At 33.2% G+C, this 67,698-nt stretch overlaps 6 protein-coding genes and 1 pseudogene across 8 annotated transcripts; 3 read left to right on the top strand and 4 right to left on the bottom strand.

Moving 5' to 3' along the window:
* Positions 1–9,642: 9,642 nt before the first annotated feature.
* Positions 9,643–13,704, bottom strand: LOC114382604. Its single transcript, XM_028342141.1, has 3 exons — positions 13,247–13,704; positions 11,840–12,077; positions 9,643–10,168 (listed from the first exon to the last, which is right to left on the bottom strand). The coding sequence occupies exons 1-3, from the start codon at positions 13,538–13,540 to the stop codon at positions 10,020–10,022; spliced, it is 681 nt and encodes a 226-aa protein (XP_028197942.1). The 5' UTR covers positions 13,541–13,704; the 3' UTR covers positions 9,643–10,019.
* A 7,348-nt stretch (positions 13,705–21,052) lies between these two features.
* On the top strand, positions 21,053–22,051 carry LOC114381746. Its single transcript, XM_028340967.1, has one exon. It carries the CDS (start codon positions 21,053–21,055, stop codon positions 22,049–22,051), a length of 999 nt encoding a protein of 332 aa, XP_028196768.1.
* A 5,283-nt stretch (positions 22,052–27,334) lies between these two features.
* On the top strand, positions 27,335–29,800 carry LOC114382314 (60S ribosomal export protein NMD3-like). Its single transcript, XM_028341635.1, has 2 exons — positions 27,335–27,458; positions 27,927–29,800. Exon 2 carries the CDS (start codon positions 27,953–27,955, stop codon positions 29,483–29,485), a length of 1,533 nt encoding a protein of 510 aa, XP_028197436.1. The 5' UTR covers positions 27,335–27,458; positions 27,927–27,952; the 3' UTR covers positions 29,486–29,800.
* A 345-nt stretch (positions 29,801–30,145) lies between these two features.
* LOC114382313 lies at positions 30,146–35,656 on the bottom strand. Its single transcript, XM_028341634.1, has 10 exons — positions 34,388–35,656; positions 33,983–34,186; positions 32,790–32,900; positions 32,510–32,592; positions 32,349–32,415; positions 32,201–32,267; positions 31,998–32,125; positions 31,458–31,549; positions 31,307–31,373; positions 30,146–30,423 (listed from the first exon to the last, which is right to left on the bottom strand). The coding sequence occupies exons 1-10, from the start codon at positions 35,636–35,638 to the stop codon at positions 30,259–30,261; spliced, it is 2,235 nt and encodes a 744-aa protein (XP_028197435.1). The 5' UTR covers positions 35,639–35,656; the 3' UTR covers positions 30,146–30,258.
* A 1,763-nt stretch (positions 35,657–37,419) lies between these two features.
* LOC114381403 lies at positions 37,420–40,353 on the top strand (annotated as a pseudogene).
* Positions 40,354–40,596: 243 nt separating this feature from the next.
* LOC114381402 (protein GAMETE EXPRESSED 1-like) lies at positions 40,597–43,874 on the bottom strand. Its single transcript, XM_028340649.1, has 6 exons — positions 42,653–43,874; positions 41,954–42,541; positions 41,750–41,876; positions 41,477–41,663; positions 41,252–41,399; positions 40,597–41,174 (listed from the first exon to the last, which is right to left on the bottom strand). Exons 1-6 carry the CDS (start codon positions 43,129–43,131, stop codon positions 40,922–40,924), a joined length of 1,782 nt encoding a protein of 593 aa, XP_028196450.1. The 5' UTR covers positions 43,132–43,874; the 3' UTR covers positions 40,597–40,921.
* A 4,100-nt stretch (positions 43,875–47,974) lies between these two features.
* Positions 47,975–51,452, bottom strand: LOC114381208 (zinc finger protein 4-like). Of its 3 annotated transcripts, none has more exons than XM_028340406.1 (2): positions 51,113–51,452; positions 47,975–49,053 (listed from the first exon to the last, which is right to left on the bottom strand). In XM_028340406.1, exon 2 carries the CDS (start codon positions 48,948–48,950, stop codon positions 48,201–48,203), a length of 750 nt encoding a protein of 249 aa, XP_028196207.1. In that variant the 5' UTR covers positions 48,951–49,053; positions 51,113–51,452; the 3' UTR covers positions 47,975–48,200. The 3 variants fall into 3 exon arrangements, with proteins under 3 accessions (XP_028196207.1, XP_028196209.1, XP_028196210.1); XM_028340408.1 differs by lacking the exon at positions 51,113–51,452 and adding an exon at positions 50,857–51,106; XM_028340409.1 differs by lacking the exon at positions 51,113–51,452 and adding an exon at positions 49,294–50,829.
* Positions 51,453–67,698: the final 16,246 nt, after the last annotated feature.

Here is a 67,698-nt window from a genome sequence, read left to right on the forward strand (position 1 = left end):
TTGCCATGTTGCGTTCCTCAAAGACAAAGTGTGGACTGGAAGAGGATCGTTCAGATGGTGAAAGTCCTCCCTCTTCTTGATTGCTTTGCACTTCTAGTTGTTCCCTCCTTTTCCTTGTGGCGTCGTTCTTTCTGCAAGTTGCTTCAATCTCTTGTTCCAAGGGAACAAGTTTTTCCCTTGCGATTGTACCTCGCATACAAGAAAAGAGAGCACTACCGTTCAGGTTATCACAGAAGAGAAAATAAAATAGAACAAAATTAAAAATTTCTTTTCAGATTGTAATATGTAACAACTAAATACGAAAAACAAAGTCCCCGACAACGGCGCCAAAAACATGTTAACCGATTGGCAAGTGTACCAATTTTGTGACAAGTAGTAAAGTACTCGGAAGTCCGAGTGTCGAATCCACATAAACTTTGTTTGTACTTAGATTGATGCAAACCCAATTTAAAAGCAAGAGATAAGGAAATAATAGATAGGAGATAAGATAAAGATTTTGCAAAAAAGATAAATATTTAAAGATAAAAATAAAAGATAGAAAATATTTGAATTAAAAGATGATAGAGATAAAAGAAGATAGAAGATAAAGAAAGATGAGATAAGAAAAATGAACGATAAGTTAAGATGAATCAAAGATAAGATAGGATGAAATTTGAAGTAGAGAAGGTAAAAGGGAAAATAACAAGAAAATTAAACAATGGCTTTTGTGTTAAGGGTCTGTTCAGAATAAGATAATGTTAGGACCTAGCATGCCTAACTACCCTTGATGCAATTTTAACGATGTTCTCTATTGAATGCTTTCCCAATTTCAACCTCACATCTGCTAATATACTCAACCAGGACCACTCACATTGAAGAGCCTAATTTATATATTCTTTCTCCCAAATCCCTTTGTAAAGACAGAATAATAAACAACATTAAGTAAAAAGATGTTATGCAAAGGCACAACAAAATCAAGTTATCCCTAGCAATGTATTGTTGAGATGTTCTTTCCCAACTCTTTTAGATGCTACCACTTCCCAATGAATAATCCCTAAAATAGATGCATGGATGGCCAAACCACACAATAACAATAAAAGCAAGAAAGAACAATAGAAATTGAAATTGCATTAATAGATAAGAAGAATAGTTACATTACAAGAGTTTTTTGCTGCCAGGTCCCAACTGAAGGGGTTTAGTGTAACACCCTGATATATATATATATATATATATATATATATATATATATATATATATATATATATATATATATATATATATATATATTATTAGTAATTATGTTTGATGTTTGATTATTTGTTGCATTATTTTCATCCATAGTTATTTTTAAGGAGGTTAATTTAGTTAAAAGAGGGGTGTGGATAGATAAGGATCTAGCTTCTCAAAGAAGCCTCTTGAAAAAGCTTCTCAAAGAAGCCACGAGGAAGCTTCTGGAGGAAGCCTCTTAATGAAGCTTCTAGAGAAAGTTACATGAAGCTGCCTCGGTAAAAACTCTGCCCAGCCTTCGTTAACCGTTGGATCTTCTCGAAATTTGGTCTGCAACTTCACAAGACACTTTTCCATGATCTGACCGTTGGGATCTTTGAGAAGATATCTGGAGTGTGCTCAAAGCTTCCGTTCCCGAGAGCATTTCTTATTTAAGCACTTCAGCCTTTGCTTTCGTGTAGCTTAGGAAAAACATCATTTATTCTTCTTTCTTTCTTCCAAAACCATTTCTAAAGTTCCAAGAACTTTTTCCATCACCCACAGCCACCATTAACCACCACAAACCATCATTGTTCTCCATTGAAAACCCATACCGAGAGGAACCCTTCAACCGAAGCGGAATCTTCCAACTTGGCTTGCGGTTTCGATAGGGAACGAAAACCCTAATCTGACCTTTCGTTTTCTTTTGAGAGGCTTGTGTGGAATCGACGAGCAAGGACAAAAAGGAATCTTCAAGTGACGCGACGAGGAATCCGCGGGGTAGCTCACGATAGGTAAGGGGAGTTTATTATAAAATTTACCGTTTTAACACCATAGTTAGGGTCAGGGAACCTAGCTATGAGGATATATGTCTGTCCCTGTTGCTTGCTGATTTTTCTTCAAAGAAAATTATGTTTTAACTAATGGGATGCGATATATATATATATATATATATATATATATATATATATATATATATATATATATATATGTATTGTGATGAATGATATTGTTTTGGTTGTTTGAAATGTGTTGTTTGAAGACCGTGCGTGTGGAAATGATATTGTTGTGTTTGTTTGAATTGTTATTGATGTTGCTATTGAGGATTTTAATTGATATGTGATGATAATGATAATTATGATGATATTGATTTGAGATGACGTTGTTAATAAAGACCATGTCAACATGAATTGTTATTATTGATGAATATGTGAATATGAAATGAGGTTGTTGTTGTTGTTGATAACGTCATTGAGATGAGATGATATTTATGTTGTGAATGACATGGAAATGAAATGTTGATTGATGTTGGAAATGCATTGGCATGTGCATGTTGTGTATGTTCGTGGGGGGCACTATGCACTGACCTTCCAGGGTCTTTGGCACCTGCTTTTGGCCACGATCATACGTCGTATGGAGTGTATGTCATGGGGGGTAGAGTGCATTGACCTTGTCGGATGGCCCAGACATGAGTAACTAGTGTGGTTAGAGAATCTAAGCATTTATGAGGGGATGCTTAGGCGCTTTAATTGGTCCATGGTCTTTGGCACTTACTTTTGGCCGTGATCATAGCTCATACGACACAGGAAATAGAGTAACTGTGGTCAAATGTACTTTGTACTAGGGGGCTTGTCACCTGGTAGGGAACACCTTTGGGCTCCCAGGCTGATCACCTATGGGAGGGGGGCTGTTACGTGCACAACCGGGTGATCTCGACAAACTCAGCAAAGTTTCCTAAGTGAGAGTGTCGTGTGGACACGCTTAGGCTATTTCCTGAGATTTGGTTGTTGTTGGTACGTACCACATTGCATCTGAGTGTTGAGTCAGGTGCATGCATCATTCTGTGCAGTCTTGATTGGGTCCATGGATGGATGATGAGTAATTGTTGGATGTGGATGATGAATATTTGTTGGATATGAGTGTTGAATAATGATTGTTGCGTATGCTTATCATGTTTGCCTATGTTCCTTGCTAATTGTGGTTATTTGGAATTGGTATTGGTTCTTTTATAATAAACTCACCCTTGCAATTTTGTATCGTGTGGTTGATACCTGTGATGATCACGAACCTTGTTCGTGGGAGCAGAATGACAGTGGCAGGGTATAGGGAGTAAGATTCTGGTGAGGAGCTGCCGAGCTGACGTGATGACGTTGGCGTTATTTTAGGAGAGAGTTGTGTTTTGTAATCAACTCCTCCGTAGTTGGTTTTAAAGTTTTATTTTGTTGAGTTAAAGATGTAAAACTGGAATTTTAATTATATATATGAATATATTTAATTTTCGTTATGTGTATGACATGTACCGAATTATTGTTTTCTATGTAATTATGCATATTCACTTAAGTAATGGCGTGTTGTTGGATGAATTTATGTTGTAACAAAATCACTTCTATTTTCATAAGCAAAAATTAAGGGAGTTCTTTTTATAAAAAGAAAAAAATTGAGATTATCAAATATTAGAGTGTGGATACCGTAGCGACAAGGCGGGTCGTTACATTTAGCCTCTCATAGTCATGAGAGGCTTTACAATTCAAAGGCTAAGGGAGTGATAGATGACAAGTAACAAGCCAAAACAGAGGGGAGATTGGCTAAGAAGAATATTTCCCCTATGGGAGAGGCTTAGGATATGGATTTATGCACTGGAAGGCTCTGAGACTCGGTGTTTTCCTCCTTGGCTTGACTCCTTTTTTATCACTGCTGGAGTGGACTTGGGCTTAATGCAAAAAATCTTCCTTATTTATCTTTTTGATATCTTTTGGATCTTTTTTTTATTTTAATTTTTCCTTTTCAAATCTGCAAGCCATAAATAAGAAAAATATCAATTCATATCATTTAAGCCAAAAATAACTGCTAAATAAATATTTTTAACGATATTTTTAATATATTTTTATTATCAAAAATAGCTCATATTTAGTAGTTATCAATGCGCCCAGTGCAAATATAGGTACCCTCGCTAAGCGGGAAGAGGTACGCTAAGCGCGAAAACATGAACTAGTGCTAAGCGGGAAGAGGCGCACTAAGTGCGAAAAATAGGCACCTGCGTTAAGCGAGCAGTGCAGGCTTAGTGCGAGTATGCAGGCCCAAGTCCACTCCAACAACTATAAAAAGGTAGTCAAGCCAAGGAGAAAAGATATACCGAGTCTCAGAGCACTCTAATACACACCTAAAGCCTAAGAACTCTTCCTTAGGAAATTCTTTCTTCTCTTACATTATTTCAATTCCTTTTTTCCATCCCTTCTCCTCCATCAATTTCTATACCCATTTTCAAATGTAAGACCCCTTATGGCCATGAGAGGCTAAACCCTTAGTTACGGTCTGGCAGACCTAAAAAATCAAAAGATGTATTGTATACTTCATATCTATCAATGCAAACAGGTGTTTTGTTTCCTATTATTCTTTCTTATTTTAATTTCATGTATCATTCAGTCTTGCATCATTTTTAAGGGTTAGGTGCTCGATAGAGGATAATCCTTAATAAAAATACAAGGAAGGTCTTACATGCATCAGTCTTAGGAATTAGTTACTCCACAGAGGATAATTTCTAATATAACTAAATGGAAGGGATATCTTAATAAAATCATTGCTAGACATAGAGTGGTTACATTATGCCCATACATCAAAGCAAACACCTAGAATTAGAACTTCATACATTTTATCTATTGAGTATTTGCAAAGACATTTGTGAGATAGATAAGTAAGATAGGTTTGTCATCCTGAGACATCAGGGGCAAGTATTTTAATAGATGTGGGTAGGAAAAATTCACCTAATTGATAGAGAAAAATCTAAAATAATACATCTTAGACAAATAAGACATGTTAAGTCCTAGCATTCTCATCTCATTGAATTCCCTATTATATTTTTTTGTCTCTTATTAATATCTATTATTTTAGTTATTGTTTCTTTTAGCTCATCTTTTACCTTATTCCATTTTTTCTTCTTATAAATTGGAAATTATCCAACGCGAATACAAAACAAAGTCAATGTGAAAATCAACACTCGAACTTCCGAATTTTTATTACTTGGACATTTTGGTACACTTGTCAGACGGACAACATTAAACTAATCCAATATGTAAAATAATATTAAATTAAAAGAGATAGATCAAAATGAGTAAAATAGGATTTCACAATACAAAAGACGTTAGAGTATAAGTGTTTTCGATCCTTACCCAAGCAATCAAGATTTATCTCAATCTAATTTCTAGAAAATTAAATGAACTTGAATATCAAATTTAATTACCATGTTAGTTGAAATTCAATTCCTCTAGTAGATCTTCTATTTAATTTCTTCGACAAAAAAAATCTCAATTGAGATTATTTGAGATTTCATAAATAATAAACCTTGCTCCTAGACTATCACAAACTATGTTGCTTAAGTTCATTTTCAGTTCCTAGTTTAATATTTCATTTCAACCGGTTATAAGAAGGGTTATAGCATCATCCATGAGTATCAAATTCATAGAAATAATAACAACAATAACAAATAAGTAGTTAAGCTAAATAAATATATGAAATGAGCAAGTAATTCACAACTACATAAAGCTTAAGTTAGGATTTCTTATCCCCCCTACTACGATAAGACGATAAAAATGAAGATGTAACTTCTAAATTAAGTATTTATTTTTTAATCTATAATTTTTTATTCATTTTAAATTTTATTTCAATTTAATTTTTATTTTAAACCATTTTAAACTTTGATATACTATATCAAATTAACAGTATCTTTTTTAAATTAATTAAAATTTGAAATTATTGCAACCTTAATCAATCTTCATATAAATATGTTTTTTAAAGTTTAAATAATGATGCATCATATCTATAAAGATGATGCGTCTTGTTTTTTAAAAGTCTTATTTTTTAATTCGTTCATATTTACTGTAATAAAATATTTATGATTAATAATAAAAACATTATTATTTTATTTTTTTTATCTTTTTTTAATTTTAAAATATCTTAGTACGTAAATCTTCCTAGTTATTCTTTATAGTTTCCAAACTTATCTCTTTTAGTTTTTATAGTCAATAAATAAATTTTTAGTCCATAAAATTTATATTATAATTTCCAAATGATCTATACAGTTAAATTTTTTTAACTACGGAGTTAAAAAAAATTAACTACAAAGACTATTTGGAAATTATAATATACACTTCAGTAACTAAAAAATTCACTTATTAACTATAAAAATTAAAAGAGAAATTTGGAAACTATAAAAATTAAATGGGTAATTAAACTTAAAAAAAAAAATTCTTATAATCCTTATGGATGATTGAATAGATACCAGGTGTACATGGATTAGGCTGGTTTAGGTTCTTGTATTTTATTTGCCAAACCCAAACGAAATTAGCATGGTTTAGATCGGATGCACGGGTTTCATTTTTATAAACTTGTTTAAAATTTACTTTTTTTTATATTTTAGATTCAGTTAAACGCAATTAACAAATTAAATTTATTATGTTACTTACAATTATGTTTGGCAAGTTATTTTAATTAATTTTTAATTTTTTTTACTCATTAAAAATTTATTTAGTTGTTCGATGAACAAATTTTTTTAGTAACTTATAAATATGTTTCAAGTGTTTTTTTGAAAAGTTATTTGAAGTAGTATTTTCTAAAACGTTGGTTTCTAACTTTTGATATTTTCTTCCAATTTTATTATTGATATATTTATTTATTTTCTTTGTTATCTTTTAATAATAAATCATGATTTTATTGTTTTTTTTATCATTTTATACTTTTTAGCTAACAATTAGTTTTACTGAACATTTCTAATTTAATAAGTTAGTTTTTCAACTTCTAGATCAAAGTTAAAAGTTAGCTAGTAGCTGGAAGCTAGTTACTTCAAATAATGTTTCAAAAAACACTAGAAGCTATTAAAAAAATTAATTTATCAGACAACCAAATGAGCTTGTCAACTGATAAAAAAAAGGTTAAAAGTTAACTTAAATATCTTGTTAAACATAGTCATAGCCTATGGTTATGAGAAGTGATGGATCTAGAATTTTTTTAGGGAGGACAAAAAATAGTTTATAATATTTCTACAAAATAAAAAATCATAAAATTTTACAAAATACATAATATCATGACAAAAGAATAATCGAAAATACTTAAACTTTTAAAAATTACAATTGTCCTTTATGCATTTTTATTGAAAATGCTCTCTAATTGTTTCATTGTTAATATTTAAAAAATATATATCTATTTATGTATGTAACCAAACAATCATTCAACCATTCATCTTCTCCCATGTGATGACATATTTTATTTTTCACAAAATTAATTGCAGAAAAACATCTTAAATGACAATCTCTCTTAATTCATTTCTTGCTTTATTTGAGAATAAGGATGAACTTACTCAAATGAAAACATGTAGTGTAAGTTAGTAAATGAATCATTGTGTTATGTTGAATGTCTATTAGAGGAATTGGAACATAAAAAATTAGGTTATTAATTTGGCTCTCTAATTTTCTTAGGTTCAATTTAGTCATTTTATTTTAAAAAGATTGAATTTTATCCCTTAATTTATATATATTAGATGCAATTTAGTTTCTTTATTTTAAAAAAAAATTCTAATTAGGGCTTTATATTTTTTTAATAGATTCAATTTGATCTCATTTTTTAAAAAATATTCAGAAATGGTGGAAGAAAAATGAGATCAAATTAAACTCATTTTAAAAAATAAAGAAACTAATTAAATCTTTTAAAATTAAAGGGACCAAATTAATTCTAAAAAATAAACTGAAGGACTAAAATAGTAATTAAATCTAAAAATTTTAAAAAATAAAATAATAAAATTAGTATGAATTTATTCTCTTTTTTTATTATATATATATATTTAAAAAATTATCTTATAGGAATAATAAGTTTTTTATAGGGGTAATTTTTTTTACATTATAAGTAAAAAAATAAACAAGAGGTGGATCCGTGAGGAACACAGATTTAAGAAGAAAAAAAAGACAACGAGATGCTAAATTCCTAAGTTTTGTATAATAATACACGTATAGTGTTTTTTATATTGGAAAAATTGTAAATTTGGCTTCCCAGTTTATCTTTAGTTTCAGATTTGGTCCCCTAGTAATTTAATTCACAAATTTGGTCCCCTATTTTGTAAAATCGTGCAATATTGATCTTCCACATCACAATTTGATGTTGACCATTAACAAGTGATGTTGACCGTCACGTGTCACGTTCTTATTGGATGATGACTGTCACGTGTCATGTTCTGATTAGATGTCAATTCCATGAAAGATGAAATGAATTGTTGTTTTCATTGACCAATCAGAAAATGACACGTGACAGTCATCATCCAATAAGAACGTGACACGTGGCAATCAACATCACTTGTTAACCGTCAACGTCCAATTGTGACCTGGGGGACCAACATTGCACGATTTTACAAAATAAGGAGACCAAATTTGTAAATTAAATTACTGGGGGACCAAATCCGAAACTAGAGATAAACTAAAGGACAAAAAATATAATTTTATCTTTTATATTTGCAATGGCTTTATAAAGGCACAGAGCCAAAGAACTCTAGAAATTTAAACAATGGACTATTTATTAGGAACTAGCCAGTTTTTTTTTTTGTTTAAAAAAAACTGTGCCCCATCATATCAGCTCATCAAATTTACAGGTTGGAATTATAAACTAGATACTTCAACCAACCAAAGCCAAATATATTTAAGCTGATTCAAGTTTGACTCAACCAAGAAAAAAACTCCACCCAAATGAATAAGTTTGGATCAGCCTATCAAGTTTACTCAAATGCCCTAAAGATGTATTTGATTTAGAGGATTGAAATAAAAAATAATTTTTTTAATTAAAATAAAGTGTAAAATGTGAATCTCACAAAAATAATACATAATTTCTTTCTCTCTCTCCCCCTCTCTTTCTCTCTCGAATGGGTTTTCTGAAATAAATGGCCATACTAGTGGAGCAGCCTGATGTACTGCAAATCTGTTTATTGTTGGGCTAGCTTTTCTTAGCCCATTGCTGTATGTCTTTGGGTCTTCAGGCCTTTGTTGTTCTTGAAGATTTTGATCTTTCAACCAAAAAAGTGGGTGGGTTGGTCTGTCTGTTTTAAATTGGAGTAAAAACCAATTTTAACATAACTGATTTTAAATGGTTACATTTGATTAAAATGTATACCCAGATTAATCTCAATCACGAATTTTACATCGGAACTGTATTACGGAGTGAGAAATTGATTTTAGTAAAATACCAAACGTGACACTGTTTGATGTAATGCCTTCACTGCTAGGATCTAACTTTTAAGTTTCCCTTTATTTTCCGTGCTTGTCCAAAGCCTGTTTTGGCTATATCTTAGTGGTGGAATAAAATCACTATTTTATCTCAGTGGAAAGATTTAAAAAAAATAGCAATACCAAATCGAAATTCTGCATTCTAGCTTTATAACAAAATATAAATATATGAGAATATGATGTGATTAAATTACGTGACGTGTGGCTGTACAAGTACCGCATGTATATAGTTGTTCCCACAAGTGCAGCAAACACATAACTCGTTCCAAAATTACATCATTTACACACAAATTTCATTTCATATCAGCTATAAGTTGCATTACACCAGGTAACTAGGTGGCTACAGAAGAAAACCCACTGTTTTGTATTAACATCAAACTTCAAACACAACACACAATAACCTGGCTTATTTACCTAAACATCTCTCTATTCAGATATAAAACAAAGGATTGTGATTGAAACCAAACTATGAAGGATCTAAGAACAAGACTTCATACCAGCCAAAAGAAGCTCGCGTCAGTCCAAAACACGGACATGTAGCTTAAGATTTGTACATAAGTCTCTGTTTGTGATCATCCCCTACTTTGAATTCGTGTGTATTAGGTGGTGGGCATGCCGTGCAGTAGTGTAAGATGAAATTGCAGAGCCGGTCACGTCCAAGGAGTGTTTAGCAAATCCAAAGCTTTTTCTAGTTACCAGCCACACAGTGTAAATGAATCCAATAAAACCTGGTTCATATTGATTTCCATGTCCAGTAGTGTTGAGTGTTAACCCAGAGAAAAAATAACAAAAGAAACATTATGAAAATCAGAAAATCCATCAAAGAAACATCAATGTAATCTTATATTTTAGAATGAAGAGGGTAAAATCAACTGCAATTAAGTTAGTGATAAAAGTGGAAGTCAAAGCAAGAAGCAAGCACATCGACTTAAAGTATCTTAGCCATGAGGGAACATGTGAAAGCAAATGAAATCATCATTGAACACATTAGCACTGAATTAATGGTCGCAGATCCATTGACAAAAGGCATGCCAACTAAGTTGTTCAAGGATCATGTAATGTGTATGAGACTTGATTTAGTTATGTAAAGTCTCTTTGAATGTAATGAAACTTTATTTTTAGTTTTTTTCTTCTCATTTTTATGTATACATTTGGTTGAGTAAGACATGAAATTTGAACTCAATAATAAATTTTGAACATGTTCATTTAGTTAAATTGTTGTTTTTTTTACTAAGGGTGATTATATTGTGATACATGGAAGGTAATAATCATTTTATTAGGTCCATGATTCATGTAATTAACTTTTGGGTGTGAGCATAAGGTTCTCAGTAGTGTAGATATCATAAAGTGTGAGAAATACTGGGCCAAGTGGAAGGAGAATGTTAGACTTATTTTGAATTTTAAAATTAAAATCTTAAGATCCTAATATTTCTCAACCACTACTCCTGTTATTCTCACTAATTTATCTGGTCATTAATAGCAGTCATGTTAGTGGGATATAACCATTATCGACATATCCTGATCGTTAGGGGTTAGTTTCAAGGATGGACAGAAACTGACTCTATAAAAAGCCAGAGTCCCCAGTCTAAGCATCCCATCAGATAATACCCATTTCGATCATCGTGTGAGAGGTGTTGAAAGCCTGGAAGCATTCTGTGCGTGAGCTTATGTTGAGTGCTGATGAGATAGAAAGTGCAATGGTTGGAGGGTAGTGATCCTTAATCTGTTTAAACGTTGTAATCCATCAAGTGATGCCATAGAACCTCCCTGGTGGCTTTCATTTTCATTTAAATTAGTCTATAATTTTATGAAATTCTAAGGAAGGAATCCACCACACCAGGCAATGTTGGTATGTGGCAACTGTTTGACTGGTAAGCTTAAGCTGCCAAGTGCAGCAAAATTCTGATAGTGGACATATAACATAGCCCATTACCATTATTACATCACCCATGCTCATTAGGAGTTCAGTTGGTCTTTTCACAAAGATAAGCCCAATACCAGTGAAATCATATGAAAAATTGTAAACATCCATTTGATCAATGTATAATATACATGCAGAAACTAGGATGGGAACATGCAAAATCTAACTGTCAGTATGCACAAGTACTTTTCTACTGTTAGTAGTACTTAGTACGCACAGCCACAAGTACTTTTCTTACTGTTAGTATACACAAAGTCTGCGTAATTGTAACAGAAGGATGCAGTTTATATCATTTCAAATCTTATTCAAAGGCACGTCTTATGGAAGAGATATATGTCTATAGCTGTACTCAAACTGTTGAATTTCACACAACTGATAAAAGTTTTGATAACAATGTAATAGCAAACAAAATCAAACCTAAAGCACAAAGTGTGGAAAAGGAAAGAGAAAAGGATGAGGTGACCAAACAACTTGTTACCTGTGATTATCAGAATAGCCACAATTGACCAAAATGTGGTAACTGAAATAGCAAATATGGCAATTGCTAATGCTCCAATGTATATAGCTGTAACAAAAGCAAAGAAAAGAGCCAGGAATCCTCCTGCAGCTGCCAAAGATATCAGCAACGATATGACAATGGCATTTATGGTTGCAGCTAGAAAGAAAAGCATAAATACAAGCAGTGCTGTCAAAGCAACAAAAGTAACCGTCCCAACCTGCAGCAATAAGGAAAAACAACAAATCATAAACTTTCAAAACAAAAGATAAATTTATCTCATCATAAATCTTCCTTGATATGAATATAATATGGTTTCTTATTTAATATTAATTCATCGTTTTTAGAAACATATAGAACACGGTTCATCATTATTATAACTATTATGATTACAAAAGGAACGACATCAAAACTGATAAGTGACATCATGCATCTCCATGTGGTTTTTCCCAGGTTCAGTATCAAGAAAAGAAACAGCCCTGCATGCTTTGAATTCTAGTGATGATAATCTACAGGTAAACAAATCCATCAGAACCCCTCTTTAAGCATCCTTTTTCATTAGCTTATTTTTGCATCTGCAATACAATGCCATAACTTATTGAACTAGTACTCCTTAATCCAAGACAATGCATCTTTATTTTTCTATTTTCATTATTTTCATTAATTAAAAACTATAAAGATGCTTCCTTATTTGCATTAATTAATCAATGTTTTTCGAAAGGAAATGATTTATTTCATAAAATTTCAAAAACAGAACAGAACAACAAATTAATTACATTTTTATAATTATTAATCAAAGAGTTTATTTTTTTTACTGAATTAGTAAAAGAGTTTAATTTTCATGTTTACAAACTAATCACAAATCATGCTAAATAGTAGTATTTTTTAAAGTAATTATTATGCATGTTTAGGTTCACAATGAATCATCAGAAATAACGTTACGAAGGTTACACACTGAGAAATTATGGTTCAGAATTAATTTTGACTTGAACAAACTTTAGACAGATTGTGTTAGATCAATATTTTTCTACTGACTTGCTTTTAAAATAAAAACATGCAAATAATATACATCTCTTCAATTCAAAATTAATTTTAACTAAAATCAAAACACAAAAAATGTAACAATTGCTGTCTGATTGAATAAAAGTATTAAAAAAAAACATATATACACATCCTAATTAAATTCTCAACATTTTATAAAAAGAAAACACTTCAAGTTGATAATCAGTTACTCCCAGGTCCAATTATATGATTGAAATATTTAACCAAGAGAAACGCATGGAGAATTTTTCAAGAATGAAAAGATTCATAAACAGCGAGGAATCTCGATTCAATCAAACATATCGAAGAAATATTATAACTGGATTGAATAAATTATTTTATTCTTACGGAGATGACGAAGAGCGGGCGGAAGGGAGTGCCGCGGCGAGTCCAGAGGAGAACGTCGCGGGCGGAGTTTTTGGAAGCTTCGGGAAGGAGAGGAGCGTGGTCGGCGACGGAGAGTTTGATCCGGCGAAGTAGGGATCCGGAGTAGGCAGGTTCCGGGAAGAGAATGGCGGAGGCGATGCGGTTAAGGACCTCCGGCAAGGTTTCTTTCACTCTTTGCGTTTTCTGCTTCAACTTTACTACTTCTTGTTCTTCTTCATCGACGTAGACGCCGTTGCCGTTGGAAGTCTCTGCCATTTTCAGTTGCAGGAAGCGGAGAAAAAGTGTGATTAGATTCTATATATGTTTTTAAGAAGATTGCATCAAGGTGGATCCCATGTGTGAGTGCCAAGATCGACACATCAGTCAGAGAGTGAGAAGCACGTCGGCACCATATTTTCAGCTTTATCGTCCACCTGGACGCTCTGATTAGCTTCCTTTAGAATGAAGTCAGCACTATTAAAAAAAAAATTATAAGAAAAACTTTAGATGATTAAAGTAATAAGTACTTATGAGCATTTACATATATGAAAAGATTCATCAAATAAGTTCTCATTTGGGTTATGAAAATTTAAGCCCACTTCTTTGTTGATGATTTCACTCCTTATCATCTTAACCAACCTTTCACATTGTTAAATACTAGGGTTCTAAATTTTATAAATGAGTAATAAAAACTAAAAAAAAAAGATACATATATAAGTAGTGGAAAGTTACTTTGGGTTAGAAAAAAATTTAAAAGTTTAAAAATAAAATTGTTGAATGAAATATAGATACCAAATCAGATATTTTCTTTATTATCAGTAAGTATAGATTTAATGCTTAAATATTTTTCCTACAACTTAATATTTTTTAATTTTCATCCATGTATCTTTATTTCATTTTAGTACTTACAAAATATATTTGTTTTATTTTTTTGTCTTTAAAACATTTTCGATAGAATTTTGAATCGGATTTTTTTTGCTGATTGAAATACTAGGTACTGTGTATTTGCAAGTTTATACTTTAATTTATACAGTATTTTTTATTTATTTTGGAACTAAATTTAGTTACATATACAATTAAATATTATTTTTTAATGTAACTAATATTGGATGTTGAAATAAAATAGTAAAGTAATTTGTAATACTTGAAGGATAGAAATATTTTAAAAATGAGATTAGATTATTTTATATTATAGATATAAAGTATAGATGAGTCTTACTAACAAGTATCCTTAAGATATTGAGTAAAGAATTAAAAAAGTAATTATTTAATATAAAAATCATAAAATAGAAAGCTTAAAAAATCATTAGATACAAAAAAACTTATTTCATCTTATATATTTTTCCAAGAGTGTTTTTTAAAAGGACACATATATCAATAGATTTATAACGCAGTCTAAAATATTTGTAAAAAAAAAAATACCAGAAAATATTGACACAACTTGGAATAATACCAAAAACAATGAAGGAGAAAAAAAATAAAAAATAAAAGTAGCCACACATTCATTAGGTTTTGAGCACAAACCTTAAACCTTCCTGGTTGTTGGTAACTTCATCAGTGTTAGACTCAAATTTAAATATAAATATATATAATTAATTGGTATACAATTGCTACATGTTTGGGGTCCAATTCATGTACAATTATGTATATGACCTCTAAAAGTAAACATTCCTTATATTGAATTACATGAAGCTCTGTCCTATATCGTTTATGGGCCTTGTACGATGCAGAATCTGGGATTAGAAGAATAAAAATAGAAAATCAGCTCAAAAAAATCATTGAACCATCCTGTCAACACAACACAATAACACATCATTATACTTGGAAATTGATAAACAAAATTTGAAAATAAAATCCACTCCTATGACTGGAAATTACAATAATAATAATGAAAAACTTGAGTGAATAATTTTCAGATAGAAACTTACCTTGCATTACGAAAATTCAAATGATAGAAAAATTATTGATATACACCCAAGCTAAGAATTACAACACCTGATAAAAAAAAATAACATAACCAAACCAGCCCATACAAACAAATAAGATGCAAAAAAATATAGATAGTAAAACTTAAGGCTTTGAAAAGACTCAATTGATAATCTTCCAACCTTTCTACCACAACATCATATTCATTGCTAAATCTTCCCCGCAAAATCCAAGTAAAAATACTCACGAAAAATAATACTTACAACAAAGAGTAAATTAATAAAATTAAAATCTCACAACAAAAAATAAATAGAATATCAGTGCAAATAACAATGGTAGTCTCCAACCATTTATATTGCATGAAATTAATTTATGCTAGATGTTAAACAATTGGCAAGTATATCAATTTGCACAAGTAGTATTTAAAACGGTAAGTCTAATTATCGTGTTCATAGGAAATTTGTTTTACTTAGATGTCGTATATTCAGTATGTAAACATTTTTAGCTTTGGTAATAAAATAAAGAACTCATTAATGGTTTGGTTTTCTTTGATCAATTCTACTACTTAAACAAATGACAAAATGAACACAAAGCTGTAAAACGGAATAAATATCAAAATAAAAGCGTCGGGGAGTATTCTACTGAACTTCCTCTTGCCGTACTAATAGGTTTTTCTCTATTTAATATTATTCTAGTGTTCTTGCACCATCGATTTACTCAGACCATGATTCCTCATATAAAAGAGCTTAACTCTTTTAGTTTTAGTCCTTGATTCCTCAACAAACTCATTCTAAGGGAGTTGCAGTACGTACACGGTACAAAGTATACTAGATTACTGCATTCTATTCCTAGATATACAGACCTCTAGCTGCTTGTTAGTTGTTATTCATGAGTTAGTATTCTATTGAAAATTTGCAAGAAAACATCAACGTGCCTCAAATTTATGATTCTTTTTGTGGAAATTGTATATATTTTCTTTCTTATGTGATTTTATAGAGTAGAAACTCCATTTTTGTGACCTAATGTTGAATTCAACTCAGTTTGTAGGCCAAAGAAGAGAAGGTGCAAAAAGCTACTGATGAACTCGCTTAGCGAGGCAAATTGGCTAAGCAAGCCTCATCCGCTTAGTGAGGCAGCCAGCTGGCTTAGCGGATGGGAAACCCTAGAAGAGGATAAGTCAGAGATCTGCATGCTCAACGCGCAACAAGCTTGCCCAGCGAGGACGTTGTCTCTTCTTGCGCTTACCGCCCCCAAGCTCACTAAGCAAATTTTCACTTACCCTCGCTCAGCGAGACATGCTCGCTAAGCGAGCCTTCGTGTACTGAGAAGTCCAAGAGCCTTTAAAACACTGAGATTGGCGGAAACCAAAGGTCACTAACAACAACCAAAGTCTAGCCAAGCCTTTCTATGTGAAAAACAGAGAGAAATAGGGCTGAGAGGCTAGAGAAGACATTCTCCTTCATCTTCTTCCATTTTCTTTCACCAAAAACATTTTCTTTATATTTTGAAACTTTACTTGTAATGGAAGGCTAGAACCTCTTTGTTGAGGAGTAACTACTAAAACTCTTGATGTAATGTTCTAACTATCTATTTAATGTTACTTTCTGGTGTTCTTTGCTTCCATCCATATTTATTTTACATGTTTGTGGCGTGATCAACCATTTGTATGTTTAGTTAGGCTTTTTAGTGTTGGAAAATGCTTTAAAACCTTAGAACTTGATAGATCAAGCTAGAAATTTGTATGTCTAGGAATGGAGTGCAATAATCTAGTATATTTTACACTGTATGCTTAGTGCAACTCTTTTAGAACGAGCTTGTTAAGGAATCAAGAACAAAAGCTAAGAGAGTTAGGTTCATTCATGTGAGGAATCATGGTCTGAATATTTTCTCGGTGTAAGAACACTAGGATAACGTTAAATAGAGAAAAATCCTTTTATACGACATGAGAAATTTCAGCAGGAAACTCCCCAACGCTTTTAACTTGATATTTGTCACATTTTACAGCTTTGAGTATTTTAATATTGTCCACGTAGTTAATATTGAGGAAAACCTAATTTACTACTTAATATTTACTTATTTTCAAGCTTAAAAAGTGTTTACATACTGAATATACATAGTCTACGTGAAACAAATTTTCTGTGGATACGATACTCGATCTTACCGTTTTATATACTACTTGTGCGAATCGGTAAACTTGTCTACCAGCAGAAGGAACAAGTTTTTGGCGCCGTTGCCGAGGAATTTCTTTCCACTTAGAAGTATAATTCAGTTTGGAAACATTTATTCTTTATTCTTTGATTGTTTCCTGTGACTATTTACAATTTAAATTTTATCTCTTAACTTGGTTAACTGTTGCTCTGTTTAGTTACTTATTGTATGCAAGGTAAAACTCCAGCAGGGGATTTAACTCCATAAATTTGGAGATCGAAGCTACTTGCAAGAGAAACAACACTGAGAAGAGGAGGAAAGCTTTACAAGAGAGGACAACCAATCCAAGTGGCGAGAGAACTCTTTCATCTGAATCGTCATCATCATTTCCTACAAATTTGAGGGAATCCGAAGTTGGTGCATCTGAAGCTAATATGGCAGATAATCAACCACAGAGGGTGACTCTTGAGGATTATTCCAACTCCACCGTGCCACAATTTTTCACAAGTATTGCGCGGTCAGAAGTCCAAGCACACAACATTTCTTATCCACACTCCTTGATTCAGCTGACTCAAGGAAATCTTTTCCATGGCTTGCCTAAAGAAGACCCTTATGCACACCTTACAACTTATATAGAAATTTGCAACATAGTGAAGATAGCAGGGATGCCGGTCTAGCAGGTGAAGCAAAGAGATGGTTGCAATCTTTCAAGGGAAATAGTTTGAAGACATGGGAAGAAGTAGTAGATAAATTCTTGAAGAAGTATTTCCCTGAATCCAAGACAGCTGAAGGCAAAGCAGCAATTTCCTCATTTCATCAGTTTTCGGAGGAGTCTTTGAGTGAAGCTCTAGAACGATTATGTGGCTTGTTGTGGAAGACACCGACTCATGGATTCATCGAGCTTATTCAGCTGAATATATTCATTGGCGGTTTGAGGCCACAGTCCAAGCAATTGTTAGATGCTTCAGCCGGAGGAAAGATTAAGTTGAAGACTCCAGAGGAAGCAATGGAGCTTATTGAGAACATGGCAGCCAGTGATCATGCTATCTTGTGTGATAGGACGCATAATGCCACAAAAAGAAGCCTGTTGGAGCTTTCCTCACACGACACATTGTTGGCACAGAATAAGCTGTCAACCAAACAGCTTGAATCACTCATGGAGACACTTAGCAAATTCCCAAAACAGTTGCAAGCGGCTCAGCCTTCTCATTCAACAGTTATGCAAGTTAGAGGCTACAGTATTTATGGAGGAGCTCATGAATCCGACTATTGTATAGCCCAAGATGATGCAACTAAAGAGGTAAACTATATGGGGAACCAAAATAGATAAGGATTTCACTCAGGCGGTTTTTCAGGTTACCAGCAAGGAGGAAACTTCAATCAAAATCAAGGGCAAGAGTGGAGATCACACCCATGTAATCAGTTCAACAAGGATCAAGGAGGACCTTCCAATAGACCTCCTAATCAAAGGCCTAACTTGTATGAGAGAACCACCAAGCTGGAAGAAACTTTGGCTCTATTTATGAAGGTTTCAATGTCTAATCATAAGAACACTGAGTCAGCCATCAAAAACTTAGAAATCCAAGTGGGGAAACTGGGCAAACAAATAGCTGAAAATTCTTCTTGAGGCTTTGGAGCAAATACAGAGAAGAATCCCAAAGAAGAGTGTAAAGCTATTATGACTAGAAGCAAAAGGGAATTAGTTGTGGAGAATGAGGGAAGGACCAATGAAGAAGAGAATTTAGGAGCTGAGGAAAAGAAAGAAAAAGAGGGAGATCAGATGGGAGAGAGAAAAATAAATGAGGTTGATGAGGAAGAAAATGAAAAAAATACCAAAAAGAGAGACAGTGAGGGGAATGAGAGAAAAGATGTTGGATCAAGTGGCCTCAGAATAATTAAGAAGGGGGGGTTGAATTAATTATTACTAAAACTTTACTAATTAAAAATCTACCCTCTTAGGCTTTTATTATAATGTTAAGAAAGTGAATAACAGAAATGGAAACTTAACCAAAAGTAAAAACGATAATTAAAATGTACAGCGGAAATTAAAGAGTGTAGGGAAGAAGAAGACAAACACAAGAGTTTTATATTAGTTCGGCAACAACCCGTGCCTACATCCAGTCCCCAAGCGACCTGCGGTCCTTGAAATTTCTTTTCAACCTTGTAAAGTCCTTTACAAGCAAAGATCCACAAGGGATGTATCATCTCTTGTTCTCTTTGAACAACCTAATGGATGTACCCTCCACTAGAACTGATATACAAGAGATATACTCTCTCTTGTTCTCAGTTACAACAACCCAAGTAGATGTATCCTCTACTTGTACCACAAAGGATGTACCCTCCAATGTGTTAAGACAAAGTTCTCAGGCGGTTAGTCCTTTGAAACTTTGTGAAGGGGAAACAAAAGATATCTCAGGCGGTTAGTCCTTTGAAATATTTTATTTAAGGGAAAGGGAAGAATCAAAAGAATTCTCAGACTGTGTCGTTTTGAATTCTTTGAAAAGGGAGAAGGAAGACACAAAAGAATTCAGCCGGTTAGTCTTTCGTTCTTTTGGAAAAGGGAGAAGAGAGACACAAAAAGAATTCAGGCAGTTAGTCCTTGGCGAATTCTTTTTGGCAAAGAGAGAAAGGAATGAAAAAGATGAATAACACACTTCTGTTTTCAAGGTTTGAAAAAACCAGAAAACTTTAGAAAGCTTTTGCAAAGGAAGAAGAAGAAGAAGAAGTTCAAGAAAATGTTCAAAGAGATTCAAAGGTTGTAAAAGAATATGTGGAAAAGTTGTTTGTAAAGGTTGTTAGTATATTTCAAATGCAAATCAAGGTTTTGCTTTTATAGACTCTTGAAGTCTGGTCAAGAAAATCATTGAAAGAGTTATAACCTTTAGAAAAATCTGAAAACCATTGGAAGAGTTACATTTTTTTATTTTTGTTCAAAACTTGTCACTGGTAATCGATTACCAAATCCTTGTAATTGATTACACAAAGCATTTTATGAAAGGATGTGACTCTTCACAATTGAATTTGAATTTCAACGTTCAGATGCACTGGTAATCGATTACCAAAATCTTGTAATCGATTACACCATTTTGAAATCAATTGGAACGTTGTAAATTCAGTTGAAAACTTTTGAAATCAAACTTTGCCACTGGTAATCGATTACAAGAAACTGATAATCGATTACCAGAGAGTAAAAACTCTGGTAACTTAGAAAATTTGAGAAAAACTCTTTTGAAAAACAAAATTGTGCTATGTTTGTTTTTTGAAAAATATTTTCAATACTTCCCTTATGAAGTCTTCTTGATTTATTCTCTTGAATCTTGAATTCATCTTCTCTTGAATCTTGAAATCAAACTTCTCTTGATTCTTGAATTGTTGACTCAATCTTGAAATCATTCTTTGGGCTTTTTGTCATCATCTTTATCAACATCAAAACTACTTGAATCAATCTTGATTCATCATCATGAAGCTTGCTTCTACAAAAGATAATGTGGAGAAAAAGACCAAGAGTGAGCTAGTGAGGGAGAAGAAGAAAGAGGTTGTCCCCAATTCAGAAAGGGAAACACCATATCCTTTAGTGTCGTTTAAAAAGGACAAGGAGCGATACTTTGCTCGTTTCCTTAACATTTTCAAGAAATTGGAAATCATTATTCCCTTTGGAGAAGCCTTATAACAGATGCCACTTTACACAAAGTTCTCAAAGATCTACTTACCAAGATGGGCAAGTACATCCATAGTGACAACATTGTGGTGGAAGACAATTGTAGTGATGTCATTCAGAGGATCCTTCCACCAAAATACAAGGATCCAGGGACTGTCACTATTCCATGCTCTATTGGTGTTGTGTCAGTTGGAAAGGCGCTTATTGAATTAGGGGCTAGCATAAATTTAATGCCCCTATCCATGTGCAGAAAGATAGGAAATCTGGAGATCCTACCAACTAGAATGACACTGCAGTTAGCGGATCGTTCAATCACAAGGCCATATGGTGTAGTGGAAGATGTATTGGTCAATGTGCGTCACTTCACATTCCCTGCTGATTTTGTGGTCATGGACATAGAAGAAGATGCTGAGATTCCACTGATCTTAGGTCGTCCATTCATGTTGACAGCCAAATGCATGGTTGATATGGGAAAGGGTAACCTTGAAATGAGTGTTGATGATCAGAAGGTTACTTTTAATTTGTTTGACACAATGAAGCATCCAAGTGACCATAAAGCATGTTTTAAGGTGGAGAAGGTTGAACAGGAGGTGGACACGATGGCTAGAGCTATGGTATTGCAATCCCCATTAGAAAAAGCACTGACCAATGCCATGGATTGTCTGACAAAAGAGGAAGAGAAAGAATTGCATAACTACCTAGAAGAGTTAGAAGGATTGGAGGGAAGTTCTTCAGAAAAAGTTGTGTTTGAAGAATTGAAGAAGGACGTTCCTACAGAGAAGGCTAAAATGGACCTAAAGACTCTACCAGAGCATCTGAAATATGTGTTCTTGGGAGAGAATGAAGCAAATCCAGTGATTATCAGCAACTCTTTGACGGATAATGAGGAGTCTCGACTAGTGGAGGTTTTGAAGAAGCACAAGGCAGCTATTGGATGGCACATTTATGACCTTAAGGGAATTAGCCCTTCCTATTGCATGCATAAAATTAACATGGAAACCGAGTACAAGCCTGTGAGACAGGCGCAAAGAAGATTGAATCCTTCTATGAAGTAGGAAGTGCAGAAAGAAGCGCTTAAATTGCTAGAAGCAGGCCTCATCTATCCTATCTCTGACAGTGCATGGGTTAGCCCTGTGCAAGTAGTTCCTAAGAAAGGTGGCATGACAGTAATCCGGAATGAGAAGAATGATTTGATCCCCACAAGAACAGTCACGGGGTGGAGGATGTGCATCGATTACAGAAAGTTAAATGATGCCACAAGGAAAGATCACTTTCCTCTTTCCTTCATGGATTAGATGCTTGAGAGATTAGCTGGACAATCATTCTATTGTTTCCTAGATGGATACTCTGGTTAACACCAAATTGTTGTGGACCCGAATGATCAAGAGAAGACAACATTCACATGCCCCTTTGGTGTGTTTGCTTAGAGAAGAATGCTCTTCGGTCTTTGCAATGCTCCTGCTACGTTTCAACGATGCATGATGGAAATATTTGCCGACATGCTGGAGAAGTGCATTGAGGTATTTATGGATGACTTCTCTGTTTTCGGCTCATCCTTCGATTATTGTCTAGCAAATTTAGAGCGGGTCTTGCAACGATGTGAAGAGACCAACCTGGTACTTAATTGGGAAAAATGTCATTTTATGGTTCAAAAAGGATTGTTTTGGGACACAAAATCTTTGTGAGAGGGATTGAGGTAGATAAAGCGAAGATTGATGTGATTGAAAAGCTACCTCCTCCAATGAATGTCAAGGGAGTAAGAAGCTTTTTTGGGCATGTTGGGTTTTATAGGCGGTTTATAAAAGATTTTTCGAAGATTACCAAATCGCTCAGTAACTTGCTCAACAAGGACACTGTCTTTTTGTTCGATGAAGAGTGTTTGAAGTCATTCAACACCTTAAAGACCAGTTTAGTGTCCGCTCTCGTCATTACAACACCGGATTGGAGCCAAGAATTTGAGCTCATGTGCGATGCAAGTGATTATGTTGTGGGTGTTGTGTTGGGCCAGAGGAAGCGCAGAATTTTCCATGCTATCTATTATGAAAGTAAAGTTTTAAATGATGCTCAGCTGAATTATGCCACCACGGAGAAGGAAATGCTCGCAATTGTCTATGCTCTAGAGAAATTCATATCATACCTGGTGGGATCAAAAGTTATTGTTTACACTGACCATGCAGCCATTAAGTACTTGTTGACTAAAGCTAATTCCAAGCCGAGGTTAATCAGGTGAATTCTATTGCTTCAAGAATTTGATCTAGTTAATCAAGATGAGAAGGGATCTAAAAATCTAGTAGCTGACCACTTGTCAAGACTAGTCAATAAAGAAGTGACTTTGAAGGAGCTGGAGATAAGAGATGAATTTCCAAATGAATCGCTATTCATGATGAATGAAAGTCCATGGTTTGCTGATTTGGCCAATGTTATACCCTAATTTCGTCCGGGGACCATTGTTTGTCGGCATGCGACCTCCGTTTGACCACTTCAAAATGTTTAATACTCATTGTCATGGAATCCTTAAAGTTTTGGGACGTTTCAGAAAGAAAACAGCCAAAAACACAAAAGCGGGGGTGAACTTATCAAATATGGGGGTGCACTCAAGAAACTTCATCCAGAACATTCTAGAAGGGGGGTGAATTTATCAATTACAGGGCGCATTCAGGAATCTTCCTCAAGAAGCCTCTGTGGGACATCCAGGGCATCCGAGGCTTTGGGTTGACATATTTCACTTAATTTGGTGAAAGGGAAGAGAAAAAAACAGGAAAATCAATTCTGAAACGCTCCTATAAGGCTTTTGTAACTTTTCCGTAAAGTATGAAAAGGGGGGGTGAACTTAGTAATTGGGGTGCGCTCATAAATCTTCCTCAAGAAGCCTCTAGACGGCAAGCAACTCCCCATTTCTCCTATAAATAGGGGGAGGAGGCTGAGTTTCAAGGATCCCTGACCTCTACGCTATGCATTTCAGTTGTTTTGGGTGAAAAAACGTGTTTCTATGAAGAAAATCCAAGTCCAGGTGCTTCCGTAACGCTTCTGAGACGTTTCTGTGAGCAAATCTGTGAAGATTTTTCGCCGTTCTTCACCGTTCTTCGTTCGTTCTTCGGTCTTTAACTGGTAAGTGTTCGAATCCGAGACTTTCAATTCATTTCTTGTTTCGTTTGCTTTCATCTTCATTTTGTTCACTTTCGGTTTTCTTTTCTTTCGATTTTAACGAGTTTTTTTACTGTTTATTTAAGTTGTTATCTCGCCTAATAAATGATAAAATGAATTTCAATCGATCATTTGTGTTGTAATCTCGTTTAATCACTGTTAAAATAAAATTCAACTGATCGTTCACGCTGTAATCTCGGTTAAATAAAAAAAGGCAAAATAATAATTAAATAATCAAAATATCTTCAAAAAAATAATAAAATAATCAAAATATCTTGAAAAAATAATAATAAAATAATCAAAATATCTTTGAATAAAATAATCAACAAAATCAATCGGACGTTTTTCTTTGAAAGTTTCCTTGAATCAATTGACTAATAACCAAAGTGAAACTAAGGCTAAAATCAACTCACAAATCAAGCTTTGTTTGCAAAGTCACTTAAAACCGTTTTAAGGTCCAACGCCTTAAATGATCATCTTTGCTTTTATCGGTTAACTTGGACCGTTCAAAAGCATAAAATCAACCCATAACTTTACCGTTTTTGAAAGAACTACGTAGTTTTGATTTCCTTATCGCAATTGAGGAATACATAGGAGCGAGGGAAACACCCTTGTCGACCACAAAAAAGTAAAAAACATAAAAAGGCACAAAAAATCATAAAAACATAAAAAACACAAAAAGATATAAAATACAAAAGACCCATAAAAAGCTAAAAAACATAAAAAGGGAAAATACATAAAAACATAAAAAGGGGAAAATACGTAGTTTTGAAGTCATATTTGCATACTTGATTGAAGGTTGTCATCCCTTGTGACGGACGCGTGGGGTACTAATACCTTCTCCGTGCGTAAAAACAACTCTCGAACCTTTCACACTTAAAGTTCGTAACCCACACGTTCTATTTTTTTCGACGTTTTCCTCGAATAGGAAATTCAATAAGAAATATAATAGTTTCCTTTGACATAAGATTATCATAGTAATTAACAAGTTATTTATTATATTTTAATTTCGAACACCTAATATTTTAGGATACTAGTTGAATGAATATTAAATATGATTAAATACTTGTAGAATTAATGAGTAATTAACAAGAAATTCATCAATTCTAGGTAATGAATTTGAACTCTATGATAGAATTAAAACCTTGGTCAAAACAATTAATGAAAGAAAAAAAATTGAAGTCATTCATTGATTAAATACAATGTGTTAACTTATTAAAGTTTGACAATAATACTATACTCTAGAGTTAACATTTAGTTGTAAATGATGGAAATAAATATTCTTCTATTAATTTTTGAAGGTAAAATATGTTACTTCATGTTGTTCCAACGTTAAGAATATAACTAGACACCTACCTTGATTAATAAATTAATTATGATTAATTTACTATCGGTTTAGTATTGAACATATGTTTCAATCTTTGCAAAAAAAAAATTATTTGATAATTAAATTAGAGAATTTAATTTAATCAAATAAATATTTTATGTTGTCCATAAAATAAGAATAAAATTATATTGCTACATATCATTATCAGATCATGTGATTAGTTATCTGAAATAGTCATGTAAATATTTAATAATGATATTTGTCTTATATCAGGAAGTTGCTCTTTAAAATAAAAAGATATGATATAGTTTATATTTTTAAATATAAAAATAAAAAGATATGAAATTATTTTATACCAAATCTCTTTGAGTATACAAATATTTTTTTTTCTATTTATTATTGTTATATATTTTAAATGTAAAACAATCTTAATTTTCTACCGCTAGTATTGGAAATGCTTCCATGTAACTAATATTATTGATATTGTTATTTTTTCTTGATAAATATATTGTTATTAATGGATTGATTAATGAACTGAAAAAATTGAAATGAGAAAAAGGAGATTACATGGGATCGTGGGTTACTGAATTGAACTTTTAAAACTTTTTATGCTTATATTGTTTTTCCATTTTATTCTTTAACTAAGTATATGGATTTATTTATGAAGATAAGTTTTAAAGGATTAAATAATCTAAAAAATGGAGAACAAAGACAATTACTTAAAGAGATATTTTTTTATTTATTGTTATAGATATAAATTATATATAAAATACTACATAGTGTTATTTAAAAAAAAATTACATACATCTAAAATGAATAGTAGAAAAAAATATAAAATTTATATTTTAAAGATGAAGAGACTTGTACTAGGTTGTTGATAACTTGTGGACTGGTTAGTTGTCCGATAGATGCCAATCCTATTATTATTCGTCATATTAATTGTGTTGTTAATGTGAAAGCAACTCCCTCCCGTAGATTAGTAGTGGGACTGCAGGTTATGTTTGTATTTAAAACAAATTGAGTAACTTCCATAAGTCACAAAGCGTGAATTAGTAGTGGCATATGATTTTATATTTAAAACAAACTGAATAGCTTCCATAATTTCTTAATTTCCTAATTAATACATGAGCGGTTGCACATGAGTGTTGGTGGGAAATATAATATATGATAATTTCCTAATTAATTTAGGGGCAAGATCGTTACACAAAATGTGTATATCAAAAGAGAGGATATATCATTTATATATTGTTATAGATTAAATTAATTAATCAAAATCATTAATAATATAACTAAATAATATTTTTCCTGATGTTTATCGATCTTATCTTCATTAAAACGAGATTTTGAATTCCATGAAAAATTATTATTTATGTACTTTTTTTTTGCTAAAAATAATATTTATTATCTATGCATGTCTTTCTTTTGCCTTGTTATTTACATGGGCTACGTGGTATATAAAGGTTGATAACTCCTTATACTATGTTTGAGTTTATTAATAATTTTGACATTTTTGAAAGGAAAAAATAAAATAAAATTAAACACAGTATCCAAGGATTTATAAAATTCACACATTTTGTTTAATCAATTAAATTAGATTCTCTTAGTAATTAAGAATTAATTTAGTGACCGGTTTAGTAATTTAAAAAATAAAACATTTTTATAATTAGAGAGAATTGTTTAAATTGGGGTCTAAAAATGGTGAAAACTAATTCAAAACTGATATAAAAAAACTAAACATTAAAAAAAGAATTATGTTTTGGGCTGATGAGTAATAGGGCTCGAAGCCCATGTTAAATGTTTCGGGTCAAAGCCCATAGTTTCTAGAAGACTACATGGCCACACCGTCATAGAATTTGTTTTCAACTTCGTTTTGTTTTGGTGTTTCGGTGTCTCCCATATTAATAGGTTGTTCCTACGCCTGCTGCCTCCATCTTCACCTTGTTTCTCAGCAGAAACTACTGATCTACCTCTCCATCACCCTTCTCTACACAGTAAGTCTTTCAATTCATTGTTTTTTTAATCGTATTTTTGTGATTGAATACCTTGTTAGAAACTCTTTTCTTCTGCTTTCTTTCGGTTCCATGTTCTTAATTTCTCCATGCCAATCTCTACTCAGATTTCATCTTTTTTAGTTTTTTAACGAATTTATGCTTGTGGGTGTATTGTATTTTTGTTCCAAGCTTCTGAATTTTTCACTTGTCAATTCGGTACTCGTTTTGTTGATCTTTTATTCCTTATGTTGAATGCTTTTTATTTATTCTTGCAATATGTTCGAAAGACTATATGCATATTTGCGCCTTTGTTTTCCCTTATAAATCAGAATATTTCACAAGTTTTGATCAATCAACGTGAGCTTTGGCTCTTTTCTTTTGTTTATTTTTAATTTTCCAATTGAAAGCTTTCATATAATCCTTTTTTCGTGTGCTCATGCTCTTTTATCTTTTAAAAAATTGGAACAGGGAAATAGTATCTTCGTTCAATCAATATGTTTGGTTCATCCGGCATGGCACAGGAATCTGGTATGTTCATGGTTAACCAAACAATTGGCAGTGTTTTGTGCTGCAAATGTGGAATTCCAATGCAACCAAATGCTGCTAATATGTGTGTGAAGTGTCTGCGCTCGGAAGTCGATATTACAGAAGGACTGCTGAAGCGTCTAGTGCTGGTGCATTGCCCTGAGTGTGAAAGTTACTTGCAGCCACCAAGAAGTTGGGTCAAGCTGCAGCTGGAATCGAAGGAGCTGTTGACATTTTGCTTGAAGAAATTGCAGAAGAATTTGAATTCGAATAAAGTGAGGTTGGTGCACGCTGAGTTCATTTGGACTGAGCCGCATTCCAGGAGGGTAAAAGTCAAGGTCAAGGTTCAGAAGGAGGTTCTGAATGGAGCAATACTCGAACAGTCTTATCCCGTCGAGTATGTTCAACAAGAACATATGTGTGAATCCTGTTCTAGGGTCCAGGCTAATCCTGACCAGTGGGTTGCTGCTGTGCAACTCAGGCAACACGTTTCTCACAGGCGTACTTTCTTTTATTTGGAGCAGCTGATTCTGAAGCATGGTGCTGCTGCCACTGCTATACGAATCAAGCAGATGGAACAAGGTATCGACTTCTTTTTCTCTAATCGAAGTCATGGAGTCAAATTTGTGGAGTTTATTGGGAAAGTTGCTCCGGTAAGGAGCCGCCATGATAAGCAGCTTGTTTCTCATGATCCAAAGAGTAATAACTACAACTACAAATATACATTTTCTGTTGAAATCAGCCCTATTTGCCGTGAGGATTTAATCTGTCTGCCTCCTAGAGTTGCTGTTAGTTTGGGAAATATTGGTCCACTTGTGATTTGCACCAAGGTTACCAACAGCATTGCTTTGCTCGATCCATTTACCTTGAGACACTGTTTCATAGATGCTGATCAGTACTGGAGAACATCCTTTAAGTCGTTACTTACTAGCAGACAATTGGTGGAATATATAGTGCTGGATGTGGAGACTGTTTCATCTGAGGTCACTATTGGTGGCACGAAATATCGTTTAGCAGATGCTCAGGTGGCTCGTGTTTCAGATTTTGGAAAGAACGACACGATATTTAACATCAAGACTCATCTTGGCCATCTTCTAAATCCTGGTGATTATGCTCTTGGTTATGATCTGTATGGGGCTAATAGTAATGACATGGAATTGGACAAGTACAAAGGACACATTCCTGAAGCTATTTTAATAAAGAAGAGTTATGAAGAGAAGCACCAAAAGAAGCGTGGGAAGCCTCGTTCATGGAAGCTTAAATCACTTGAGATGGAGGTTGATGATAAGGGAAGAGTTGATCAAGATAAAATGGTCTCAGAATATGAACAATTCATTCAAGATCTGGAAGAAAACCCTGAAATGAGGTTCAACATATCATTGTACCGAAATAAAGAGTACAAGCCTTCTGATGGTGATGAATCTTCTGTTCCATTGGAGGAGTTGTTGGCTGATCTTGATCTGAGTGAGCATGAAGATGAAGAGGATAACATGACGGAATGAAAAAAAGCTTCTTCTACCTTGATTAGTATTTTATGGAATTTTGGCTTTTTGTTCATGTCAAAGGTTTTCTTTTCCCTTTCCCATTTATGTTGTGTTAATTGGCAATCTCTGATGGTTTGTTTATTGAAAGAATGATAAGATGGTAATTTTGCAGGCTGTAGTAACAATACTTATAAATAGCTTGTGTTACCATTCTTTTATCAGCTTGCCTGAAATATGCCTTGCTCCTTTTCTGTTAAGTTTTCCAGGATTTTTCAGGGAGAATTTCTCTTGTTACGCGTGAGATCAATGCAATTATTCGCCCCTTTTTTATCATTGTTCTTTTAAATTATTTTTTTGGCAAAGTATTGATAGCTTTCAGAAGGGGTTTCCCCTTGCTTATTTGAATTAATTGAAGTTAAACTGAGTCTCAAATTAAAAAAATATATAGAGAAACTTTATCATTTCCGTTATTGCCAAACTTGACCCAATTCATCCACACAATCTAATTCATATTTTATCTTGTAATTAGATGAATCATCTTCACCTGCGTTGTTGCTGTTGTTAGGAATTCGAATTTGAGTTTCGCACCAATTATATTGCACAACTTTTACTATAAAAGCTGAGAAAAATTATAAATTGTAACAGAATGAGTTCATTTATTCAGAGTTTGTACAATTTTACAGTATTATATGGCAAGGAAGATTGCAGAAATCAATGACTATACAAATTTTCTTCCTGTGAAAGAATTAATGTACATGTTTCTTTTTCTTTGTAAAAGAAGAGAGAAAAAGCTAGGAGTATAACAAAGACAATAGTAATGCCCTTTGCTGGGCATTCAAAGATGAAAAAATTGTATCAAACGCACTACGTGGAATACACCGCCCAAGCTGCCTCAGCAAATTTTCCACCTGCTGGATTGTTTGTGCTGTAGCTAATTTGTCACTCTTATCAATAATCTGTAATAAAAATATATTCCACCAGATATGGGAGAACATATAAAGTGATCAATATTCAATAATTTTAAAAATCATGTTTATAATGTGTACAAAATTAGCAAGTTGTTCCATGATATAAAACCATTAAAATAAATTCAAATTTCATAATTAATCTCAACCAAATTATGCTTTCCATTTTATAACAATCATAAAAAAGTGTTTTTTCATCAGAAATCTAGGCATATACATAAGAATAATAATAAAAGCACATCTAGTCATTTCCCAACTCTTCCTTCAACTTCTTCACTCTTGTGATCATCTGTTTCTGGTGTTTACATAAACAATTTAAATGATGGTTGCAATTCTTCTGCGGAGCATCAAAATGTCCATGAACAAATGCAATCTATGATTGGAAAACGATTTGGAGAGTCAAATGTACTCAGCCATACTGCCCTTGACTGGAGAGTCAAATGTCACAAGCAGCAACCTTTATCATGTCAAAGCTCCCCCCTTACAATCCATGTTTGTTGATTATTTTGGATGTCAAATGTTATTCCATGGGGCAATGCATGGAATTATAAACTTACAACATTTGTCTACATGAGAATGTAACTGCAATATTTGTAAACTTCCTTGATTCTAGCAGCATAAAAATCAATTCATCTCTGCTTGATGTGGAGACTATGTTTAGAAAAGGACAACAGAATGAAACCCAAAAATGGTGGACTTTCTGTGGCTTAAATGAATCATGGTAATCTAATTGATTTTCAATGTCCTAGATATTCTTTAGACAAGAATGCAAAATAAAATCGATACCTGTCAAGTGTGTAAACATCTCAAAATCGGCAGACAAAAGAGAAAGAATGAAATCGGACAAATAGGTATATACGTGTGGATAACTCACCTCAAGAAGCACTACAATAATCTTGATAAAGTTTTGACTATCAGCTCCTAAAAGGTCCTTATCAAATCTGAAAATTAAAGCATTTCGTTAATCAAACCTGCTTGTATTGAAAACTAATAATTCAAAAAAAATATATTTTATACTTTCTCACCTTTCAGCCATTAAACAAAGCTGTTCATGCATAAGTTTGGCTTCAATCAAATCATTTCTAAGTGGCAAGAAACTTAACCAGGCAGGAACCATCTGTAAGTGTAAAAGGTAAAAAAAATAAAAAATAGTACTTCCTTTTTCCTTATTTTGTATATGGTCAGTGGTCACCAGTAGTGAAATATGTTCGCCAGAACTTGAAAAGAACTTTGTATGTTCTGAAGGGAGAGTATTTATATATAACAGGTGAAAGCAGTCTACTAAGTAGAAAAAAAAAAATTAGGATCTATGTTGACAATAAAATTAGAATGGAAATTTTAATTCTAGAATTGTAATGTCAACTCTAACTTTTAAAAAATGGGATTAGTTCGGGATCATAAAATCTTAATTAAGTTTGGATTGTATAAATAATTAGTAAATAAAATTGCAAAGTTTAGTTTTATGTAGAGAATATACTGAAATATTTTTCTGGCAAAAAAATTGAAGAAAAGGCTAGGAAATACCGTAACCTCTAAAGATACAATTGACAGAAGAAAAATATTACCTGAGAGCCATCAATGCATTCACGATGGAATTCACAAATTCTTCCTAGAGCAGAAACTGCAATATCATGCGCTTTTTCATTCAGTGGACTTGGATTGTTCATCAAAACACCGAGTTCTGACAATATTCCTAAAAAGGACAAAAAATATCTTCTTAGTTGTGAAATTATTAATAATATTGCAAATTATGGAACAAACATGATACTATTGATAAAAGGCTTCAACTGTTGTGTTCCAAGCTCTGCACAAATTCGAATTCCCCGTGCTGCCTCCTGAAAAAGGGGGCAAAATAAATAATTGGATATAGAACAACTACATTAAGAATGAAACCAAGATAGCACGAGGCAGGAAACCTCTCTGATATAATAATTATAGTCCTTGCATGCTTCCAGTAAGATGGGAAGATAAATTGCACAGTACCTACAAAGTAAAACAAACAGTAAGTTTTCAAATGTATCATATCGTTGAGATCCATAAATGTATCGTGCATACAAGAAGCAAAAAGGAAGATTACTTGTTAGCCACTTCATGACACCGTTGTGCAACTATATTTAAAGTTGACAAAGCAATACCTCTTATCTCGGCACTATCTTTGTCCTGCATGTGAAAAGCCGAAAACATCAAATAAGTGGACCATAATGATTGGGTCATGGAGATTAAAGTATTATGAGCCTTAATGGAAAGTTCAGATTGACAATCTTACAAGGCACACCTACCAAATTAGTAATGGTAAATTATGTGATAACCTTTCCACAGAGACTGAATCCAGCATACTGTAAGATAATAATTCTTACCTGAATCAATGGCAACAATTTTCCTAATACAGTTTCCGCAGTCTTATTTAGTGTTAAGCTTTCTGGCAAAGTGTTCTTTAGGAAAAATTGCATTGCTGAGGCAGCTTGTTCCTAGAAAAGCAACATAAGTGATAAGATTATTAGCTTATAAGACATGTTTAAAAATGACTTAAAAGTAAAAGACACACATGCTGATGATAACAATAGTGTTAATGATGTGTTTGGGAACTGAAAATGTAAAGAATTGAAGGGTATGAGGGGAAATGAGCAAGATATCTGGGCACGGTTCATGCTTCCAAACATTGCCAATGTTCACACTTAAGTATTCATTTTAAAGAAAAACTGTCAGAAGATGTTTTTATTTTTTCACATCGTTATTTTTATACTTACCTTTACATTCCTCGTAAAATATCACAAGACAGATAAAAAGTAAAAGAGAATAGATTTGTAGGAGAAAACACTTCTTTCAAAATTAAAAGCATCATTGGATTATAATTAAGTAATAACATAGCATGGGAGGGGGCATTTTTTAACTACTTCCGATATGTGTTTATTTAGTTATGATTGGCAGACCAAAAAATAATTAGAAAATTATTTGGGAGGTAATGTTTTTAATCTGTCTTTTTTGTTGTTCCTTTTCAAGTTATTTTTATACTATCCATTCAAAACGACATCACATAATAGTTATTTTGTTGTTCTTTTTTAAATTATTTCTGTACTATCCATTCAAAACGACATCACATAACAGTCATGTTAATATTTAATTATGATTCAATTTTAAAAATTATAAAAATAATATCATTTCAAAAGTACAACAATGGGACAGCCTGAAAAAGAATAATAGAGAAGTCAAGTCGATAGTGTTTCCAAGTAAAAACACATCTTCCAACCAACACTGAAGTATCACGAAACCTCTACCACCAAAGAATAGAACCATCAGCTTTGTACGGTCTGAGGTACCACCAGAATCAAATCAAGCAGACCAAGGAAATCTAAAATATATATGGATGAAGTGAACCCTAAAACTAAATTAATTCAGTCAAATAGTAAGTAGATCGATATGCAAGTACTTCTAAATGGTTCCCCAAGTATGAATATTTCAGGTAGAAGAAGCAACTATCAATGGATTATGGAAGTAGTGGCAACAGCTCTAGCATGAAATACAACATACCATTCAATCACATCTACCATACCTTCACTTTAACGACCTGTTCATTGTCGAGTGCAGTGCAAAAAGCATGCACAAGCCTGTGATGGTAAAGGATTTGCACCACCTGAACAAAGTTTGTAGGAGTCTCCATAAATTTGAAAGTTGCCAACCGAACTTGAGTATGAGAGTCTTGCATTGACTTCAAAATTTTGGTCACCACTCCAACCAGAAAATTTTCCATCAATACCTGCACAGCGATGAACAAATCATCACAAAATACATACAGCACATGAAAAGTTAACCAATCACTAATAAGATAACATTCTCCAGAAGAAAACATCGAGTTTTCTGAAATCAGTATACAAAGTATAGAAAAACGTAAATATATTTATATCTTGTACGTCAAAATATTATTTAATAAAATTCTAAAAATTAATGATTTAGTCACCATTTCATCAGAGAACTCTTCTGCGATCACACTGAGCATTGTGATTCCTGCATGGCGCTCCTTCCAATATTCCGCATCATCATCTAAGTGAAGCCGAAACACTTCAAACGCAACAGGCACGGCTTTACTCGCTCCGAGCACAACGCAAAGCTTCTTCAAGCTCTTCATTCCAAACTCGTAAACATCAAAAACCTTCTCGTTTTTCAATTCACGCTCACCATCGTCCTCCGCGAGGCGCTGCAACATCTTCATCGGAACAAGGAACAGCTTGCACACAATCCTGTAAGGAAGGTTAGCGAAGACGTTCTCGTACTCCTTCTCCTCCGCCATGGCCATCACCAACTCAAACGCCAAACGGTGCGTTTCGTCGCTCAAGCCACCGCTCTCCGCGATCTGAAGCACGTCGAGAACCATGTCGTTCATGTAGGGTTTCAAAAGCTGCGGCTGGCGAGAAACCAGATTTATCAACTCCGCGAACGCGATTTTGAAGTAGCTTCCTTCGTGGCCATGCAGGAGCGTGAAGACGCCAACCATGAGGGCGCGGAGGAGCTCGTGGAAGAGCTTAGTTTCGGAGAACAGAGGGATCAAGCTGACGACGGCGCCGAACGCGGCGACCTGGACGTCGGGGCAGGACGACGCGAGGCAGCGCAGAAACGACGCGTGAAGAAGGCGTTTGTTGTCCCTGAGCGCGTTGTGGACGAGAAAACGGCAGTCGTTTGGGAGCCTGGCGAAGACAAGCGCGGCGACCTCGCGGCGCTTGTTTTCATCGGAGGAGATGGAGGAGAGTAAAAAATTGAGGAGCTCAGGCCAGGTTTGGTGAGTTTTGAAGATAACGGAGACGGTTTGAGCGAGGAGATGGGAGGCGAGGCGGAGGACGTGGAGGGAAGGTTCGTCGGAGAGGAAGTTGAGGAAGTGGGCCTTGAGGTGGGCCTGGGCGATGGGCTTAAGGTTGGGCCAGAGGTGGGAGGGGTTGAGGAGGTGCAAGGCGCGTGCGGCGTTGGCGCGAGTTTCGGGGAGAGGAGTGGAACGGAGGAGGAAGAAGAGTTTGATGAAGAGAAGATCGGGGTGGTGGTGTTTGCAGCATTGAAAGAATTCGAGTGCTTGGGATCGGAGTTGTTCGGAATGAGGAGAGTAGAAGAGGTGGGAGAAGAGGGTTTCCATTGCGGTGTTGTCGTTTGAGCTTAGAACTTGGAACGCTTTCGATTGCAATTCGATTGAGAATTCTGAGCCTTGTTCTGTTTCTGGATCCATTGCGAATGAACCAGAGCCTTTGTTTCTTTGTTTGGTTTACGTGAGGATAGTTATAACGAACTTGAGAGTGTGTCACTAGTATATATGGCGGCCGAAAGAGAGAAACTAATACTTTTTTTTTTTTGTAATCTTCAGCTTCGTCAAGAAAAGAAAGATCTTAGTAATTTAGAATTAACCGAAAAAGAAACAAATATACTAGAGTAAAAATACATAAAGATCTTGTTATTTCTAAACGAATGTTTAAGACATGTTATTTTTTACCATATCACTTCTTATCGCGTCATAAATTATATTATTATTATTATTATTATTATTTTTTGTTCCTCTTTATTAAATAGTAGCAGTGATCTGCATTGGAACTGGTTAAGTGAGGTGAGACTGGCTTTAAAGCGAGCGATTAATTTGCGCGGTTAAGATGAGATCGTGGTTTAAGGGGATTTGGTTGACTGTTGACAATCAAGGGATTGATTGAGTAAGAGAAATGATATTGAATTTGGAACGTCTTTTAGGAATATGTTGATATGCATGCATGTACTATACGTTTGGTTTTGTGTACCAATATTACCTTGATTCAAATAAAATAGGATTCAATTTTTTAAGTAAATTTTTGTATGAGTTTTTTTTTTTTGGATAAAAAACTTTAGTTGGAAGAGCCTTTTTATTACTAAAAATGGAAAGAAAGTAGGTTTGGTTTAAGAAAGAAAAAGGAAAAAAAAAGTAGTATAAAAGATGATAATTATTAAGTTGTTTGGTTGAAAATAAAGAAAACATTTCTTTTCTCCTATTTTGATGTGTAAAAATTTAAGAAAAAATATATAATATTATAAATACACTAACTAAAAACTGGAATGAATGATAGTGACACTCTCTTTATATTTTCTTTTTTTAAAGGCTTTTCTATAATTAGTTGAAATTTATTAAAAATTATCAAATTTGATTGGTATATATATTTTCTAATCTTTTGAAATAAAAATATCAAATATATTATTTTCCTGTGTGCTTTTCTTTTATTTTTTAAATTAAATTAATATTTATTGTATACGCTAAGACTAATTATGATTTTTTATGATGACTATGTTCATCTACTCGTCATAATAATTTCGTAAGTGTTACTTTTAATTTCATCATCTATATAATTTAATAACATTCTTATTAATTTTCTATCTTCATTATTCTCTTCTATGATTTATTATTACATCTCATTTAAACATTTAATTAGATTTATTATGAAATAATTATAATAATAAAAAAAATCAAAAAATTAACGTATAATTTTAAAACAATTACTCAAATCCAAAACTAAAAATGAGAAAATTTTATTATAAGAAAGATTAGTATAAAAGAATATAAAACTAAACTCAATATAACTATAAAAAGATTAAAAAAATTATACTATTTTTTTTTAAATCTCATCATTTCTTATTATTACTCTTATAATTTTTAAGGTATTTTTAAAAATTCAGATAATTTTTTCAAATCTTTTAAATTTATAAAAAAATTAAATATTTTAAATTTTTATAATATACATTCATTAAAATTCAAACTATTATAAAAGTCTCATGAAGAAATATGATAAATCATAATATTTTTACATAAAATTTAAAATTCATAATTTTTTCACCTTAAAATAATTTCTTTTAAAATCATAATCTTTAGTTGATATTGTTTTCTTATTATCTTCTTCTATAAATATTTACCAATAAATTTATTTAAACAACAACCTTATTGATTATATTGTCTGAATAGAAAATGAATTTCAAACTGATCCTAGAAATTAGAATCATAAAATCAACAGGAAGCCCCACCAAAACGATTTTTTGTGGCAGCTCTTGGCACTATCCTATTCCTATCCAAAACAATTTCTTCCTCCAAAATCTTGATAACTAACTTACCTGAATCGAAAACATGGGCGAGAACAGTAAAACGGTGCGTTTAGGCATCTTAGGCTGCGCCAACATCGCCAGAAAAGTGGCACGAGCCATTGGTCTGTCACCGAACGCCACTCTCTGCGCCATCGCGAACCGTTCGAAAGAGAAGGCGGAGAAGTTCGCCGCCGAGAACGGGTTTCCGGCGAGCGTGAGGGTTTACGGGAGCTACGATCAGGTGCTGGAGGACCCAGGCGTGGATGCCGTGTACTTCCCTCTCCCCACGAGTCTGCACGTGCGGTGGGCGGTTATGGCCGCCAATAAAAAGAAGCACGTGCTGGTGGAGAAGCCCGTGGCTCTTGAAGTGGCGGAACTTGATCGGATCTTGGAAGCGGTTGAATCCAACGGCGTACAGTTCATGGACTGTAGCATGTGGTTGCATCACCCTAGAACTGCTCACATCCAAGACTTGTTGTTCTCTGTTCCTCTTTCTGCTAATAACAGCATTGGACCAGTTCGTTTTGTAAGTCTTCCAAGTTCCAATCATTTGATTATTGTACATTTTTATTTGGTTTATCATGGTTTAAAATTGAACTCGCGGTGAGCCAAAAAACTTTTACATTACAAGCAATTGCAGAGAGATGCCACTGATGCAACCGTAATTGCGATTGCAAGGCAACAATTCAAAACCATGATTATTATTATAGTTGTGTAAGAAATTTTTGCTATAGAACATCCAATTTATTAAATAAGTCTACTAAGACCTTGTTATAGTTTAATTCACTTTATTGAGATTAATTACCGACTTAAGTAAAGTTCAAATACAGTGTAGTGCATCATGCAATAACCCAAAAAGTGTTCCGTAATATATCTTCATTTTTGTGTAAGATATAAGACTAAATAGTCTGATTGTTTGTTGTAGTGCAAAGGATTTATATATTGTCATGCAATAATCACAAATGATCATATAATAATTTTATTAATTTTTATAATAATTACCTTAAAAATCATATGTTATAATTTTTTATTGATTGACAGAATAAAAATTGACAATTTATAGAAATTAAACCAAAAAACTAAAATATTGTTGATGCATTATAATTAAATTATTATATTTACGATAATACATTGCATTAGAATTTTGGAATCATTATTATTGTAGAGTTTTAAGTCAAAAGATAAGGTACATATATATTGTAAATTAAATTTTTATCACTAAAGTTTAGGTGACTTAAATTCAAAGTGAAAGATTGCATTTTATTAGATGAATCTTAGTTAAATGAATGCATTAGAAGTTGGTGACAATCTTCACTATAAATAAAGAAAAGAATTAGTAGAATAACACAACACATGAAAAGAGAGTATGTGAGAAGAGAGATTGTGAAACAAACTTTGCGTGAGAATGTTATCATTTCTTGTAACCGTTGAGTGGGGTATTCGGGTTTGTAGAGTGATACACTATTTGGAGTGAGTTACAATCTTTTAATCAATTTTGTGTAGTCAATTTTGTGATAATAAAATACTTTTTGAGTGGGTTCTGTGGACGGTAGGCAAGAAGTGTCGAACCACGTTAAATTCTTGTGTTTATTATTATTTTTTCTACGGTGTAATCTTTGTGTGTGTTCTCATGATCCTTTGTGGATGAGAGTAATTTTATTTATGAGAGAGTTGATTATCCAACAATGATATCAACATTGATATAAAAGCGTTGATTTCCCAACAATTATTAGTAAGAATTTTAATTAGAATGTACTAAGTAATTGTTTTTTAACACTGTTATCCAAACTATTTAGTTATTTCTATACATTTGTTTGCTAATGTAAGAAACTTTATAATCACAGTATATGAAAATTAAACGTTTTTTTTTTGCTGCCTAAAGATTTAACTCTATTATTGAAACTGACACATTTATAATTTGCAATGTTTTGAAGATCCATAGCACATCAACAATGCCAGCGACACCTGAATTCCTAGAGAGTGACATTAAAGTAAAGCCATAGTTGGATGGTCTTGGTGCACTTGGTGGCTTGGCCTGGTACTGCATTGGTGCTTCCTTGTGGGCAACCTCTTTCACTGCTCTTCCTGATTCCACAAGAAACGACGCCGGCGTCATCTTGTCCATCACAGCTTCTTTGCTGTGGGATCAACCCAACCAAACACTTGCAACCATTCACTGCTCCTTTCTTTCTCACACTTCCATGGACCTGGCCATATGTGGTTCCAATGGCTCTCTGCATCTCAGGGACTTCATAATCCCATACGGCGAGACTAGTGTGCTTCATTCGACCTCACACTTGGTGCTAAGTTTGTTGATCTTCACATTGGGTGGAATGTGAAACCAGAGGAAGTTCATGTGTCCAGTGAGCTCCCACAAGAGGCTCTAATGGTGCAAGAGTTTTTGTTGCTGGTATTAGAGATTGTGGGTCTAAACCCTCTACCAAATGGCTTGAAATCAGTGGAAAGACTCAACTGGTAGTTGATGCAGTGAACAAGTCACTAGAGCTTGGCTGCAAATCTGTTTGCTTGTAAATAGATGGTTACATAGCCTGTTGTCAACAATCCAACAGATCCTTCATCAAACACCTTAATCCAATGCCGCCATCAGAAGCACCTTGAGCCAACCGAGTGTTTGAAAATGGGAACAGATAAGTCATGAATTGTAACAAGAGAAACCATCTTTTGGAACTGCTATTCCTAATCAGTTTCGAGCAGAGCAGAGTGATCGTAACAAGAGATATAAAATCAGTTTCACTTTTCTCAGAATCGTTCGTGTTACTGTAAGTAGTATGGATGATGAAATTTGCCATTGAAATCAATGATCAATGATAATTTATAATCAATTTTCATTAATTATAGTTTTTTTTCAGTTCAGACGCTAGTAAACTTAGGATAAAAACCATTTGAAAAATAGAATTTAACTGTAACTGATAAGAATTGAATTTTGGTTCAGTGAAAACTGTAACTGATTAGGGGATAATGAGGTAAAAAGGTGTGGAAACATTATGGGTGAAATCATTATATAACTTCTGGATGCACCGGGTTACTATTGTGAAAAATAGAAATTCACAAATTTGATGTTGGTGTAGGTTTTGAACTTATATTCCAAAAATTTAATGAGTGTATTTGATTAGAACTTAGATAAAACATTTCTACCATCGGAATATAGCGAAAATTCTCAGAAGTCAACTACTCCTAATCACAAGTAATTGTGTTACATATGTTTCCAACTATATTTATATTTACGTATATTAGTATCTCCCCACTACATACCAACCTTCATATGTAGTGAAATAACAGGTTACACATACACTAGTACGTACATAATCCAGAATCATAAAACTAGTTAACGGAATAAAGAGATATGCACCTGATGACATCAAAGTTCTAATTACTAAATTAGTATTGGGGTGGTAAACAATCAATGAAAAAGATTGTGATTGCGTAGATTATAATTTTTTTTAACTGTCATTGAATTCTCTGCAACTTCTTGTGGAAGTATATAGTCAGGATCATCAAGGCAATTCACATCATCAGGTAAATCGGCATCTACCCATTCAGACCAATCCTCATAATCAGAATCCAAGTCCCATGACAACTCCTTTTCTTTTTGCATACTGTTAACCTTGTTTATCAGAGTTAGCAGCATTTGATGGTTCAAGGTCTCATAGTTCCTGCATGATTAACAAGCAATTCTATAAGATATAAAATTGACATTTGAATAGCCAACTTCTAATATTTGTACACTTACTTGTATGTGAAAATGGCATGTAGAAGTTGAACTAAGGCTGCTACCATGAAGAATAATCGGACCATGCTTATTATCCACGTTTGGTGCTCAATGTTATCACTTGTTAATCGGATAATGAGTACTTCCACAACGAGAGTAGCACAAAGCTCTGTAAACAACCAATGAAATTTAGTCAAATAATTAAATAGAGATTTATAAACCAAAAACACTAATTGTTATACATACCTATGTATAGGAATGGCCTGATATTGTATGTTTGCTTTGTACTGGTCAACATGAAGATGACAAAGATTAATATGGAATAAACGAAGAAAGCTTTGATCATTCTTGATTCAAGTAACAAGGTATTTTGCAAAGCAAAAATCCTGTCTAAAACAACAAACATGGAAGCTTGCTTTGATTCAAAAGATTCCTGTAAAGTAGAAATAGAAATTCTTGGTTAAAAATTCATTAAGAATTCATATATATAAAACCAATAGTCTACAATAAATTGCAAACCTGAGAAGACAATATTTCCCTTGAGTTTTCCATTAAACGATCATGAAATCCTTTAATCTGTTGTTGACGCTGAATAAGCTCTTCATGTTGTCGATGCCCATATTCAGCAAAATATTGTAGGGTTTTCCTGCAATACACCAAGGAGTTCAATATTTTTTCAAATATAATTTCTGAATTCAAATTTACGAGAGTTAACTTATCTACCTGCTCTCTTCTAGTGCTTTGGCTTGAAACTCAGTCAATGAGTTTAGGCCCTCAAGTGCTGTGGATTGCCCATCTAAAAGTTGTTGTTGCTTATCTAAGGAAATCCCAGTCATATTCCCAATATCCCCAGCTTTGCTTTGCAGGTTGTCCATCCTTGATGACATGGCATTTCCAACTTTAATTACCTCATTTTCAATCTCAATGGCTTCATTTCTTATCTTTTCAATTTCTTTGCCCAAATAATTGTAAGAGTCTTTGAGCATCGCTACCCCATCCTTCAAGCTTCTCTTCATATTCTCTTGCCCTTCTTTTATCTGTGTTTGTGATAATGCAATTTTTGTAGTTTGATCGTAAACACTCCTCGAATGGGTTAATACAGAATCAATGTGACCTTCCAGATTTTTAGCAGTTTGAGCTACTTGTTTTGTGTGGCTACCAATTGAATCAAGAGAATCATGAATCTGTCTTGAGCCTTGTAATAGATGTTCTGATTTCTCTTCAATGCTATCTAACTTGTCCTCAACATATTGGGCTGAATTTTTTAATTCAGTCACAAGTCTCTCAGTTTCATATTTGAATGCATGTGCCCTGTGTATATAAAACTTTATAGTCAAGTTGAGACAAACAAATCAAAAGAAAAAGAAAAAACACAAATAAGAAAAGAAATATGATGAATTGGGAAAAGAAATTGCACTTAACTGCAATTGATAACAAATGGTGTTGGTTTCGAGGTAGAATTCAAGGTAAACCTTATGGGCAAGGTCATCTAAGGATCTTGAGCATACAGCAATGGAAGATTTGGGGTCACAATGGGGAAAAGGAGACCTGCCAGAATCCCTCTGAAAGCAATCACTTAGGTGCCAAGCCAATCTAGACCTCTTCTCATCAACAGCCAAGATTTCAGAACACCCAGCAAAAAGATGTTGATAAGCATTTTGCCAGCACGAGTTTGAGCTAATCATTTTCTTCTTAGCATTTTCTATTAACTTCACTCCCTTGTGGTCATTGAAGGACTCAATAGAGAACTCAGCACTTGGAACTCTAAAATTGCCTTCATTGGCATGAGCCTTGTCACTAGAGGGAGTCTCCTGAGATGATGAAAACCATCCCCATGACTCGCCCCTTAATAAGAATAAGAGTAAAATAAAAACAAGAAGATGACTCCGATGATCCACCATTGGGGAGAATTTTATCAGAATTTATGTCCAAGATCTGCAACGATAATCAAGTCTGCATCAGACACACCATAAAACTAATAAACTTTTGTCGTCAAAAAACTATTTGTTTCATAACTTAAATGGTTATAGAGATTATGTTCCACACAATCACTAAAAAAATAAAGGACGAAATCCAGAATATGAAATCAATTGAGAAGCTGAAACATGCCATATAAACTTCACATGTCAACATTAAGATATAAAATTATAAATTTGACCAACACAAAGCAAAAGGTTGTTTTCAGTACAGAGGACTACAAAAGCAAAATGTTTGTTTTTTTTAGGAGATCAAAATGTTTGTTTGGGACAAGAATGAATAATTTCTAGTAGGCTGCTTATGTTATATGGTGTAATGGTACACTAGGAATTATGACGGTTGGCTTTTAATATAATTTACTCCAAATATTTACATTCAGTTTTGTTTTAATTGCAAATAATTATTTGTTCTTTGTTCTTTTTTCTTTTTTCTGGACAACACCTCAGTCTTATGTTTCTTTGCTGCAAACTACGTGTTTATGAAGGCAAAGGGAAACAAAGTTTGGAGACTATCAAAACTCTTAATTTACATTACTGCTTTGCTTTTCTATGCCAAACCCCTTAATTAGACCCTATTGTTGGATGTCTCGAACCTAAAGTTGAGTGTTTAAAACGTTAACTTCTGGGAAGAGAGTGAAGATGGCTAATTAAATCTCATCGTGGCTTTCTAATTGTAGAATAAGCAAAACTAGGAACATTATTGAATATTGATACCCCTTTATTCTCTTTCCTTCTTTTTAACGCGGAGAACAAAGAGAGAGAGAGAGAGTAACAATTTGTAAGGAAAGTCTACCTCGGCAAATTTTCTATTTTCAATAGTGTGTCAATAATTTAAGGTTATGCTTGAAAGGGATATATAAGGAAAGTGAAACTTGGGATTCAAGAAATATAAAGTCGGAACAAAGCAAACTGAAGTCCTTACGAGTAAATTTTCCTTCTTATTTTTTTCTTCTTTACAAGTCACCATCGTAAATCACAAAAAAATAATATCACAAATTTGGATTTCAGATAATCCATTAAAATCTTTTACAACTTCAAATCATGATAGGGATCGTATAATCAATTATGATTCTCTACGTAAATATAGGACCCAATTTAGTATTTCTAAACGATAAAAAAGTAGAAAAAAATAATGTGAAAGCATCCAAGTGATCCAACATGAAACACCCGTTATATAATTCTTTTCAATTAAAATAAAGTGACTACTATTATAGTAACAACTGTTGAATTACATAATACAGTCACGGCTAGAAAACAATTTTTACATCGATTCTGAGACCCATTCTACTAGAAAACAAGGATTTCCAAACAAAACCAAATAAAAAAAAAAGAAATTATTAAAAATAATTCTTTTCGTATCTTTTTAGTTTTTATGCTATCATTAACATGAATTTAGAATCTGGATTTTGAGTATGATGGCTAAATAACTAGTAAATTAATATCGCTCAACTGTTGCACCGTTTTGCCGCTGCAATACCAAAAAACGACAAGTAGAAATTGTCGGAATGAAAACCAAGAAGAACGAAAGAGCTGTTAATTAAAGTTTGACAAGAAACACGAATGAACAAAATTTTGAAGTCAAGCAGCAAAAATTCCAAGTAAATTGTTAGAGATCCCACATTCTTTTATATATATATATATATATATATATATATATATATATATATATATATATATATATATATATATAATAAGAAATCATCAATTTATAAATCGATTTTCTAAAATTGAGTTAGGTCTAATTTTAAATTTTAAGATAATTATTGAATGAGTGAATGACACGCAAATGAAACAAATTTATTGTGTTATAACTTGCAAGAACCAAAGATTTGATAAAAGATAAAAAAAAATTGAAGTAGTCAACCTTATTTATATAGGAGGAAGGAAACAATTAGACACAACTTTTGCCCGTTTGAAAGACATAAACGAATGAAACGGTGCGTTCGGTCCGAAAAGGCGCGTAACCGTTACAATCCGTTTCAAGCTTGCTCACGAAGCTGAACCACCTAATGGTAGGACCGTAGTTATAATAATATACTCTTTTTTTTTACAAGATAATATATTCAATTATAATAAATAATTACTCATCTTTTTTATTTTATTTTTCAAAATACAGGTTTTTTCTTTTTGTTTTTCTTTTTCTTTTTATTAAAATGTGAGAATTTTGATGTGCAGATATAAAAAACTGAGTATATCCTGTACTTTTTTTGTGCTGTTTTCTTATTTTCTTTCTTCTATTCTAATCTTATTATTTTGTCATAATTTCCTATTTTACTAGGTTTCTAATTACTACAATATTTGTGTTTTTTTTTTATCGTTGTAACGGAGGATTTTAAAATCAACATATTACTATTTTTTTCTACATCTCCGGAACATCCTAACAAAATTTAGATTTCTTTTAGTTTTGTCATGCTTTCTTAGCAATAGAGAACGATTTAAGGTATATATATATATATATATATATATATATATATATATATATATAATATTATTATTTACAATATATATAAGATTCATATATATATTATATATAATATATAATATCTCAAATTTATATAATATATATGATAAGTAAACGAATGTACGAGATGATGAATTAAAAAATAATATAAAAATCGAATCAAATTAATCACTGTCAAACTATTTTTATGTTTGTTAGAAAGATGTGTACGCGATGCAAAATAAATTTATTATATTTTTTACGATAATAATTTTATTATATATAACTTGAAGTTTAAAGTAAAAATATTTTTCTTTTTAGAATCATTTTTTCAAAAGATAAAGAAAAATTATCATTATATTTTTGTGTCTTTCTTAGTTTCTTATATTCTCACTTCCAATCTTTTAGGGGTATTTAATTGACTGTGTCATTTTCCTTTTGCTATACGTTAGAAACTTTTTTGCACGTTGGGAAGTTTTCCAATTTTCGATTCTGTTTTATCCAAGGTTGCAGTTTTCTTCTTCGTGAGCATGTATATTGTTGTCACTATTTTACCATTATCATCATAATCATCGTCATTATTATTTTTATTATCATCATTGTCATCATTGATAGTCATGACAACAATACAATAATAATAACAACAAAGATGATGATAACTATGATGATAACAATAATAAACTAATGATGATGACAGTTATGTCGATAGAGGTAATAATAATTGTGATGACAATAATTAGTTAAAGATGATTGAGATATTTTAAGACATGATTTGTTGATATATTTTATAGAAATTTAAATATTATATTATATTTTAACTTAACTTTTTAAATGTTTTAATTTAAATCGTCTATTATTTTTAATCCTAATCTAATAGTTGTCATTAGTTATTCTCATACCCTTGCTTAAGAAAATATTCTCACGGAAAATTGTATTATATATATATATATATATATATATATATATATATATATATTTTTTTTTTTTTTTTTTTGCTACATGTTGATAAAGAAAAAAATGCAACGCAACGCACCAAAGTAATAAAACACGTACGTATAGTAAGAAGTAAATCAATTTGTCTATCTCTCTTGTATAAAAATCATACTACTATTTAAAATATATTTTTGGAGTATTTATATTATTTGGTTTGAAAATCCTGCACTGCACTCGATTGATGTTTGATAGGCAATTCAAATTTCTTATTACAAAACTCTAGTATATCATTTAGATTTAAAAATGTATTATCTTATCTTTATATGGTGGTGTTGTTTAGATTTACAAAATGAGTTTAATGTTTATGTAGGTATAAAACAATTTTATATTATCATGTCATCATAAATTATTATTTAAATTATTTTAAAAGTAACAAAATTATTACACATAATAAATTGTGATGAAATAATTATATAAATTTTTTTACACACTATTAATACATATGCATTTTTCTCTAAAGATATTATCCATAAATTAAAAATTTATTTTCTCTTTTGATATTAAGATGTTAGATCCTGAATATATAGGATCATATGAAGAAATATTTTATAAATTTGTGCATAAAAACTTGTAATGAATATGAATATAGCCTCTAAAAAAAAATCATCAATCGGTCCAACGGATTGATTTGGTTTTCTAAATTTGTTATATCTACCAGTACGGATACAATGTCCTTTTTTTAGACGAATAGGCGGATTGCCACCATGTCGATGCATGCATGCATGTTATAATGTCTGCCTAAATGCAAAACATATATGGATTCATAATAAACCAAAAAAAAAATGAAAATGCTATGTTTTAATAAAGTGAAAGAGTGAAAAAAATTATAAATGCAAAAATGATTGGTTCACATAGGATAAGGTTAAGGTATGATCCAATTGATTTTTATGAAGTTGTATGATGTTCAGTAACGTTTTTTCAGATGCGTTGGTTAGACATTCGTGGCCATATTTGGCATGATTCTAGGAGTATGATCCAATCCAACTCTATCATTCTCCAAATGAGACTGAAAGTCTAATGTGAACCATCTATCTATGCTTGTTTTTTCTGGTTCTTGTGTGTTATGTGTTGCAACTCCTAATCAAATATGTTGCGTTTATCTTTCATGGTTTGTTAAAACTGTGATATACCATGTCTTTTCTGACCATATATAAGATAACACGTCAAAAGAGTGGAATTTCATTTGTCAATACGAGTCCTAATTGCTAGCTGATAGAAGATATAAACATAGAAATCTCAATTGTTTTTCTTTTTTTCCTATAATCAAAGGAGCTAAATAGTTCATTATTCAACATAATCCATAGTAGAAACAAATGATACAGAGAAGACAGTAGGTCAGTAATTTAAAGTAGAAAAAAACTTGACTTATATGACAAACACAGAACCTCCAAACTTGTCCTCCCAGAGTAATTATACAATAACAGCACATACAGAGCAAAAAACACCAAAACAATGATTTGTAAGTGAAAACTACATAAGATCCAGCAAGTTTAATGACAATAATATTGATCAATCTGGCACCATTGCCTTGCATGCATGTCCTACTGTACAAATAACCCCTTCAAAGTTTCAATGTCAACTCAGGTGGATGATTCGCGTTCTCCCCAACGAAACTCAAAATTGAACTTCCACTCAGTGAGAAATTCTGATGAGTATGGCCTCCCTCAGAGGGAACCTGATGGTAACTACCTTGCCACAAGAGTTCTTCCTCATCCTCCTCCAAGAATATTGGAAGACCAACATATCCTTGCTCAAATCTTGCACTGCTTTTCGTTGTTGGCACAAAACCATGGTGCAGAGAAGAGTGTGCCTTTATCCCTAAGGACCTGAAAGAACCATTAAAGGGGAGAGATGCTAGACTTTCATATCTCTCAGAGAAGATCCCCATTCGCATTGCTCTCTTTGCAATTGTTCTTTCTCTCTTGTGCGCATTTTGGTGTCCTCCAAGAGCCTGCGAGCTGAAAAACTTTCGCTTGCAGTAATTGCAAGAGAAGACTCGCGGATTGTTCGCTGGATTAGTTTGAGAGGGAGGATCATTAATGCTGCTCTCACTAGTGCTTGAGAAGGAGAGTCCTGCTGAATTTCTAACCACCAAGTCATTGTTGTTGAACTTTAGAGTTAAGTCAAGGGAGATAGAATCTGAATGGAGATGAAGTTCTATTGGATTTGTGACATTGAAAAATTTGGTGAGGTTGTCACTGCAAGGACCTGCATAGGTTTCTTGAATTGATATATTGGAAGTAACCAGGCTGCTAACTTCAGATTCATATTCTTCTGAGGCCACCACTTCAAGATCAAAGTGTTGTTTCATGATTTAGCCGTGCTAAGTTTTCAAGCTAAATAGCCCAAATAAGTGCAGCAATCCACCATCATAAAAAAATCCATTTCAGAGCTTGAAGTTGAACTGTTTGGTCCTGCAATGAAAATCCAACAGTTAAAACATTTAGTAAGCATCATAACAAGAAATTCCAAATTCTTGAGTCAGTTTGACCACAGTCACAATTAGTAAGCATCTAATCTAACTTGAAAGAGCATAAAACTGCTCATCCTCCCCAAAGAAGAGGTTCCATTTATGAGAAAGAGTATAAGTAATCCAATATGGGCATAAAAAACAAACATCCTATGCTTTATCTTTTCCTTTGTGGAAGACGTACGACTAGTGCTGGCAGCCTGGCAGAGAGACACATTTCCATTGAGATGGAAATGATGGCATGTGCTGTGATTCAAGTGCCTTGGACTTTTTGCTATAAAAAGCATTTGTACTAGGCACTTCCTTTGCTTGTTTTGCAACATGTTGGCCTACCTAAATGGTAAAAGAAGCAGGCACTAAAATCTAACCTTAGTACATGATTCAAAAAAAATTGTGCATTGGTTGAAAGCAGAATGTACAATAAAAGCCATTGGTACCTTATCTTATTACAAACAAATGGGACGCATATCAATGATACCATTACAACCCCATAATGATAAACATCTACAAAACCAGTTTGGTTTTTTCTTTTTGTAATGTTATTGAATTTTACCTATGCTACCTGAAATCAAATTCAATGGTCAGATATTTTCCTTAATTATTTTTTAAAACAAAATCCATCTTTCTTAGTCTATGACCCAGAGACCAAATATTGGCTAGTGAAATAATAATTAATTACACTCTTCCCTAAGTAAGGTTTCTAGATCTTATCTTATGTTGCTGAGATACCACTATCTCTAGCCTATTCTGCAATTTTAGGCTGAAGAAAAAAAATCAATAAAACAAGAATCCTAAGTGCATGATTGAAATTTAATGTTGAACTAGATACCAATTGCCAATTCAGATTGGAAAATCCCACTGAACTCTTCATGCAAGGAACTGTTCCTAATGTTTGTTATCTAGCCCACTCATATGTAAGTATGTGAAAATCTGGAATAAGGTAGCTAGGATACATGCCATGAACTATAAGTTGACCAATAAATAGTGAATTTACATTCATCTTGGTCCGAGTACTTTGGTGAATCCGTGAAATCAAATTCCTACCACTTCAATTAGTAACAACCTACTCATTTATGATCTATCCCGAATTTGTAATTGGAAATTTAAGAGAAATAAAACATAATAAAGATTACAGAAGTAAATATTCTGACATTTATTGCTACTGTTTATTCTGTTTCCTACTGCTTTTTTATTTATAATTTAAGTAAAAAGGGTAAGTCAAAGTGACTAATTTCACTTAAATCTGACTTCTTAATTTTTATCAATGTAATCAATGATTAAAAAAATGAAAAAGGTTTTCAATTTTGGGTCTTAGTCTAAAAAAAAGATCGGACTACAATCAGCATGATCCAGATAGTATTTGATTTCTACTATCTGAGAATTGCGTCCAATTTTCTAACTATAGATTTCCAACAACCAAATCACCATCATGGATTGTACCTCAGTCAGTCCTTTAGCATTGAAAAATAAAAGAGAAAAAGGAGAAAAAGATATAGAAAGAATCCAGCTCCAAGTTTAAACTCGTACTCTGTCAGTTTGTAAGTGCAAGGTAACATTGAGAGACAGTAAAAGATAGAGTGAGTAACTACCATATTCCATGTTATTGTTATCACACAAGAGAAAGAATCCAAAATATAACATATTGAAGAATAACAACTTGTGCATATCCCAAGTCAGAATTTGCATGCAGATACTTGTTTCATTTTTCTTCAATGCCAATTCTAGCTAGGAGGGAAAGAAGAATTACTTGTAAATAATTTAGAGAGGAAAATCACTATAGAATTCGGAGGTGGAGTAAATAAGGCAAAAACTAGAGCAAAGATGGGTTGATGAAACGTTTGAAGGTAGGATTTCCAGTGAAACATGTAGTCTTTCCAGTGATTCAAAACTTGTCTAGAAACCAAGAAAGAGACTAAAGACAAGGAGAAAAGTAGAAAAACCAAAGCAAGAAGACAAGCAGCAGTTCAGTACAGGGATGACAGTAAAAGAGTATCACACATAACCTCTCTCAAGTTTCAAGATCAAGTGAAAAAAGTGGCTTGCTTCTGATATCACCTATAAACTGCTTTGGAATTGGAGACATGTATGATATGTAGTATTTTTTCCCTTGTTGGTTGCTTCTCTTGGTGTGGTTGATTATGAGAAGACAAAACAAGTCTCATGTTTTTTCTCATGCTCGACTTAAACACCACTAATAGAGGGTAAAGTGAGAGCAATGAGGTTTTGTTGTTCTGATATTAAAAACCAATTTAACTGAAAAGGAATAAAAATAAAGAAAGAGTAAATAGAGACAGTGAGATGGTGGATGTTTAATTATGGGAAAGCAAAGGTAAGATGGGAGTGGAGAGTTGGGGGAACAGAGAAATCAGAGCAAAAGGTGTTGGGAAATACAAAATTTAAAGAGAGAGAAAGTATAATCATATGTGTGATACTTTTATTAATGAAATATGAATTGATACTAGATTGTTTTATCTTAAGTTAGAATATATAATTATGTTAAATATTAAAAAAAGAAAAAGAATTTTACTGGTTCATTATAATTTTATCTGAGAACATGTGTACTACAGAGAAAAAATGTGGTTTACTTTTGAATGTGTTGAGACATTATATAAGTCTTTTTTTTTTTTTTTTGTTAGAATTTTGGGCCTTTTTAGAGAAAGCAAACAACATCTGCTTGGTTCCATGACATATGTAAAAAGGGCGAAACTACTGACAAGGTTGATTGAATATAGTATAGGAAAAGAAGTAAGAACAAGGTAACAGTGTAGTCATTATTCCCATCAAAGATTCTCTTGTCTCTCTTTTTATTTCTCTCTCTCATCCCCACTTCAAAAGTGCTTCAGATAACTCCATAATGCATGGGGTCGGGTCGGATTTTATAGTTTCATATATTCCATCTATCACGTCCAAATTAAACTATATGCTATCCCTATAAGGCTATAACATTAACATTATTATTTGTTTCTCCTATTTTCTAACTACCACGCTGCGACTGGACCATAAACAATACAGCACATGTCCTTCCCTTACCTAGGTTGCGTTTCTAACTCACGGAAGTAGTAGGTTGGCTTTAGGGAATTTTTTTCTTTTTCCTCAAAGTCACGAGTGACTAGTTAAAAGGGAAATGATTTGAAAGTAAAGTATTTTATGTTTGTTTTACTAAAGAGAGTAAACAAAAAAGTGAAATTATTTTTAAGTTGTTTAGTATTTATTGTTAAATTGATAGTTAATTTTGGTTAAAAAGTTATTTTACTTTTATTTTTAATTAAATAATGAAGAAATTAATATCATTATAATTTTTTATCAACAAGAAAATTTTAAGTGCTTTGGAGGAAAATTAATGTAAAAACAGGAAGAAAAAATCTTGAACAAAAGTTAGAGATTTGGACAACTCGTTAGCGCACAAGATCGGCTCAACGCATGTTCGCTTAGGGGGTCAACTCACGCTTAGCGCGAAGAAGACCCACAAGAAAGTCCAAGGTCGCGCAAACTCCACGCTAAGCGCGTGATTAAACCGTCATTCTCGCTAAGCCTAGGAGTGCGCGTGCTCAGCACGAAGTTAGCGTAAAAAGTAAGTTACCTTAGGCTTATAAAAAGAGTAGGAAACAAAAGAGAAAAACACAGAGTCTCAGAGCTCTCTATTGAATATATCAAGCCGGAACATCTCTCATAGGAGAAACCCTCATTCTCTAGCCCTTCTTTTCATCCCTTCTTTTAGTCATTCAATCTCTTCTTCCATTCACATTAGCCTAGTGTAAAGTCGTGAGAGGCTAAACACCATTGGGAGCCAAGCAAACCAACTCTTATAATGTAACTCTTTTTATTATCTATTTAATGTGATCCTGTTTTTATTACTCTTTTCTATGTCTACCTATTTATTATGGTTTGATCATCATATAGTGATTAGGGGATAATACATTGAAAAATGATTATTTTCCAAAGAACTGAAAATGGTATCTAAATGAAATCATTGCTAAAAATATATTGATATTTGTTTAGCCTATTTCATGAATATCTAATCTTAATGTGATTTATTATTTTTATCTTTACAAAGAAATTTGAGAGAAAAGAATATATAAATTAAACTCTTCATGCGGAAAATCAAATATAGTGTCTTAGTATATGTGGGTGGAAACATTACATCACAAGTAGTTTTGACATGTTAGAGCCCAATATATTTTCCTTCTAAACTCATCTTTCTGCCTTTAAACTATTGTTTTTTTTTTCTTTTACCCTCAAATTTCATATTTACAATTCTTTATCTCATCTACTTCTTTTAATTGTTTAAAAATTGGGTTTGTATCACTTTAAATACAACTAAAATCTATGTGAATTCGACACTCAGACAAAAAAGTGAAATTATTTTTAAGTTGTTTAGTATTTACTGATTTTATCATTTACTTTTGTTAAGATCTATCATTATTAATATCTTTTCTTTCGATTATATATTTTTCATCTACAAATTAAGTTCAAATTAAAACTTTATTAAAAGGATCTAAGGTTAGTTTTACAATTGCAGTATGTTAATCATCTACACTAAATATATGTGATATTTAAAGGAATTAGAAATAAAAAACTTATAATGTATTAGTAAAAAAAATTTATAAAGAGCTTGTTTGAAAAATAAAATAAAATAAAAATAAAAGAACAAAATGAGAACTCTCGAATTTTTTAAGGCTAATTAAAAACTTAGTTAAGAATAAAGAATCGCCAAATAAAACATATAAATACCAATTTAAGCATACACTTTTCTATTTCTATCTTCCTTGTGTATATCTTTTATTTAAGTTTTGAATCAATTAAGGTCTAAGTCTATTGACCGTGACTGTGACTGTGACGGAAGCCATTTGACAGTTTAATAATAAAATAAGACTTTAATTTTTAATTTCTTTCTCAAATAAATATAATCGATTGCATGACATCTTAGCTACTTTTGGTTTACATGAATTGTATGTAGGTTAAATAATTAGAGCATTTGTAAAAAAAATAAAAAATAGAGAAAAACATCTAAAATATTCTTTTTAACAGATCTAAATGAAAGTTCATGAATAACAATCATTTTGAAAAGTACAATCAATGCCCATTTGACCATGTTAGCAATGATAATGTTGTTAATGCGTGTTCAGATTCATATTAAATCACCTAAAATTATATTAAAATCTCAGCTAACCTAATATTAATTGAGTGAATAGGCAATTTAGTCCATGAGATTGTACCTATTTTGCATATTAGTCCTTAACTTAATATTAAATTCAAAATAGTCCATATCTTTGCATAAATGTTGCAAAATAATCTTTCCGTTAAATTTTAAAGTAACACCGTTAGTGAGATCAATTTTAGTGCCACGTGGACTATCCACGTGGCACTAAAGGATGACGTGACATGACACATGGACGTGGCTGATGTCACGTCATTTGATGATAACAAAACGAGTAAATAGGCAATTTAGTCCCTGACTTTGTACCCCTGTTGTATATTAGTCCTTAACTTAATGAAAAATTCAAAATAGTCCCTATCTTTTACATAAGTATTGTAAAATAGTCATTCCGTTAAATTTTAATGTAATGTTGTTAATGAGGTCAATTTTAGTGTCACGTCATTTGATGATGATAGAATGAGTGGCTTCTTCAAATTTGATGGTTTTGAACCAATTGAGGCATATATACGAAACAGAACTCACACACACTTGCACAAATAAAAAGAACCAAAAATTCACAGCAACAACCTTATCTTTGTAGCTGTCAACACCAATGGGCGAGGTTTGCATAACCATTTTCTTTTCCTCTTTTTTTTTTCTTCAATTACCATCAATGTATCATTCTGGGTTCTGATTTTTTTGTGTGTTTTGAATAGGAAGAGAAAAAATCAGAGGAAAACAAAGTGGAGGAGAAAAAAACAAATGAAGAAGAAAAGAAAGAAGAAGAGAAAAAATCAGAGTAATCAAAAGATGATAAGGAATCCAAGGAGGAATCTGCGCTGCCAGAAATCGTGCTAGGCACAACCTTTGTAATGCATGGACACTTTAAGCATGATTTCTGGCATTTTTTAAGTTAGAGACTATTTTGCAACACTTATGTAAAAGATAGAGACTATTTTAAATTTTTCATTAAGTTAGGGACTAATATGCAACAGGGGTACAAAGTCAGGGACTAAATTGCCTATTTACTCGTTTTGTTATCATCAAATGATGTAGCAACTTTTAGGAGGCACATCCACGTGTCATGCCACGTCATCCTTTAGTGTCACGTTGGATAGTCTACGTGACACTAAAATTGACCTCACTAACAGCGTTACTTTAAAATTTAACGGAATGACTATTTTGCAACACTTATGCAAAGATAGAGACTATTTTGAATTTAATATTAAGTTAGAGACTAATATGCAAAATGAGTACAATCTCATGGACTAAATTGCCTATTCCCTCAATATTAATTAGGTGAAAACATCACACACTCATCAACAACGTGATCAGTGATCACTAGTCATCTTGCAGAATAACAAAGTTTAGTAGAGAATATAAAAAATTAATGATAATTAAAAATGAAGGAATTTGGATTTAGGTATATCTAATGCAGCTGTACTTTGATTCATAACCGTAGGGTGACAGTTCCTACAAGAAACATGTTAATATTTTTGAAAAGTGACATACAATATGTTTATCATGAATGATAAAAGAGAATAAAATATTCTTATAATACTGATTTAATTATGAGTATACGATGATAAAACTTTCTTATCTTCACAAGTGAGAATGAAATTTTATTATAAGAATTGAGTGAAAAATCAATAAACATGTGAATCAACTTATAAAAGATTTTTCCGATTTGAATATAATTGTTTCTAATAAAAATATATATGATTTAGATAAAAAAAAAGTCACTAAATTTATTTATAATAATTAACGACATATATAATGTTTTATTAATGAAAATTTAATAATAATTAATATATATTATCTTGTTTTATAAAACTAGCTAATAACCTAATTAAAGAGTGCAAAATGACATATAAAGATATAATTTAATTTTTGATTTAAAAAGATTAAAAAAATTCTCAAGTAAATCAGTGAGAATAGAAAGAAATTAAAAAAAAAACTTATAGAAAGTAAATTAAAAATTACTAAAAATAAACTAGTGTGTAAAACAAAGTTGATTAAACTAACTCAAACTAATAGTTTATAAACTCCCAAGTGTCTTATAAACACAATGAAAGATAATTATAACAACTGTGTTTTTTTAATCAAGTGATTTATACTTTAAATCTATTAATCACCGTTTTTTAAGATTATTTCATATAATATCATGATAAAAAAATAGTAAAGAAAAAAAATATTCGATGTAAATTAGATAATATTTAATAATCCTCAACGAGCTAAACTCCAATGAAATGCATATAGAAAAAATAGCAAATTAACCCATCATGGAAAGAGACTGAAGGGATATCATGGCCCTCAACTCCCTCATTAAAGTGACATTATTCCACGCACGAAATTATAGAATCATGATGGCCATAGGTCCATCATTTGCTCTTTTCAACTTGGGAATGACCCTTTTACTTCCTTTGATCTTTAATTTCAGCCACGCGTGTTAGTATATGATACTACTGCTTGTGACATGGTTAGGAAACAAATGGGTCTCACAAAATCCATCATGCTAAGCTACCCAACAATGGCAGCATTCAAAACCTTTACAATCTACCTATACAATTTATAAAAATATAAAAATGCCCATGTCAACACCTTTAATTTTATCTTCTTTTTTTGTCCAGAAATGTTAGACTGAGAGTCACAATGAAAAATAAAACCACAATAAAAGCTTTATTAAACTAACAATTTATAATCAGAATGGAAATGAACTGAGACTTTAAGGAGGGGAAGTGATGGCGACTTTTCCTCCTCCCAGTCTATTAAATCAATTTAATAGCTTAGATTTTCCCACTTGTTTTTTTTTTAAAAGAAATTTCTCGCTTGTTTTAGAAAATATTTTTTAGTTTGATTATTAATTCATTTTTCATATTTATTTGTTTTTGAAATTTCCGGCTATTAAACTGGCAGAAATTGTTTGTACAATAAAAAATTTCTAAGATTTGTAATTGTTAGAAATTTTGTGGTGATTTTACACCCTCACAAAAATTTCTTTTACAACATTTAGAGAAATCTAAATGGTGATATTGATTTAATAGTCTAAAATGATAGAAAATTATGACTTTCTCTCGTTTAAGTCATTGAATCCGTATTCGCTCATAATGATCATAATCACTTTATCTAACATTATAATATATGTTAAAATATTTTCAACAAGTTTTAAATAAAATAAATTAACTTATATTGAAGTAAATAACATACTTTATTATGTTGATTAGTGTAAGATTTTAAAATATCTTAAAACAAGTACTATTTTATTCTCTTATTCTCATTATAATTGCTTTGTAGGAAAAAAAATTATACAAAAAAAATTATCATTTTAATTTTTTAATGTAAGATTAAATATATTTTTATTTATTTATATCCCTTATGATATTAATAATATGGATTATAAAAATAAAATATAAATTAATTAAAATTAATTTTATAAAATTATTATCTTTTTATTTATTTATTGATATGCACAAAATAATCTAAGAACATAATTATAATATATCAGAGGAAGTAATATTATGTTCTAATTAATATAGATGGACCAGATACAATGTATCTTCCAATAAATTAAATAAATTATTTTGCTTTAACTGACTAGTGATCAATTACTTTAAGGCTGTCAATTTTTAAGATTATTGTGTCTGTGTAAATGTATTTGATGTTAAGATTTTGTGCTTCATTGTAATCTTTAAAGCACCAACCTTGCATTGTTGCATTGGCCGAAAAATAATTGGTAAAATTGGAACGAAAATTAACCACAGCAATACCGTGAATATAAAAAGAATATGAAAGGAAGCACTTGTCTAATGGGCAAAAGGGGCAGGGTGTATGAAGAGCTATCTATTATCTATTAGTATAAAACTAAAAGAGTAATTATTTTTTACATCTTAAGCGTGTAAATATTCTATTGATATTTTTTTATCATATTATATTACTTATTACATTTATATTCTTTTTCTTTTATCTTTTTATCTCTATAAGTATCTACTAACATAAAATTTTCATACATAATTTTCCTATACAAAAATTTATGACCAATATATTATATACATATTCTAACTGGATCTCACATGATTTTTTTTTCTTTTCTTTCAAAGAATCATTAATTGAAAATGCACAACAAATTTATAGAAGATAAATATTAACGAATGTCTTTGAAACATTAATTAAAAATAAAAAAAAATATTAGAATACACAATATTATGTTTTCATGATTTTTTTTTACCTTGTCCCATAATTTTCATAATAAATAATTTTTTAAAACATAAAATATTAAAGAAAGAACATTAAAATAGTGCACCACAAATAAATAACAAAACAATTACCCATGTTTGCGTTCAAATTAACAACCAAAGTTAAAGTTAATGTAGATTAATGCAAGTAGAAGTAGTTAAATATTCATCAACATTTCATCGACACTCTGTTTAGTGATATTAGAAGTGCCCCATGTTTTACCACTCTTATTTATAAAACAATATTTTTAATGGGAAATTATAAGAAGCTTAAGCAAGTGTTTAAAAGGGGAGATGAAGTAGAGAACGGTGTTAAAAGAATACACAGGCTCCTCAAATTAAAGCAAATTTTCAATTGATTTTGCACTTAAAAGGACCCTAAGCTGGAGGAATACCAACCAATGAATCCGTTAAGGCCGAATGTTCAAAACAGATTAGTGATCTTCTTAATCATATCACAGAGTGATCATCAAGAAAAAATATTTCTTTTAAGAGCCCAAGAAAGTAATAAAAAATTGTAAATTTGGTTTCTCATTTTATTTTTAATTTCGGATTTTATTCCTCGGTAAAATTATTTACGAATTTTGTTCTCGTATCTCATCAAATCATACAATGTTGGTCTCCCAGTCCACGATTGGACGGCTATCTGTTACAATGACTGTCACATGTCACGTTCTTATTGGATGAAGTACATTGTAACAGTCAAAGTTCAGAGTTGTGGGCTGAAACAAAATTCATGAATAATTTTAACGAGGAACAAAATCCAAAATTGAAGACAAAGTGGAGGACAAAAAATACAATTTTACCTAAACAATACAATCTAAGAATTTTTATTTTTTTTTCTCGGTAACCCTACAATTATAAGACATTGATAATTCGATTAAGAATTTAATTTAGTTGTTTAAGTATGATGCGTGAATTATTATAATTTTTTTTTATTTCTATAAAAATTATACACTAAATATAATTTTTTTTATATCCCATCATCATGTAATCATAAATTATCGTCGGATTCAAACTAAAAAAACTATACCATAGCCAATATTTTTTTTTATTTTCTAAAGAGAAGCTTATAATACACGTGTTAAAGCCAACATTATTACACATTTGATGTCTATCTTACATTTTTTTCACTTATTTGATCACACATATGACAAGTGACACTTCACCTTTTGGTCATGGCAGTTAGAGAGAGACATGTCCATGTTTCCGCCGCTTGGTGCAGTTCCCATCACACCCTGGACTGCCAAGGTGGTCCCCACCACACACCCCAATTCATATCTGTCATTACAAGGCCTAAATGCATATCATAAGCAATAAGCGTTGATATTTTAGTGCAGAGGATATAAATATTAACTCCTTTATTTTGATAATTATAGTCTCTAATCTATTGATGTATTTTAAGGCAGTTTCTTCCACTTGGTTTGGTGACTAATTAATATATTCTCATGCTTCCTTCCTTCTTTACAATTGTTTAGTACAAACATATAGTTAGTGCTGATTAGTAAGAGCCCACCAGAGACTAGGCTTAGTCATTCATAGCCATGCCTTTTCCTATATTGCACCTTCTATCAAATACATGTTCATCATGATTCCAATCTAATTTGAATTTTAGATACCGATTGGTATCGTTGGGTTGGGAGATCAAAAGATAAACTACTTGCTAGCAAACACTATTGGTTTGTGCTAAGAGCATTTATAAAAACAATAGAGGATTGGATGCTGCTGGCATAGGACATTATGACCAAATTAAACATCAGCATAAAAATGGTGGAAGTGTTATAGTGTAAAGATTCTTGGGTACATATACCTTAGATGGATTAACTTGTGTCTATGCACCACATTCATTCCATGTTGACATCTTAAAGTTGATCTGATATATGTGCCATGCGGCATCTCTTTTTTCCTTTTCAGATGTTTCCTTTACTCAAATCACAAGAGCATGCATAATATTCTATCTCACAGTTGTCTTTTTTTTTTTCTCCTTAATATGATGTTTGTTTCTTTTTTTTCTTTTTTATCTATTGGTGCTCATGCACTCGTAAATGTACCATAATATTCAACAATTAAATCAATTCAATTCTAAAATTTGAAGTCGATAAAGGCTTAAATGGACTAGAGTTTTGGGCAATTAATTTTAGGGGAGTAATATTGGCTTGGGAAGATGCAGACAAGCATCTCAGTTTAGAAAGTGATTCAAAAAGCAGCTCTTGCAATTGCTACGATATTTCCTGCTAGTAGCAACAGAAATAATCACACAACTATGGTAAGACGAGTATGTACTCTAGCCGGATAGAGATTGAAAGGAGGATCAACCACACTTTTGGAGAAGGTAGGAAACATCAACTGCTACCAGGACCTAACTCTTTTTTTTTTCTTTCTAGACCACATATATTCTCCACTTTAAACAATCATGTTCAATATAAAGTAACAAAATTTTCCCTCCGAGTATTTAACACTACTGCGTATTCAAGACTAGAACTCGAGACTTCTAATAAAGTTAAAACAATCTTACTTCAGTTGATTCTCATACTTGATGGTACCTAACTCTCTTTTTAGCTCAAGGGTAGTGAAAATAAACTTTGTAGTTTTTGAAGATGACGTAAAAGAGGGTAAATTTTTCACATTTTTCGAAACTTAGATTTTATTTTCTCAGTGTAGTTATATTTGAATAAAGAGCAGGGAATAAGCTCACATATAACAAAGTAATTTGTAAAATAAGAAGCATGACATACTTTCACAAGATACGTTTTTCAAGTTGTTTCTTCCATAAGTGCCTAATAAACAGTTTATAAAGATAGGTAACAGAATCTAAAATAGACATGTCTGTAGAAGATAACACACATATCTAGATACATTTATCAAAGTTGTAATGAATTAGTGTCAAGGTCTACAAAAGGAATGAGCAGGCACCTGTGACATACATGTATATATAGAATACATCAATAACTCCAGTAGGATCTAACCCTACATGGTTGCTAAATATAGACAACTACAACTAGAAAACTCCTAGAAGTACTCCACCAAACATCTCCTATAACATCCCTAGGCATCCAATAGTAGTATTGTCAACTCCATGCCTAAGTCTAACCATCAGTGGTCAGAAAGGGTATCCCTTGGGCTGGATGATAAGATTCACCAGAGTCATATAAGCAATAATAATTGATGCAAAATGAGGAAACATGATCATATTTACGAATGATTTTGCAACATTTATTTGTGTTCCCTCCATGTCAAGATCATTATCTGATTTCATTTGATATGGCTATGCAGGTGGCATTCATTCTACTTTTTTTGTCTTGTTTATAAAGCAATTGATCAAAGCCTAAAGCAACTACTTGTTTTAGGTTGTGCAAGGTTCCCTTCCCTTGTTTATATATACCTTAGTTATTTGCATCCTTTCCATGTTCTAGTACTCATTGCTCTATTGTTAACAATAAGTAAATAAATAAAACCTTCAAAGTTCAATCTCTAACCCTGGCCATTAAGAGTCCAAGTGAACGCACATAGATGCATGAGTATATATATGGAACAATGGGATAAAACTTACTAGCTTTATATATGTCACTGATGAAAACTTTTTTCAAATTTAATAATGGATCAAAAGCCTATAATACAATGATCAAGCACTTGGTTTAACTCTTTTGTTTTGGTAGCTGAAACATTAAATTAATTTGACTCGATCAACAGCCCATGATACTGAACTAATTGAGCAGTGATTAAGCATGCAAGAATGTCATTATATATAGGCGATTAATCTATTGATACTTGATGTAAACTGTAAAATTAACAACGGAGAGTCATATTGATGTAAACAACACATAGATACTTGATGTAAACTGTAAAACTATCACGAGCCCATTATCCAGAAACAAAAAGCTCAACATCTTCAACTGCAAATATGCAATGTATTACTATCATTTATCAGTGATCCAGTCATCATAAGTTTATCCAAACAGGGCATATGTAAAGTTGAGAGCTTTTCATTGCTTCTAATGACGAGTTTATCACTGATAATAATAATACATTGCTTCTAGAGCCAGAACTCTATTATCATCAATGTTCCTATCTTTATCCGAGTAAGTATTTATAGGAGAAGAAAATACTTTGTAATTTGTAGGCCCCAGACTATTTTGCACTAATTTGTACATCTTGTGATGATCTCAACACATAATAACCATGGAGTTCACATGCAACTTCTGTTAGGAACCAGAAAACACAACTAGCAGAATGTAAAGGAATGAAACAGTAATATTGTATAAATGAGCTTTATTATAATGACAATGGAGATTTTACAGAATAAGAGGAATGAAATCCCTAGATCTGACACAGAGCAGTGGCTCCTATAGGCCAGCTATTGCTGCCTAACCATTCTATCAATTCACTAGAATCCAAGGTACCTTCTCTCCCTCATTCTCACTCCTTATAACAAGGGAAATTAGTTACTAGCTCATCTCTCTCTCCACACGTCACCAGAGTACAGCTACCCCTTTGTGACTCTTTTCCCCCTTCTAGAATATACCTTCCATTCTCTAGGGCCCACCTCATGATTGAGTAATGATTCATTTGGTTCCATCGTACCACTAGGTCCACCATTATTCCCTTCATTCCTAACAACACCTCCATCTGAAATTACTGCCTTGTCCTCAAGGCTAAAGTTTGGAAACTGACTTGTCATCATCACTGCCTCTTCCCATGTAGCCTCCTCTATATTTCGTCCTTTCCATTGCACTAGGACCTGCCTTACCTCTTCACCCTGTACTTGTACAGTCCTCTGTGCCAAGACTGTGTCCGGTTCAAAAGTATTGTCCTTCTCTCCATCTAAGTCATCTAGTAAAGTCTCCTCTCCATTGTAGGACCCCACAGCTTTCTTTAACAAGGACACGTGAAATACAGGATGCACGCGGGAGTCTTCAGGCAGCTTTAATTTGTAAGCAACTGCCCCTATGCGTGAGACCACTGGATAAGGACCAAAGTATTTTGCTGCTAGTTTAGGACAAATACGTGAGACTACTGACTTTTGTCTATGGGCCCTTAGCTTGACAAACACCCATTCTCCTATGGAAAAGCTCCTGTCACATCTCTTCTTATCAGCAAACTGTTTCATCCTATCTTGGGCTCTCAACAAGTGAACTTTTAATTGTTTGATAGCTTCATCTCTGTCTAAAAGCTCCTTTTGTACTGCCTCCACTCTAACTTCTCCTTGGATCCATCGTATAATAGTTGGGGGAGTCCTTCCATAAACCACCTCAAAGGGATTCTTGCCTGTTGAAGCATGATAAGTGGTGTTAAACCAATATTCTGCCCATGGAACCCAATGCACCCATGTTTTCGGTTGGTCAGATATGAAGCATCTTAGATAAGTTTCCAAACATCTATTAACCACTTCTGTTTGGCCATCTGATTCTGGGTGGTAAGCACTACTCATCTTCAGCTTAGTCCCCTATAGTTTGAACATCTCCCTCCAAAAGTTGCTCATAAATATGGGATCTCTATCACTTACAATTGATAAAGGTACACCATGGAGCCTAACAATTTCCTTCACAAACACCTCTGCTATTGTTCTGGCTGTATAGGGATGCTTCAAAGCAATGAAATGGCAATATTTTGATAAACGATCTACCACTACCAAAATAGCCTCAAACCCCTTAGATTTGGGTAGTCCAGTTATAAAATCCATAGAAATGTCTTCCCAAATTCTGTCTGGTATAGGAAGAGGTTGTAGCAGTCCTCCAGGTGAACTAGCCAAATATTTTTGGCGTTGGCAAACATCACAACTTCTCACAAACTCCTGAACAACATTTTTCATGCCTACCCAGTACACATTAGCAGCCAACCGCCTGTATGTTCTGTAGAAACCAGAATGTCCACCTTGTGAAGTTTCATGGAATTCCTTCAACAAAGTGGGAATCAACACTGACTTACTTGAAATCACCAGTCGTCCGTCATACAATAACACCCCTTGCTTGAATTCAAAGCCTGGCCTAGAGTCCTTATTCTGTTGTAAATCATTTACTATCTTTTGTAAATGTGGGTCTTGGGCAAATTCTTCTCTCAAAATGTCTGCATCCTTCCATTGCAAACTAGAAGTCATCACACATACTTCACCTCCTTCATGAACTCTAGATAGTGCATCTGCACCTCTATTCAATTTTCCTGGTTTGTAAACAATATTGAAATCAAACCCCAACAACTTTGCAGCCCAATTTTGCTGCTCTACTGTTACAATTTTCTGCTGCAACAGTTGTTTGAGACTCTTCTGATCTGTGGACACTGTAAAACGCCTCCCTAACAAATAAGGCTTCCAATGTTGTATAGCCAACCCTACAGCCATCAACTCCTTCTCATAGGCTGATTTGGCCACATTTCTCACCCCTAATGCCTTACTAAAGTAAGCAATAGGTCGTTTTTCTTGCATCAATATAGCTCCAATCCCCACACCTGAAGCATCACATTCAATGGTGAATTCTTTAGTGAAATCTGGTAAAGCAAGAACAGGGGCAGTTGTAAGACTCTCTTTCAAAGCCTCAAAAGCCTTGTGAGTCTCTTCATTCCATGTAAAAGCATCTTTCTTTGTCAATGCAGTCAAGGGTCTAGCTACCTTCCCATAGTTTCTTATGAATTTTCTATAGTAGCCCGTCAGGCCCAAGAATCCCCTCACCCCTTTAACATTCTTGGGAGTTGGCCACTTCACCACACTTTCTACTTTATTAGGATCCACATCTACACCTTTTCCAGATATCACATGCCCCAAATAGTCCACAGATTTTTGTGCAAAATGACACTTTTTCTTATTAGCTACCAGCCCATGTAATTTCAAGACTCTCAACACTTCTTCTAAATGACATAAGTGTGTAGTCCAATCTCTACTATAGACAAGAATATCATCAAAGAACACTAACACAAACTTCCTTAAGTGTACTCGAAATACCTCATTCATCAAACTTTGGAATGTGGAGGGAGCGTTCATTAACCCAAAAGGCATCACTAGGAATTCGTAATGTCCTTCATGGGTGCGAAACGCCGTCTTATGGATATCTTCTTCGTGGACCCTGACTTGATGGTACCCGGATTTGAGATCCAATTTGGAGAAAATTGTTGCTCCGTGAAGTTCATCAAGCAGCTCCTCTATCACCGGAATTGGGAATTTGTCCGGAATTGTGGCCTTGTTAAGTGCTCTATAATCAATGCACATTCTCCATGAACCATCCTTCTTCTTAACAAGAATCACCGGACTAGAGAAAGAGCTCGTGCTAGGCCTTATCACCCCTGCTGCCAACAACTCTTTGACTTGCTTCTCTATCTCGTTTTTGTGATGATGAGGATATCTATAAGGCCTCACGTTGACAGCCTCCAGCCCTCCTTTCAAATTGATAGCGTGCTCTTTCTTTCTCCTTGGTGGTAACCCCCTAGGCTCTTTGAAAATGTCCTCATATTTAGACAACAACCCCTCCAACTCCTTTTGTTGCCCAATATTGAGATCATTCTCATCACCCCTCTTCTTCTCTATACTCCACATCCACCCTTTTCCTCCTCTGTTGGTGCCTCCCACAATACTATTCAAGGTTTCCATGTTATCATTCAACCCTTGAAGGGTCACCCATTTTTTGTTATGCCAAAAACTCATGGTGTGCTTGTTCCAATTCATAATAATATCTCCCAAGGTTCTCAACCAATCCACCCCCAAAACAATATCCACACCACCCAAATCAAACAAATGGGCTCGTATTGCTAACTGCACCTCTCCTACCTCAACGCCCAAGTCTGGACAGACCCCTATGGATTGGGCCTTAGTTCCATCTCCCAACTTGATACACATAGAAGTTGAATTGTCCACAGCCCAGCTCATTTTTTGCACCAATCTTTTATCAATAAAGTTGTGGGTAGCCCCACTGTCCACCAAAATTACTACTGGCACCCCATTCACTGCACCTTTCAACTGGATAGACTGAGGCTTATCAGTGCCCAACTGGCCCAATTGGAGTAAGCTCAATATGCTCATCTCTCCTTCAGACCCCCCTTCTTCATCTTCCACCTCTACTGCCAATAGTTTTCCTCCTCCTTCCTCCGTTTCCTCCTCCTCAGTTATCAAAACCCTCAAGTGTTTATCAGGGCATTGATGTTTTGGGTGAAAAGGACCCCCACATTTGAAACACAGCCCCTTTTGTTTCCTCTCAAGCAACTCATTGTAAGATAAATGAGAGAAACCTCTATCACGTGGGCCGTTTCTTTCTTTTTCACTTCTGGGCCCAAAACCACCTCCCTTACTACCTCCACTAGGCCCATTCTCCTTCCCTTTGACCATCACCCAGTCAGCTCCACCTCCCTTACTGGACCCACCAAACCCGGGTTTGGATGACCCATGACCCGATTTGGGGTGTTTACTAATACCCGTTCCAGCATCACCCCTAACCTCTCGTTCCACCACCCTTGTCACCTGTAGCAATTTCCCTCGACTCAAATTTCCCACCGCCGATAAACTCCTCACTTTCCCTTTAATATCCGTCTTCAACCCGTGTAAAAAGTAACCGGAAAATTGTTTGTCCGGTAATGGAGGAATTTGAGCTGTGAGATACTCAAACTCGGTGATATACTCATCCACCGTCCCCACTTGCCGGAGGGCTGTCAGCTGTTCATACACATCTCCTTCACCACGGCCTCCATATCTCTCCACCAACGCTCCCTTCAATCGCTCCCAGGTCAGTTCTTCTTCCTCATTGAGTAAGGAATTGAAGAAATGTATAGTTGGCCCCTCCATACACAACTGGGCCAGATCTACCTTCACGGCCGGAGTAGTGTCCTGCACCCGAAAGTACACTTCTGCTCGAGAGATCCATCCAGCCGGATCCTCTCCATCAAACATAGGTAGCTCCACCTTCTTCGCCGATTGTCGAAACTCAGAAATCACGTCGCTCTGCATCTTTCGCGAAGCAGAACTCGCCGTCTTCTTCCCCGACCCGTCTCCGCCTGACTCCGCCGGACCTCCGTTCCCACCTTCGCCCTCTTCCTCCGTGAGTATGGATTTCCCAAGGCTCTTCTCCATCATTGAGATGAGAAGAGCTTGGTTTCTTTCTATGGCTGACAGCGTGGTTTTGACTCCCGCGATTTCTTCTTCTAACGATGCGACTCTAGCATCCATTCTTCTGATCAGTGTGAGTTGGTTTTGTTTTGGTGGCATTCACTGGTCCTGTTAACGAAATATCCGGCAGGTCGGACCAAA

The sequence above is a fragment of the Glycine soja genome, chromosome 13 (genome assembly GCF_004193775.1).
Source record: "Glycine soja cultivar W05 chromosome 13, ASM419377v2, whole genome shotgun sequence".
Lineage (NCBI taxonomy): Eukaryota > Viridiplantae > Streptophyta > Magnoliopsida > Fabales > Fabaceae > Glycine > Glycine soja.

Bases quoted from the DNA above. Each gene is read 5' to 3' on its own strand.
- LOC114382604 (XM_028342141.1), bottom strand. From the start codon at position 13,540: ATGGCAGAGACTTCCAACGGCAACGGCGTCTACGTCGATGAAGAAGAA. The intron at 12,078-13,246 runs GTAAGAATAAAA...TTATTGCTGCAG, and splicing joins GCCCGCTCTTCGTCATCTCC to GTTGGGACGGTTACTTTTGT. The intron at 10,169-11,839 runs GTAACAAGTTGT...AATATGAACCAG, and splicing joins GGCTATTCTGATAATCACAG to GTTTTATTGGATTCATTTAC.
- LOC114381746 (XM_028340967.1), top strand. From the start codon at position 21,053: ATGGGCAAGTACATCCATAGTGACAACATTGTGGTGGAAGACAATTGT.
- LOC114382314 (XM_028341635.1), top strand. From the start codon at position 27,953: ATGTTTGGTTCATCCGGCATGGCACAGGAATCTGGTATGTTCATGGTT.
- LOC114382313 (XM_028341634.1), bottom strand. From the start codon at position 35,638: ATGGATCCAGAAACAGAACAAGGCTCAGAATTCTCAATCGAATTGCAA. The intron at 32,901-33,982 runs GTATGGTAGATG...TTGCTTTTCTAG, and splicing joins AACAGGTCGTTAAAGTGAAG to GAACAAGCTGCCTCAGCAAT. The intron at 31,550-31,997 runs GTAATATTTTTC...TTACACTTACAG, and splicing joins AATGCATTGATGGCTCTCAG to ATGGTTCCTGCCTGGTTAAG.
- LOC114381402 (XM_028340649.1), bottom strand. From the start codon at position 43,131: ATGGTGGATCATCGGAGTCATCTTCTTGTTTTTATTTTACTCTTATTC. The intron at 41,664-41,749 runs GTTTGCAATTTA...TCTACTTTACAG, and splicing joins GGGAAATATTGTCTTCTCAG to GAATCTTTTGAATCAAAGCA. The intron at 41,400-41,476 runs GTATGTATAACA...GGTTGTTTACAG, and splicing joins CAGGCCATTCCTATACATAG to AGCTTTGTGCTACTCTCGTT.
- LOC114381208 (XM_028340406.1), bottom strand. From the start codon at position 48,950: ATGAAACAACACTTTGATCTTGAAGTGGTGGCCTCAGAAGAATATGAA.